This window comes from Durio zibethinus, chromosome 23 (assembly GCF_047325235.1).
Source record: "Durio zibethinus cultivar Kanyao isolate XHJ-2024 chromosome 23, ASM4732523v1, whole genome shotgun sequence".
NCBI classification, from domain to species: domain Eukaryota; kingdom Viridiplantae; phylum Streptophyta; class Magnoliopsida; order Malvales; family Malvaceae; genus Durio; species Durio zibethinus.
Window position 1 is genome coordinate 13,385,045 of NC_143184.1, and position 72,089 is coordinate 13,457,133.

Below are 72,089 nucleotides of genomic sequence, written 5' to 3' on the forward strand. Positions count from 1 at the left end.
TTTATGTTAAGTTTTAATGTATGACCACATAAAGACAAATATAAGTGTATTTTTTAAAAAATAAATAATAAAAATATTTAAGAAATGCAAACGCAAATTAAAGGCAAAGATAAGAACTTATTCTCCTGGGTCCTTAATTTGGAGCACTTTTTGTTAACCACCACGATTATTCCTTTAAATTTTTTCTTTCTTTTTTGAGAAAGTTTTGAGAGGATGAGTAAGTTTAGAAATGGAGATGAGAGGAAATGAAGTTTGAAAAAAAAAAAAAAGCTGCTGTATGGAAAAGTGATAGAGAAAAAATATGTGAAAAAAGATTAAAAAAGTAAAAAAAAAAAATATAAAAGAATAAATGGCATTAGGTAAGATGTTAGAGCTAAAGTATAACCCAAAAAACCTTATTTTTACCCTAATTTGATTTTAAAAAATCTTAATTCAATTATCTCGAAGAAAACATACTAATTAATCATTGTGAATCAAAATCTATCATATATGAATTATTTTGTCATCTCTATCTCAATTGACTTTTTATTACAAAAGTTATCTAATTAAAAAACACTAGTAACAAAAGAAAAAAAAAACCAAAAACTTCAAAAATTTTTTAAAAAAAATTAAAAAAAAACAAAAAAAAAAAAGAAAGCTGCCACTTGGCCACCTAAAATGAGATAGAACATCTTAAACAAATCTTCAACCCAATCAAATTTTTAATATATATATATATATATACATATATATCTACTCGATCTCAAAATTTTTTTTAAAAAAAAAGCATTTATATTGGATTGATACAATTGTAACTAATTATAGATGAATTATTTTATTATCCACACCTCAATTATTATTTTTTTTATAAAATTTATCTAATAAAAATAAATTTAATAAAAAACAAAAAAATAAAAAATTTTGGAGGAAGGGAGGGATGTCACGTGGCCACTCTCTCCTTCCCCATTCTCCACAAAATTAATTATGTAGATGTTGCAAAATGATAATTGAGAAATGTTAGAATATATTATTGAACCGTTAATTTTAATGACAGCGTGACAAAAATTGCATCTTATATGTAATATTCATGATTAAAATATATTTTTTTAAAGGTAAGTAATCCAAATAAAAATTCTGAAAAACCAAGCTATTAAATAAATAATTTACTCAAAAATTAAATTGAAGAAGAACTCTAGTTGAGGGTTGATTCTAAGTATATGATCACCTACTATTCTAAACTGTGCATGCAAAAAGAGTAAAGAAAAATAAAAGAAGTGTAAAACAATAATTAATGTCACTGAAATAGAGTTGAGTTAGCAATTTTGGTAACTTTCAAATCTCAGTTTTCTTTTTCAGTAAAGAATGAAATTAACGGGTAATATCTGTACTGTAATTTTAAGGATGAAATTAAGCATGGGGGTATTTGACTTGGTAACCACCTTATAAATATAATTATTACTCCGGCCTAGAAATTTTGAGGGCATTTTGGAAGCGATTGATACCAGTGTCACATGTGGAATGTGTTGGGGAACACCACAGCTCTGATACCACTTGTTGAGAAAAACAAACACCCACGCGCAGCAACCACATACAAAATAACAAGCTCAAATCAAGAATAAGAAAACACAAATATATTTGGTTCAGCCCAACTCAAAATGGCCTACTCCAAACCTAATCCACTATCAAATAAATCTTTACAATTGTGAGACTTTTAGAATGAGAAAAGTCTCCTAAAACTCCTTACTCAAAACTTAACCCCAAACCCAATTACACCCTTTAATAGCCTACTCACTTAGCTATTCTCTTGGTGTCTAACTCTCTAGGGTTACCAAACTAAAACCAAAACATCTTATTTATAAGGGTGTAACCCTTTATACTTTTACTAAACTCCCGATGTGGGATACAAGACAAACTCAAACTCACTTAACTGGGATTCTGAGATTCAAGGCAAATCCCAACAAATCCTCCCTTGACTTGAATCTCCAAACACTTCAACAGTATTTGCAAAGCTAACGTGCTTACCTTTCTTCTTTTCTTTCATCACAGGCATCTCAGCAACTGAGCCTTCATCAAACATGTACAAGTGATTGACCCTATTCCCTTGTAGAATCACACTACCATTCTTATACACTTTCAACCAATCATTACTACCATAATATGTGTACCCCTGAAAAGCTAACTCACCTAAAGCAATCAAATTGTAGTGACAATTTGGTACATACCTTACATGACGAAGTGTCCTAATAACACCATTGTGAGATCTAAGGCGAACACTCCCAATGCCTTGAATCTGCACATTTTCTTTGTTAGCAACCACAATATCCCCATACTTTTCATTTTCATTCAACTCCACAAAGTAGCTCCTATCATTACAAACATGAACTGTAGCAACTGAATCTAAAACCCAACCTTTATCACTTTTCAAAGTCTGGGTCTCATCCACACAAGTTGTCAAAACAACATCATCATCATCAGACAAGACAGCAGTAGTATCACTCTTTTCTTCATCTGATTTCTTCTCATCATTCGCCCTTTTGAAAACAGTCATATCCCTTCTCAGCTTCCTGCAGTGTACTTGGATATGTCCCTTCTCACCACAATAATAACATTCTACATCACTGTAATCTCTGTCTCTTGACTTAGATCTTCATCTTGATCCATCAATCCTCTTTTGAGTCTTCCCTCGATCAAAATCCTCTACAGCTAGTGTACTCCCCCCAGGTGATGAGTTCTGAGCTCCCATAAACCTTTCATTCTCACGCAACAGGGCAGTCACATCATCCAACTTCAAAGTAGACCTGCCTACCAACACAGTCTGAACTAAAGGCTTATAAGACTTGGGCAAAGATGACAGCAAAATTAAAGCCTTCTCTTCATCTTTTAACTCATCAACAGAAATCGCTAACAATTGAGAAACCAATTTATTAAACTCATTCAGGTGATTATGAAGACTCATACCTTCTTTCATCTTCAGAGAATACAGATCCATCTTCAAACATAATCTATTAGTCAATGACTTCGAAGTATAAGTACCTTCAAGCTTATCCCACAAACTCTTCGGAGTACTCTCAGTCAACACACTGTATTTTACCTCTGGAGCTAGCGCCAATCTAATAGTACTAACAACTTTCTTCTGAATCCTAATCCAATTAGCATCAGACATTCCCTCAGGCTTACTACTCTCTAATGCTTGATCCAACCCTTGTTGTACTAACAGATCTTGAATCGTACTTTGCCATAACATAAAATTACTCTTTCCATCAAATAACGGAATCTCAAACTTAGGCATAGACATACCAGACATACCTTCTTCAGACATAAACACTGTTTCACAATCTCTTGGACCCACGAGCCTCGAACCTCGCTCTGATACCACTTGTTGGGAAAAACAAACACCCACGCGCAGTAACCACATACAAAATAACAAGCTCAAATCAAGAATAAGAAAACACAAATATATTTGGTTCAGCCCAACTCAAAATGGCCTACTCCAAACCTAATCCACTATCAAATAAATTTTTACAATTGTGAGACTTTTAGAATGAGAAAAGTCTCCTAAAACTCCTTATTCAAAACTTAACCCCAAACCCAATTACACCCTTTAATAGCCTACTCACTTAGCTATTCTCTTGGTGTCTAACTCTCTAGGGTTATCAAACTAAAACCAAAACATCTTATTTATAAGGGTGGAACCCTTTATACTTTTACTAAACTCCCGATGTGGGATACAAGACAAACTCAAACTCACTTAACTGAGATTCTGAGATTCAAGGCAAATCCCAACAGAATGAACAGATTCCTAATAGCAGAGTTCAAGGCAGAGGAGATCCGCGAAGTCATTACACAGATGCACCCCACAAAATCTCTGGGTCTCGATGGTATGCCAGCTCTCTTCTTTCGAAAATTTTGGAGCATTATAAGAGGTGATCTGACTAATTACTATTTATCTTTTATGAATGGAAACACTACCTTAGAGAATGTGAATAATACCAATATTGTTCTCATACCTGAAGTAAAAACCCCAAGAAGATTACCAGCTTTTGACCTATAAGCCTATGCAATGTTATCTACAAGATTATAGCAAAAGCACTGGCAAACCGCTTAAAACATGTTCTAACACACTGCATCATTCAGACCCAGAGAGCGTTTGTCATTGGGCAGTTGATCATTGATATGTATAAATAGCGTATGAGTTTTTTCATAAACTCAGGATGAAGAGGAAAGGGAGGGAAGGTTTTTTGGCTCTTAAACTCGATATGAGTAAAGCGTACGACAGGGTCGAATGGGGTTCTCTGGAGGCTATGATGAATAGACTTGGATTTCAGAATCGATAGGGTGTCACTAATTGTGAAATATGTTACCATGTATCTTACTCTTTTATTTTTAATGGTGATGTCTTAGATAGGTTTTGCCCAAGTCGAGGCTTGCAACAAGGATATCCTTTCATGCAATACCTATTCCTACTGTGCTCCAAAGGTTTCTCAGCCCTACTCAGCAAGCAACAACAGGAAAATCACATAAGCGGGGTTAGTGTTAGTAAGAACGGGCCCAAAGTCACTCATTTGTTTTTCGCTGACGATAGTTTGCTATTCCTGAAGGCAAACCAATATGAATGCGGAAGGGTGAGAGACATTCTAAGGAGATATGAAGAAGGTTTACGCCAAAAGATTAATATGGAGAAATCTTTAATTTTTTTCAGCAGGAATGTTGGTGAGGATGGTCGAGAAGGTGTAAGACAATTATTAAAAGTGCAAGAAACTCTTAACCTTGATAAGTATTAGGGCTGTCAACTAGACCTGACAATCTAAAACACAATACACAATACGATAACACAACACGAATATAATACAAAAATAAAATAAGAAAATGATACGACTTAAAATTATAATAATAACTATATATAAGTTTAATAAAATTAAAAAAAAATTATATTTTATATTTTCATGTCGACATAAATTATGACACGTAATTTTTTTGTAAAATACTATACAAATATATAAATATTTATATTTTACATAACATGAATACATGAATCGTCAAATCCACTGTCGACTATGGTAGGGAGAAATAAAAGGAAAACCTTCAGGTACATTAAGGACAGAATAAGTTCAAAAATTGGGTTGTGGAGTAGCCGTCCTTTGTCTACAGGGGCAAAGAGATTTTTATCAAAGCGGTTCTCAAGCCATGCCAGCATATGGTATGAGTTGTTTCCTTTTTCCAAAAGGTTTCTGCTAGGAAATAAATAGCTTAATCAGTGCCTATTGGTGGAGTGCGAAACAAGATTGAAAAGGCATCCATTGGCTACAATGGGACAGAATGTGCATGAGTAAAAGGGAATGAGGCTTGGGCTTTAGGCATTTTGAACTATTCAACCGAGCACTATTGGTTAAGCAAGGTTGGCGGCTGATCAAAAACAGAGAATCTTTAATCTATAAGGTGCTCTGTGATAAATATTTTCCTGATAGAGATTTCTTGGAAACTCAACTGGGCCGAAACCCTTCAATGACATGGAAAAGTTTATCGACGGTAAGGGCAGCTTTAAAAACGGGGCTATGATGGAGAACGCGAAATGGGAAAAATATAAACATATGGGAGGATAAGTGGATGCCTGATAATAGAACTCTCACCTTAGAAAGGAACGCTCAAGGTCTATTGGGAATGGATGCAAAAGTTGCTGCACTGATCAACAGCCAAAATAAGTAATGGAATGTGGAATTGATCAACTCAATGTTCTCACCTAAAATTGCTAAAGCAATTTGCACGATCCCGTTGAGCCAAGGAGATCATGCAGACGTATTAACATGGAGTTTGAAAAAGGATGGTAGGTTTCCTATGCGCAGTGCATACTCCATGTTGGTAACTGAAAATTGAACAGCAAGCGGGGCACTAGATAAAGAAGAGGACATACGGTTGGATCGAGCAAGGAGATCCTGGGAGAAGCTATGGTGATCTAATTTCCCAAACAAGATCAGAATTTTTTGTTGGAAACTAAACAATGGCTTTCTGCCAACATATAGTAACCTCGAAAAGAGAGGTATGGATGTTTAACCAACATGTCCAAGGTGCAGGCAGCAGGAAGAGACAATTGCTCATGCTTTATGAGACTGCGAAAGTGTGAAGCAGGTCTGGAGAAGCGCTGACGTCTCACCTAAATGGAGGGAAATAGGACACATAGAGGATAAAGGGATGTCTTGATGAGATAGCAGACAAGGTGGACTCAAAAAGTTGGGAGTTTGGTTTAGTCCTCAGATGGGCAGTATGGCACGACAGGAACTTAGCCATTAAAGAGGGTGAAAGTCGAACACCAGACATGGTGGTGCAATTTGCCAGAAGCTACCTTCAGGAGTTCACGCAAGCTAATGACGTTCGATTGGTGAGAGACAATGTCACTGAAAAGAAATGGGAACCACCACATCAAGGACACGTTAAGCTCAATTTTGACGAGGCTCTAAATGAATGCGAAGGAGTGGGAGGAATTGCTGTCGTTGCAAGATATGCTAGGGGACTGGTTTTTAGAGCTATTACGGCAAGGGTAAACCATGCAAACAACCCAAAACTAGTGGAGATACTTGCTGCTGGAAAAGCAATTGAAATAGCCAAAGATACGAAGCTGGACATAGTTATTATCGAGGGAGATGCACTGCTGGTAATAAGGGGAATCCAATCTGTAGATGATGACCTCTCTGCTACAGGAAACTTAATGACAGACATTAGGAAATGTATGCTTTTTTCCTCTATGCGAGTGGAACATGTTAAAAGGGAAAGAAATAAAGTGGCCCATGGGTTAGCAAAACATGCTTTGGAAGCTAGTTCATATGGGATATGGATTGAGAAATGTCCATCCATCATCCAAGACGTTATTTCTAACATCCAAGATCTATAGTAATATAATTATTTATTTAAAATATATATAATTATTTAGTTAAATGTAAATAAAGATAGATATGTAATCAATGCAATATAAAAATAAAATTAGTAAAAATTAAAAATTTTGGAATATTAGAGTGTTAAATATGCAAATGTCTAGGGTAGGGATTAAATCTACGCAAAGTATACCTATATCAATACATATATTAAAAGTTGTTCCCAATATATGTAGGGGACAACTAAGCAATGTAAAAAAAAAATAAAAAATCAAAGGGTAATTTTAGGAAGGAAGCTTCTCCAAAAACTTGAAATGAGAAGCTTCCCCAAAAACTAGATAGGTATTGAGACAAAGAAAAGACAAAATAAAAAGAGGGCATTTCCTGGGTATAGGAATCAATATCCGTATCAGTATGTTCACGGCCATAATAATGATCAAAGGTTAGTAAGGTTGGGCTCATTTGCTACTAAAAAGGCAAGAAAGAAAAGGATGGCTATGCAGAGAAGGTTTTCATCATGCCATAAAAGTCAAAATCATCATAATAATCAAAAAAGTTAACACCAAAATCAGAGTGTTGACCAATATGCAAGGCTTGTGAAAAATAACTGTGCGCCGACAACCTAAGCCAACCTGAGAAACTAGGTCTATTGTCCATTGATTGGTGGTAATGTAGCTTCAAAACCTCCGGTTCTGCCTGGTGAGGTTGCTTTGGTACATCCTGTGTATCAACCAGCCATGTAAGGGCAAACTTACTAGCGGTAGGCGGCATTGGATAGAAGACAAATGAGTTCTTTGATCCTCGATTATTTTTTTTTTATTGTGATGATCAAACACATTAATTTTTGGGTGTTGTAACTATTGATGCATGATTAAGATAAAAGCGGTAAATGTATATATGTAAGTAATGATGTTGTTTGCTTTTCTAGGTGTGTTTTAGGGATGGAAACCTAAGAAGAATTTGTGACGATGTGGGCAATCTCGAAAGAATCATGCTTCCAAAGTATCCCCCCTCTTCCTCTTATCACTTTTAGAGAGTAATTTTAATATTTTCTAAAAGAAAGCAATTTAATTTTAGTAAAAATAAAAGAGGAACAGAAATCTCCATTATTCGTGGTTGGATTTCTTAATTGATTTTGTGGTAATTGTAAGTGGTGCGGCATTTTTGGGAAAAAAATGACATTAAAGGTGCAATCGGTGCCCTATAAAAGCTGCCAGATCATCTTATGGGTATTTATGGGAAGATTTCATGTGTGTTGCTTTAGTTTTGATAATATTTTATTTATTGCTTTAAATGTGTTTGAATAAATGTTAATATAAAATGATTGCATAATAACTGACTTTTCTTACCTTAACAATATTTTTTTTATGGTTAAATGGGTTTTTAATGTGGCCTTTTTTGTTTGGTTTTTACCATAAAAGCTTATGGCTATTTTTGTTGCTTGTTCTACTCTCTCTTTTCGTGGGAGTTTTTACTTATTGATTCCTACTGTTGCTTTGTTTATGTGCTTTTGAAATGTAGAAATCCTTTCTTTGTGATATAATTTGAGCTTCTTGTTCTTGTGTGTATGCTTATATCTAACATAGTGCATGACCTATAAAAGCTTTCAAGTCCAATTAATTATTGTAAAAGATTCATAGATTGGTCTACGATATAGGTATCTTGATCATGGTACTTATTGGTTTCATTTTAACTGTATCACAGTGTTTTATTTTGAGTTTTATCTCTCTATTCTTATTTTTTATTGAATAGGTTGGCTGATAGAACTGATATATTTGTTGAATGAACAACATACAATTCCAACAATTAAAATAAAGGTAAGGTTCTTTTTGCATTTTCTTAATCAAAATTGTTCAATTTATAGGGTATAAACTTCCACTATGTGGATATTAAATAATGTATAAATTATTAGTAAATGTTTATAGGAAACAAGGTAATATTATTAGATAAGTTTTTCAAGTTTGGGTCAGAAATATTTTTTTTCTCTGGCATTATTTAATTATTATTATCTGTTGTAAATTGAAGCTTCCCAATATGCCATAATGAGAGTGTATGTTGCATTTCACATTTCACTTATTAGAAAAAATGGGGGAAGGTTACAGTTCAAACTTGCAACAATTAGCTTTTGCCTGTGTATTGTCAGATTTAAAAGTCAGATTGACTTTATACCATGATGTTATCGATACTTTGGCTTGAAAAACAAATTATTTTCTAGTTTATCTTGAAATTTTGAATTCTATTAGTTACCTCGGAGAAGGTATATAAAAGATTATTGTACTCATCAATTTCTTTTAAGTTTATCAAGGAGTTTGTTATAATTTTTTTTGTTGTTTGTGTGCAACTCATTATCTGAAGATGGCAAAAAGTGATTTGAGGCTAATTATAGTGCCTCATAATATCCTTCCATTGAAGTTCTATACGAGTATTATAAAGATGTTGAAAATGAAAGCAAGATTCATAGTGTTGTTTTGGCTAAGTGTCGATTTCATGTATGTTTATAACACTGTATTCCTGCTTTTTTCATTTTTGCTCATAATAGATCCTCATTTCATGAAACAAGTAGGTTTAGTTGATTAATTTGTAATTAGGAATGGTAGGAAAAACTTTGAAAATGTTTCATGGACCAATTAATGTGTGTGCATGCCGTAAAAACATCCAATTGAAAGTTAAGAAGAAATATAACAACTATAATGTAAGCATCACTTCTTTATAACTTTTTTCTTTGAAATTCTTTGATTGTTTTTATTGGCATCGAACATACTCTTCATATATATACATATATATATATATATGTATACACACACTTGCCATGTGGTTTAGTTTAGTCCAATGGAATAATGGAATAAGAATGTGAGGTGTGATATTGCTTTCTTCTTGTCAATAACTTTTTGATAATTGAGAGATTTTGTTTAGTTGTCTTTCCTCAATTAGATGGATATTTCTCAATAAAAAACTTGAGATTTTATTAGTGGAACGTTGCCCAAGCCTAATTGGTTATGTATGTAAGGATGAATATTTATGTTCTTTGTACTTTTTCAACTTTCCTTATCCATACCAACTACTGGCCAATACTCAAGAGGTAAGAGATTTTGGAAATGACAAACAGTTCTATTAACTTCACTTGCTTGTGGATTGAGGTGTGTTTCGTTTTTTCTTTTTCTTTTTTTTGTTATTATTTATAAATGGTTTGTCTAGTATATTTGGTTAAGAATGAAACTGAACATTTCCCAAACAGTTTTATTTTGACAGGTTTGATAGCTACAACAACTGTACCTTATTTAGAACTTAATATTAACAAAGACTGGATGAGAAAGCTGAGATCCTATTGGTGGATATTTTATTTTCACAAGTTTGATAGCTACAGTAATTATACCTTATTTAAGACTTAATATTAACAAAGTTTGGACAAGAAAGTTGAGATTGTGTTGATGGATCAAAAGTATGCATCACCATCCTTATTTTGTTATTGCATCGAAGCTCTAATTATAGATCAATCCAAAACCATATTGAAATTAATAGTTATTGGAATCTGTCATTTAATTTGCCAAATAAACAACTATTGATGATTCAAATTGTGTTCTAAATGTCAGTCTTTAATTAATTTTACATATAAGCTATGTTGAAACTTAGATTTTTTTCATAAACTAAGCTGAAACTTTAACCCAAGTAACATTTGATTGTGGCTGTTCAAACAAGGAGGAAAAGTTTCACTGTCAAATCAAGTGAGTGAATTTTTATTATATAAATACTTTTATTTGTTCTAAATTATTTAATCTAAAATATTCTTCTTCAATTTCTATAAAGTTCTCTTTTAGTTCCTAAAAAATTTTTACTGTTTATAGGTTAAGATAAAAGTTAGATCTATATTTTGCATTTTTTCTATTTTCGAAAAATTAAAACTACCATAGAATTGGTTCCTAGGAGATCTTTGCTATTTAAAGAATAAAATAAAAGCTGAAATTATCTATCACATGTAAACAATAAAAGTTGTTCTTGTTTCTTTAAATCTTCCATATGAGAGTAGATGGGTGATTTCTTTATCTATACTAGTAGATGCATTTTGAAATATCATTATAGCTTGTAAATTAGATCCTAAATGCAGTTAAAATTTTGATGCTTCATTTTTTGCAATATAGTTTCTTTTCATGAAACTTATTGAAAGTAAGTATTTGTTAGTCTTGGTGAGATTTAACATGTAATAGTTTTGATTTCTTTTTATAAAACTTCTAAAATGCTCTAATATTCATGCCTAAATTAAATCTAGATAGTCTGTTACTTATACCAATTTGGATGAATGGCTCATCTTAAACATAATTTATACTTGTTGTGGGTGTATTATAGCTTCAACCTTTTGTGATAACCTACAATCTAAGATAATGAAACCTAAGAAGAAATATGATTACAACTAATTTTATCTATATCTTTTAATATTTAAAATAATATACAATTGTATTTTACTGCCATAAGCGAAGTTGTGGGCTTAAAACCTAGAGTGTATAATTTAAAGTTTAGCATCAATTCAAGTCAATGACAACTCCAAGATAGTGTTTTTGAGTTGACTTAATTTTACTTGTGTGCATATTTAGACCTGATTGCTTCAATATGCTTATTCTATATCTAAATTCAGATGTAATCTTACCAATATATTCATCTTACTAAAATTAATAATAAATAATACACGCGCGTGTCAACATTTTGGAAAAGAAACAAATCTTTGTTAAAAAATTTGTTAAGAAATAAAAGAACAATATTATACAAAATGGGAGGAGATATTTTGAATTGAAAGAAATATTACAATATTTATTTGTTAATACACAACTTTAATTTTTTTTAGATTAATAACAAAATATATCATCTATAATTGTGTCTACTAGCTTAAGGTGTAAATAAGACAATAGGGTTAGCAAGTTATTAAGTTCAATTTTAAAAAAAATAAATTTAACTCTCAAATAAAATTCAAATTTGAATAATTCAATTTATCAAAAAAATTGAATTTAAATCTCTTAATGCTTAATTTAAGCAGTTAGCATGCTTAATCAATTTTTTTAGTTTTAATACTTTTCATAATAGATATTATTATTTATAATTTTATCCTCTTTATACATATATAAGAGAAAAAAAAAAAAAAAAAAAAAAACCCTAATCATTTTTCGAATCACGCTCCTAGTATCTCTCTTTCATCTGCAATTTCACAGTTTAGTTGGTACTCTCATCTCTCAACAAGTCTCATCATATTTGTAAATCTTTTAAAAATCTTTTTGGGTTCTCTCTTGAATCAAAGTTCCCAATCTCCTTTTCCGGATTTCATCTTCTCACCCTCCATTTGTGATAAAATATTGAAACAAAGATTAAGAACTAGAGGTAAGGGCTATCTACGTTTTCATCTTTTAGGCTCCATTGTCTTTCTTTTTTTCTTTGTTTAGCCTTTAGTCCTTCTTTAGGCTTTCGTTACTTTATAATTTTTGTTGAGATATTCTTTTAAGTACCTATTACTTTTAGCAGAGGATAGGCATTGAAATTTTCCCGGAATGAAAACAAGACTCAATTGAGTTTAAGTAAAACTTCGACTCTTGAGTTTCAAATCAAACTTAAACTTTTAATTTCATAATGTATTGGTTCAATTCAATTTGATTATAATTTTAAAATAATCATTTTGATCCTTTTACTTAAAATCACATAATACACGTCCAGCACTTCTCCCGCCAAATGGCTATTCCTACCCATGCCAAATATAAAAAAAAAAAAAAAAAGATTTTTCCTAAAATAGTCCCTAACAACTTTTGAAAATACAATCCATTGCCCCTTAAATTTGACAAACCTTGGCCACCATACCCAAAATCTAACCCAATATCAGCATGTTTTCCGTCAAAATATGACCTCTAGCAACCATATTTGATTGCAAAATCACCAAATCTTGTACTAGAAAACAAGTCCAGTTTTTGCAATGGTTTATCGTGCCATGCCAAGTCATTCTAATACGATGTTGTGCTTCCATTGGATATCGAAGGTCTATTAGGATAAATAATCAGATTGGCTTCGATAAAATTAAAAACAATAATATCAATGAGATTAATTATTCTAACAATAAAATTAAAATTAATGATAAAATAAGTGTTTAGATACAAATATAACAACAATAGTGAAATTAATTATATGACAAATGACTCATCTAACCAAAGATAGTCCATGTCTGGAAATGAGATAGTCAAATATTCGACCAAAACTTGGTCGTCGACTATTACAATTGAAAAAAAGAATCTTCTGCTTTAAATTTTCACTAAAAGTAGTTGAATGCCTTAGCTAGAGAAGTTAATTACTCTAGGACAGGCAATAACATTGGAAGCCTTCAACTGCACCACGAGGGTGCTATTCAAATGCACCCCATTGTGTAGTTAAGGGCTAAAAGATGCTTAGATATCATCGTACCAGGTGATTGGATTCTTAGTTCTAATTATCAAAGTTAATCTTTGGCAGCCTTAAATAAAAAAAAAATTAAAACTTTCAACAGCTAAGCTTTAATTAAATGAAAAACACACCACCAAAACACATAAAAGAAACAATTAAAGCAAAGTCGAAAAAAGCATTAAAAATAAGCATGAAAAATCAATGTTGTGCATCTAACATAAATTTTTATGAAAGCTTTTAGAATTATTTTAAAAATAGTAAAAAGAAATTGATTAAGAATAAGATTTAATCAATATTTTGTAAAACCAAAGATTAATCCAGCTTGGAATAAGTTTTGAAAGCATGAAAGAAATGATTTATATGAAATATAGCAAAGGCATTCGAATGCTACTCTTGGGTAGTTGAATGCCAGTTCACGGTTTCGTAAAATTACTAGGGCATTTGAATGCCTTAACCAAAGCATTCGGAAAGGCATTTGAATGCCTTGTTAAAGGCATCCAAATACCGGGCTTCTATTTGAGAAAATTCACCAAGGCATTCGAATGCTTGATAAGAGCATTCGAATGTCATAGCACGAAAAGTAATGATTCATGCTGAAATGATTTGGTTTCTCTTCCAATGATTCAAGACCAATTTTTCACTAATTAAAGGTTGCAAATGGCAACTATAATTGTTAAAAAAAAAGTGTGTTCTTAGTGAAATAACACATTGGTTGAATGAATCAACACAAATTAAAGGGACAAGACCCTTGAACCAATTCTCTATAAATAGAAAAGGTTATAACACATTGAAAATACTTCAAACATTCTCTTAAATTCTGATTTCTTCTCCCTCTCTTTTCCAAAGTAGTAACAAGTCATTTAGACTTTATTTGCTGCAGAAAGTTCAAGTCTAAACCTAATATTTATGTTCTCTCTAAGGGTGTTTAGTAGTTTGGATTCCATTGGTGCAAAGTGAGTTCAAATATTGGCTACATTATATCTTATAGATTATTTTAGTTTTTCGTTTTGCATCCCAAAGTTTGGTGGGGGCGAAATAAGTTTAAAGGAAAGTGTTTTTCAAACATGCCTTGTGGCCGGTTACTAATAATCATTTGGTGCAACTCTCCATCGGTGCTACATTATTCTACATTGCAAGGGGACTACTTCAACAAGTAGAGGAAGACTTTGGAACCTTGACTTCACATTTATTTCTTTCTTTAGATTTATTTACATCGGTCCTGTAATTCATATGGAGAAGTGGCAAATGCACATTCACTTCACCACATTAAATATAGTATATGTTCTAACAACTCCCAAAACCAGAAGAAAAAGAAGAGGAAACTACCGATAAAGTTCGTGAAAGACAAAAGTGGGAGATTGATGACAACACATATATGAGGTGCATATTGAAAGGTATGTCCGATTCCTTATTTGATACATACATTAGTTGTACATCTACAAAAGAAGTGCAAGATAAACTTAATACAAGATACATGAAAGAGGATGCAACTAGTAAAAAGTTCCTAGTGTCAAGATGGGACATGCTCAAAATGGTTGAAACAAAACCAGTAATGGAACAATTGGCTGAAGTTGAAATCATCCTAAACAAATTCAAGCAATATAAAATGGAAATGGATGAACCTTTCATTGTATCATCTATTATTGGTAAGCTTCCATCAACATGTACTAAAGCAAAAGAGGCTTTTAGTGAGGGTAACAACCCTCACTAAAAGTCTATATAATCCTTACCAATTCTTTTATTGAGGCTCAACATGACCCTCACAAGTTCTCACTGTAATATATAATGAAAAATAAAACTCAACCTCTATATCTATCATTGAGCTAGGGCTAAAAGACCCTCACCAAATGTAAATAATTAATGAAAGTCACTTTTGACCCTCACTAAATTTAAAACCTATAGTGAAAGTTAATTTTGACTCTCATTATATCTTTTTTTTTAGTGAAGACTTTTATTGATCTTCACTTAAAATTTTTACTTTTAGTGAAAGTTTTTATTGATTCCCACTTAAAATTACTTATATTGAAGATTGGGACCCTCACTATGATATTTTATATCATTTAGTGAAAAAATTTATCATCTTCAAAAAAATATTTATTTATTTTTATTTAATTCATTAATAACTACATATATATTTTTAATATTTCTAACTCTTACTCCAAAAAAAAAAAAAAAACATAAATAAAGAACACTTGCTCAAAAAATTATTGTATAAATCCAAACAAACATACACTAATTCTGAACAATTTGTCCCATATCCACAGCATACAAAAGCACTTATATCAACTTGTCTGTACTATAAATGTAGCATTTGGTAAGGATGAAAATATTAAGTTGGAACTCCGGATACTTCTTTTGTTTTACTTGATGTAAATTAAAAATTAAAAGAACAATAGCATTTTGCTCTTATAATTTACATTACAGATTAAACAAGCAATTTCTAACAATGTGTACTTGGAAATATATCCAATTTTTTATTTTATCCGAGGTCTAGCAGGAGACTTACACACGAGGATACAAAAACAAGCACAATTTTCAAAGTCAAACCACTAAAAACCTGCCATAGCACTTAGAAGAGAAAATAGGAATGTGCTTTTTGTCACCATTCAAACGGAGTTAGTCCATACGAAGAACATACAGAAAAAGGGAAAAAAATCAGTATATAAGCACTTACATATGATGGAAATATATTAGATAAACTATTCAAGCAATTACTTACCTCCAACCTAATTTCTTCAAAAGCTAGAAGTTTTGAAGTAACTACAAATAAACATGCGTTGAAGCAAATACATAAGTAATAATTAGAGTAAAGAAAGCAAAAGAAAAAAAAATTACAGTATTTCACAAAGCATTAGAAAACCTAACAAGATTTAGTCTTGAAGATCAAGGTAAAGCACCAAATCATCAAATAATTGCAACACAATGTACACATCCAAAATAATCACAGTGTTCCCTTGCAAATCACAATTAACAGCTGGTAGATTAAAAATTTAGGTATAATCAAGCTTATAATTACATTGGGATGATCAAACAATGTAAAAAGTTTCAATAGTAATAAATCCAATAAGAAAAACCATAAAGGAGGACATAATTCTTTTGACCTACATGATGACATAAAAACATTATCAACCACTTACGAGTATAATATTACTTCAGAAGAATCTTAGAACCGAAAAATAATTTACAAGGGAAGATAAGATTAAGTTGGTATCCACAAGTCAATCTTTTCACTAAATAATATAAAATATCATAGTTTTAAGCGAGAGTCAATAAAAACTTTCACCACAAATAAAAATTTTAAGTGAAAATCAATGAAGTCTTCACTAAAAATAAAAGATACAGTAAAAGTCAAAATTAACTTTCACTATAAGTTTAAAATTTAGTGAGGGTCAAAAGTAACTTTCATAATTGTTTACATTTGGTGAGGGTCTTTTAGCCCTCTGCAAAATAGAACTCAGAGAGAAAGCACCAAAGCACGATTAAACTAATAAAATTCCAAGGAAACAACACATAGTGAAACCCATTAGAGACAAAATTTTGAACGAGGTTGATGGGAAACATTCATAATCTTAAAGTCACTGGTAGAATTCAAAAGAGGAAAAAATTGCACACTTCAAATAGACTTTACTTAAGAATCCAGGAAAGAGAATATGTGCTGCTCAAAAAAGAAAAAAAGAAAGAAAGTTAGAAGAATAAACTAACTTCAGAGCTGTAGTGCTTGCCTCTAGCGACATTAAAGAGATTGGGAGAAACTGAAGACTTTAACCATTTGCATTGGGTTCTTTAGTAATGTTGCCACTCTTTATAGAAGAAAAATAAAAAAGTAAAATTATGGACAATTTATCAAATTAATTTTAAATATGTTAGATTAAAAATATTTACTTCAATGCTTTATTTTCTTTCTTTTTATTCTCAATCTACAATTTATAAACTGAAGGCAGGAAAGGGCTGAAGAACCTGTTGCTCAGTGGGGGCTAACAATCTCGCCATTGAAGGCACTAAATTCTTCGAAGGTAAGCAATTCGCAGTATTTGGAGAGATGAGTCTGCCTTTGCTTATTCACTGTTACTGAACTACAAAGGAACATAAAAAAAGGCACCTGAACTTCAACTGAGATAAAAAAGATAAGTTCATAAAGGGAAGGATGGTTAGAGTTGCACTGTCTGCAATGGTGTAAAAAATTGAGGAGCAGCTCTGTGGTGATTAAAGTCCGAAACAAAAAGGAAGGGAATAGCACGATTTGATAATCAGTTGGATAAGAATGAGGGACGGTGGCAGCAATGGCTAGAGTTTCGATGGTGATGACAGTGGTGGTGTTGTGGCGACAACACTAATTGGGGGCAAGAAAGAAACCCTAATTCATTTAGGTAGAGTGAAAGACTTCTCTTTCTTTGTAGAGAAAAGAAATGGCAAATTTTTGTTTGGCTTCTGTTTAAATAAAAAAACGGCTACGTTCAATTTTTTTTATTATTTACGGAAAAATGGATTTGGCGGGTATTACCTTTGAGTAGTAACTCTCACTAAATTTAAATCATACTGTCAGAATTCAGATTTAAGATTTTTTATTAATGATCCTCCAATCGTTTTAATTTCATTTTTTGGTTGCTATTGAAAGAAATATATTTTTATGGGATTATAATAACTTTCACAAAATTTAAAAAAAAGTTTTTCTAAATTTTATTTATAAAATTAATAAATTTTATTTAGTGAAATTTGAACGTGGCCCTCACTAAATTTATTATATTTATTTTTACATTTTTTTTTCCACGATAAAGATTAAATTTTACATTTGCGAAATAAATTTGTGAAGGTCAATTTGAAATCTCACAAAAATATTAAATTAATGAAAATTAGATATGATCTTCACAATAAAATGATTTTTAATGTGAATTAAAACACATCTCTTACTAAAAATTACTTTCAATGAAGGTTATTTATGGCTCTCACAAACAAAAGAGTTTTTAGCAAGGATCACTACTTGACCCTCATTAAAATCTTTACTAAAACACATTTTGCTTGTAGTGATGGACATATTTCAAGGAATCTTAAAACACAAAAATGGATATATCTTTCTTAAAGCGCTTACCAGTGATCTTAACATAGAATAACAATACCACGAGGAAAATGACAGAAAATGAGGCATATGTCTCAAAGGTTCATTTGGTGGAAGAAAGAAAGCCCACTCAATCCACAAAAAAGGATCATTCTACCAATTCTCAAAAATTCATGAAGAAAGGAGCATACTTTCTTTATGGAAAGAAATGACAGTTTAAGAAGGATTGCTGCACCATCAAGAAGAAAAAAGGTTCATCTGATGCAATCAAACGCAATTTTGGTGCTATAACTTCTGAAGTGATCATGACTGAAGTCAAGGAAGCATGATGGATTGATTTTGAAGACACAAAACATGCACGCACAAATGATGCCTACTACAAGGAAATTGTCATATTCTTAGGCTTAAAAATTCATCATTAAAACTTAAAAATTCATCAGTATAGTACAAAAATTTTATACCAACAATTAAAATATCTATTTTAATGAATTTTTAATCGTTAATATATCCTTCATTGATATAAACCTATATTGATGATTTTTAAACTATCGTAATATATAATAAAAATATACCAACAATTTTAATCCATTGTCACTATATGTATAACCGTCGATATAATTACTATTATGTATTTCATATTATACTTCTTACCATCGATTAACTCCCACAATATATATTTATATATTTTAATTTTTATTATATATTCCAACAAATTATCCCACATTATATTTTTTACCAATGTTCAATATCCATAAATATAAACTCATGTTTTTACTTTTATTGACATTCTATTCGGCACTATTTTTTTTTAATGATTGGTAGCATTCAATATAGTCTAAAATATTCTAAAGGTAAAACATGACGATATAAATATTAAGGCACTGATAAAAACTTTTTTTTTTAATTATATTTTGAATTATTAATATTAATTTATTTATAATCATAATATGATATGATTTCATATAAAATTAAAATACATAATAAAATAAAAAAATATTTAATAAGATATGAAATAAAACTTCAAGCAAATTATTTATAATCTACAAACTTAGAATATGCAAGAACTAAATTCATTGTACCAATTCTTACGCAGCCATTCCATCACCCAGAAGTCAAAAAATCATGTATCTAAATCCAAAATCCACTCTCCCATTAAAAGAAAGAAGAACATAACGTCTTGTTTGAAAACCAAATTCACCAGCTGTACCTTCGTTTTTGCTTCTAGACGGCAAATGTCAGGAACCTCATACTGCTTCTGATGCTTAGGATAAGCTACTCGGCTATAAAGATCATACTTGTCAATCAGTTTAAGGATTAAGAGAAGCACAGATGCATTAGTGCCGCACATTTCATCCATACTATCACGGTTTCCCAGTATTAATGTTTGCAACAAACGTAAAAAGTAAGATCACTGGAATAAAACTAATATACGAGAAAACAAGACTGAGAACAAAATTCAAGTTCAATTCAAAAAGTCATGGACATACATGATTAGCAAGCTCACTTAAAGGTCGGCATCCTCCAAATGCTTTGACTAAAGTTGTAATATTCTTTTTAAGGTCTGGCCGAGCAAAGGCAATAACCATCGGTTTGCGTGGGTTTGAAAAGAAACGCATTATCTACATATTTAAATCGGTAGATCAGTGCTATCATCAGATCACTGCTCCAATAACAATCTGTTAGTAAACTAGTATCACTATAACAATAAAAAGAAAGGTCAGTGAAGTGCACTAATTAGGCTATCATTAAAGAAAATTTTAAACTATAACCTCAGACCAAATTGGTGGGTCAAGAGAAGTAGGATTTTCTTCATTTTTTTCTACATCCCCATCCATGTCTCCATCACGCGGAACAATATTATGAAACTCCATCCCGGAGGAATTACCTAGATATGATCTTAGCAACATAAGATATAGACAAACAGGGCAAATAAAAGAAAGAACAGCTAATCTGAAGGCATTAAGATAACAATATCAGACTTCAAGTATAAAAAAAGTATAATAAGCAAGAATAACAAGTCATAAATGATGTCTTGATACTTACAACCATACGGGGCATAAACCTCCCAGGACGGCTGACACCCCTTTTGATCCTTGCTCTAAGTTGGCACTCCAATACCGGATCAAAGCCATCATTAAGGTGCCACTACTCTTCAATCTCCTGTCTAGTGCTAGTTATAACAATTTCAGAGGCATCAAGAGATAACTCCTTAGCCTCTATCTGTCGCATGATTTTGTAAGTCCTATCTATTTCTTCTCTTGATTGCCAACCCTATTTCAAAAGCTGTTATAGCCTATCCCAACCAAGTAAGTGACCAGTAAAAAGCATTGGCACATTTAGAACTCCAGATAGAAGAGCTGCAGAGTCGCCAGCATCTACGTAATGTCCATGAACGGAAACAGGCCAAACTGGTTGCCCACCACCAATTTGCTGGCCCAGAACTTTGGACATCTATCGAATGTGACTAAGTGCACAATCAACAAACTCAGGAATATGAGGCCAAAGAAGTTCTTTGGGTATATATTTATCTTTTGGGCCAAAGCATATACGAATAATATAAGCACCACTGCTCTCACCAGGCTCATGCATCAAGTTCTTTGTAGTTCTTGGACTAAGAATCTCTGTTGGTTCAGCAGAACTCCAATCCACATCTGGAGCTGAAACTTGTCTTGTCAGTAAGTCAACCCGATATACTTCCGGCAGTGTGCTTGAGGCCTTAGCAAGTTCTACTACATAATTAACTTGTGTACAACACAATATCCAATTTTCCCAATGAGCAACAAGGTACTTGACCATCTTTGAAGTGGGTGAAGAAAATAGCACTCTCAAGATACAGACCACACTCTCAAGATACAAACCCTGGCAAATACATTAGTGTGACTAAAATGTTACAACATCTAAATGATTGATGATTACAACAAAAAGACAATGTGTCTGTTCAAAAATTGAAATGAGCTCCAGAGAGTGTTAACTTTCCACCATATAGACTTTAAGCTCATTTAGATGTTGAAAGTTTTCTGAACTATAATATAGAACCCATAACCAAAGTATTATAAATTTTTTTAAGAATAAAAGGGTGAGGCTGAAATTTGTATTGCGAAAGAGAATTCATCACATCACTAATTCACATGCTAGAGGACAGAATGACAGAACATCTATCATAGGCATAGATACAGGTGATTACCACTACAGGATTTGAATCCCTTGATTGTGGAAAGGCAACCCAAGAAGGTATTGTGACACAGTAACTCCATCCTGTTCGAAGATCATGTGGTTAAACAGTTTCCCTCCCATTCTGCATGTATATGTACAATGAGTAAGTGCTAAAACCAGGACTCAATCAAAACTTTCTGGATAGCCAAAAAATCTACTAAAAGAATCAGAACATCAAAGTGGGAAAATCCATTCTTTTCTATGTAATAAAAAAGAGCCATAAAAGATGGTATTCAAAATGTAAATACATTTCAAGATTAAATTATAACCGAGTCATTATTTTTAGATGATGTCTCAGGTTCTTGATTGAGTTCTTCGATCATCATGCTTAATTGAAAAACTACTAAACTTTTAGCCAAAAAACTACTAAACTACTATAACCAGCTGAACCAATGGGAACTCAGTAAATGCTTAAAAACCAGCTCGGTGTCACACTGACAAAGAAAGTTGTAGACATGGGAAAGGAAAAAAACCTAAAATTTTAAACTACTAGATTAATGTGTTTAAAAGCTGGTTAAAAGTTAAAACATACATAAATGTAAAAGCAATAAATTCCCTGTCTATTTTATTTAAGATTGAGATAACTAACTATCTACGTTACTAAAACAATCTAGCAAGCAAGCCTAGTGTCATCTTTGCCAAATTGATTACCTTTTTTTTTCTCCATCCACCATAAACTCGCTGAAAACATTAATTATTGCTTCAAGCCTAGAATTTCATGAACTAAACTCATTAATCACCAAAATTGAGTGCTAATTCAGATTTAAAAAAAAAAGATGAAATTGGATAAAAAGCTGAACCATTTACGAAGAGGCAGGCTCCAATCCATCCCAAGAGGCAGTGGCGAAGTCCCATCGTGCCTGTGCTTCGGTGGACTCCGTCTCTGCATCATCTATTTCTTTTCTCTCTCTCTATTAAACGACGTCGATCTCTCTCTTGGAGTTGAAATTGAACATTAAACCAAGGCTCCTTTTCAAAAAATCAGTAACTGAGAAGGATTAGCTGTTTTATCTTTCTTTTTGTCACCGGCATTAGTTTTTAAGATTGAAAGACAAAGAAAAAGAAAGATGGCAACAACAGAGAAGGATTTGCAGAGAACGATGACGTTGCTAAGTTGAACGAAAGGGTTTGAAGAGAAGCGGCCAAGGCTAACAAAAGTTCTAAAAAATATCTGATTAGTCATTCCCTATGATTGCTGCTTTTCTATAAAGTCTGCACCTACTAAGACCAAGTAATAAAGTTTATTTCATTATTGTTTTTGCAGGATTATAGAATAGAATAATAAGTTATTTACAAGTATCAAATGTGCAAAACCTAATAGCTTATATTTAAACAGAAAAAAAATTAGAGTTTTGAGATTATACGAATTAAGTAAAGATTATATGTAATGTGTAACAAGGTTTTTAATTTTATTAATTGTCACTCGAAAACTAAAAGACTAATGCTAAAAACTAATCTTAAAACAAGAATCAAAAGATTACAAAGTAAATGAAAATGGAGTAGTTGTCGAACACTTAAAAAGAAAATGGAGAATACATGAAAACAACTTAAAGAATATGAAAAAAAAAAAGTGATAGCTGAATCTTGCAGAGCAAATAAAAGAACTTGGATCTTGAAAAACAAAAATTGCTTTTGTTGAATTTAAAGAAAATTAAAATAAGATTTGAATCTTTAAAACAAGAAAAGAAAGATCATAAAAGAAATACTTCTTGATTGAAAAATAATTTAAAGAACAAAGCTTTGTTATTGACAAATCTGTTACCTAAGCCAATAACTCAACTAAAGAAATAAAAAAAATAAAAGAAATAAGAGAAATAAGGAATGGGATAATGGAATGAGATGAATGGTCTTCTTATTTATAGAGTGGGATTCAATCAAGGGGGTCAGAATTACTAGTTGTTGGTTTGAATTCAAATGCTTCATGATAGGCTTGATCTTTATCTTCTAAAAAGGCATAAATGAGTGGAACTCCTCTCATTTGGATATGTTTGGCCGAATGGGGTTTTGGTGGAGCAATCTTAGCCTTTTATCATATCTTGAAACAATCTTGATCAAACACCCTCATTTAGGTTCGATAGGATAGAATTTAAAAGCTAGAGTTCAAATTTCATCCAACTCTTAAAGAGATAAAATTTTTTTTTCCAAGTAAAATTCTTTAAAGCTAAGTCAAGTATCATGATAAACTTTAATCTCTTCTTAACCGAATGGATTGAGCTTGTAGAGTTCAAGTGCTTGCAACTTCTCCTGCTTTCTTGCATGTCCGAATATAATAGAGCTCAAGTGCAATACATTTTCTTCATGGCTAAGCAAAGAAAGCATGTTTGTTTCAAAATTTCATCATGGCCAAATGTGGTGGCATCCAAGTGAACTTGAAATTGCATGAATAGGGACCAATATGGGTGGCATTAGACTTTCATAGTTGGGTCGAATATGATCCTTGCATGCATAGCTTGCATGAAAATGAAGTCTTAAGCTTGAAAAACCTAAAGCCATGAAATGCATTAAAAATCATCCAAAATTTTAAATTTTAGCACCATTTTGACATATAAAAACTCTATATATTTTGGTACTATTACCTTAACTTTTACCTATACCAACAGATCATAATAAGAGGGTGTTAGAATAAGCTAGCAACGTCTAAATTTTTTGTTATTTACACGGATGATTAGATACAATAGTTAGTATATTTTATAGTTATACTGATAATCAATTACTTCCGTTGGTATAAATACCGTTTACTTGTGGATAGTTTTTACTTAATTGAAACTTATACTGACGATTATAATTTAATCTGTCAGTATATAAATACTTATATTGAAAGATATTTATATATAGTTAGAAAAATATCAATATATACCAACCAAAAAATAAAGTGTTAGCATAGGCATTGTCTATATGACAATAACAAAAATTCGTCAGTATAAATCCTTTTTACTTACATAATTTAACCATCAGTATAGGCAAATGTCAGTATATGAAAAACTTTTTGTTGTGGCCTTAATTAAATCTTTCCAAAATGAGGAGAAAGGCAATGTACTATATATGGGGAATTATTTGACAACTAAAATCAAAGGCAATGGGACAATAGATTTAGAATTCACCTCCAAAAAAAGACATTAACTCTTACAATGTTTGGTTTGTTTAGGAAGTTAGGAAAAATCTATTGTCCAATAGTTTACTTAACAAATTTGGTTTCAAATTAGTGCTTGAAAAGGATAAATTTATATTGTCAAATGGGTGGCATTTTGTGGGAAAGGGTTATGCTAACAATGGGATGTCTAAGCTTAATATATTCTCAATTATTATCAATGATAAGATGAAATATTCTATTTATATGGTTGATTCTTTTGATATATGGCATTGTAGATTAGGACATGTATGTTATAATAGAATGTCAGAAATTTATAAGTTTAATCTAAGTCCATATATAAAGAAACATATGAAAGGTGCAAAACATGTATGCTTATTAAGATTATAAGAAAATAATTTCCTAAGTTAGAAAGATGCACACAATTGCTTGAGTTAGAACATAATAATGTATGTGACTTGGGTGGAACTCCATTTATAAGAGGAAAGAAATACTGTATCACTTTTATTGATGATTTCTTAAGGTATTGTTATGTGAACTTAATACACTTTAACAATGAAGCATTAGAAAAATTTAAGATCAATAAAAATGAAGTAGAATTGCATTATAATGCTAAAATTAAAATCTTGCGAATGGATAAAGGAGGTGATTATTATAATCTAAATTTCTTTGAATCTATTGGTATAGTACATCAAGTGTCTGCACCATATAGTACTCAATCTAATGGTGTGGTTGAATGGAAAAATATGATACTAACCAAAATGCTTAATGCCATGTTGTCCTACTTTTATTTAGAACAAGATTTTTGGAGTAAGGCATTATTAACAACATGACATATTCAAAATAGAATTCCAAATAAAATGAATAAGGTAACCCCATAAGAATTATGGAAGAAAACCCAACTTAAGCTATCTTAAAATATAGGTTTATGGAGCAATTTAAAGGTTTTCGAAACTACAAGAAAGAAATTAGAAGAAAAGAAAATTGAATGTATATTCATGGGCTATGGTCAACATAGCAAGGCATCTAGGTTCATAGTTATTGAACAAGGTGATTCATATCCATTAATATGATTATAGAATCAATAGATGTCTTATTTGATTACTATAGATTCAAGGTAATTCCTTATCCTAAAGATATTGCTCAAGATAATTCAAATTAACTAAAAGATACTTTCATAAATGAAGAAGAAAACATTGTACCTCAAGTTAGTAAAAAGGATAGAAAAGTTAAAAACATTGGCTCGAAATTTTACATATTTTTAGTAAAAGGAAATAGAGAAATAATAAACAGTCATATTGAATATTGTTTTAATGTTGAATTGGATCCTAAGACATTTGTTGGTCTTAAATTGATTAAAAGTTTTGATTTGCCTAACTTGAATCAATCTTTCCTAATATTAAATTGAACAGTTTTTCAACCTTCTATCTTGCCAAAATTCATTCAGGAACTAAAACAAGACAAAATTCTCAAAACAAAATGGATTAAGGCACATTTGGATAAAAGGGATCGATCCCCTAAGGGAAGGAATCAATCCCTTGCCTTACCAAATCAATCTCCTAGCAAAAGGAATCGATCCATTTTTCTTCTAAAAGTAAATTTCTTGAATTTTTGACAAGAATCAATCGATCCCCTCCATGTAGGGATCGATTGGCTGGGGTTTTAAGTATACCTGATTGATCTCTCTCTTAAAAGGATCAATCACTTTTTTTTACACAGAATGCTTTTTTCGCCTAAAATTCTAGAAAATGGATCGATCCCCCCACATAGGGGATCGATCACCTAGGCATGAATCGATCCCTCCCTTAAAGGGATCGATCAATTATTCAAACAGAATGTCTCATAGTTTGAAAATCCAAAAAAGGGATTAATCCCCCCGTATAAGGGATCGATCGCCCAAGAATGGATCAATCAAGTGCATTACCTAATTGATTGGGTAAGGCATTTCATGCATGAATTTGGGCTGTTTCAAAACTAACCCAATTGATCCCTTAAAGGAAGGGATTGATCCCCTAATGCCCACAAAGCCCCAATGGCTAAATTTTTGTCTGAAATTTTACAGGTTTGAAGCATCAAATGTAAAGCAACGGCTTTCAACTTCTTTCTACCTATAAATGAATCCTTCCATTATAGATCAAAAGTAAAAAGAGCTAAGAGAACTTATTGACATTCACCAACCATCTTCTTCTAGCATTCAAAGCAGTCCAAAGTAAGAAAAATATAAAAAATCCTACTTATATCAATTTTTCTCTAAATTTTCTTGTCAATATTGTTGTGTACTTCAATTTAGCAAATACCCAATCTTAGAGAAGTTTTTTAAGTTTGTAAAATATTTTAGAAACTTTGTATTGTGAGATTGTAAGCTTAAAGGGGAGGATAATCCTTAAGAGTTTGTAGTGTTGATTGTGTAAAGCTTTGAGAAGTTAGGTTGTATCTTTCAACACATGGTGCATTGAACTCCTTAGCACAAAAGGCTAAAGGAGAGGACGTAGATGCCTAAAGAAAGAACCGAACCTCTATAAATCTTGGTGTCCAATTCTTTATCTCTATCTCTTGTTTACTCTCATTTATTGTGTTTATTTGCTTAGATAAATTGTTTTGTGAATTTGTACTTATTAAATATTAATTATGAAACTTTTATTATAACCAATTCATCCCCTCTTGGTTTATTTCAAGTATTTGAGCTAACAATTGATATCAAAGCTAGTATTCTTTTTTGTAAGTTTAACAACCTAAGAGTGATCCTAAAAATGGCTCAAAAAATATGATGATCAATGTGAAACAACCATTCTCAAGTTGTAACAAATATAGTGGGCAATAAGAAGTGTATCTTATTGTAAATGAAACAGTTGCTGCATTTCTTGAAAATGAAAGCCATTTAATTGTAAGATCTCTTCTCCTTGTTGGTAGTAACTATTCATATTGGAATACTAGGATGAGGTTGTTCATTCAAGCTAATGATTATGAAGTTTGGAGGGTCATTGTAAATGGTCCTCAAATTTTAATGAAGATGGTGGGTGGTAGGGAGGTGATCAAGCAAAAAAGTGAATGAGATATTAATGATATGAAGATGGCTCAACTCAATGCCAAAGCAATGCATACACTCTTTTGTGCATTAGGGCCTAATGAGTGTAATAGAGGTTTCTTGTGTGAAAATATAAAAGAAATTTGAGATAAGTTAGCTATCACTCATAAAGGTACAAATCAAGTGAAGGAGACAAAAATTAGCATGCTCACTTATGATTATGAGTTATTCAAGATAAAACCATGAAACCATTAATGAGATGTCAAATCATTTTATCGACATCATTAATGGTTTAAAAGCTCTTGAAAAGACTTACTCAAATGTGAAAATTATTAAAAAAATTCTTAATAGTCTACCAAAGGGTTAGAAAGCTAAGGTGACAATCATTAAAAAGTCCAAAGATCCTCACAGACTCTCTTTGGATGAACTAATAGGTTCTCTCCTTACTTATGAGATGAAGCTCAAAAAGGGATAAGAACTAATCAAAAAAGGTGGCATTGCTCTCAAATCTACCTTTCAAGAAGATGAAAAAAATCTTGGAAAAGAAGAGGATGATAAAGATGAAGAGATGGCCATGTTTGCAAAAAAATTTAACAAGTTCATGAGGATGAACAAGTTTTTAGGTAAAAAAAGACCACAAAGGGAAATGACTAAAGAAGAAACAAGTAAAAGAGATAGATCAAATTATTTGCTATAAATGCAAAAAATTGGGTCATATTAAATTTGATTATCCTTTATGGAAGAAGCAAAACACGACAAAGCTAAATAAAAAAGCAATTGTAGCAATATAGAGTGATAGTGACTTCTCTGAAGATGAATTAAATAAGGAGGAGTAGCCAATCTATGTATCATGGCTCTTGATGAGCCCAAGATAACTTCTAATCCATATGATTTAAATTCATACACATTTGATGAACTACAAAATGCCTATGATGAATTAACCATAGAATTTGAGAACATGAACATGAAATACAAGAAAATGATCTTTAAGTTGAAACTAGAAAATAAACTTTTGACTAAAGCAAAGGATGATTTAGAAAAAAAAATTGAGCTCTTAAAGTTGAATGTCAATGATTTGACTAAAAAAAAAAATTTGCATAACTCATTTTCTAGATTTTATATGAGCATCAAAAACTCAATGACATGCTTGAAACACAAAGAGCATTATTTGATAAAGATGGATTAGGCTATAATGGTGGCAACAAAGAGACTCATTTAAAGAATTTCTTTGTTAAGCTAAATGATTCATCTAGCATACATACATATTGTCATAAATTGAGTCATTTTATATAATATTATTTCTTGAAGAAAGTCACTTATAAAGGTAAGCTCATTAGGAGAGTGTGGATTTCAAAAGAAGTTAGCACATCTCATGATGAGATTACTAAAATGAAGCAAACTCCATAAGGCATAAAAATTGTTAGCACTAACACTCAAGGACCCAAGAAAGTTTGGGTACCCAAAATAAAAATTTAATTATGTTTTTGTAGATGGATGAGTATTGCTACAAAGCCAATTCAAGCAAGAACAATCCATGGTACCTTGATAGTGGATGCTTAAAACACATGATCAGAGACAAAACTTTTTTTAAGGACTTTAAGCTAAAGGTGGAAGAGATGTTACATTTGGTGACAACTCTAAAGGCCAAATTGAAGGGATTGGCTCCATTGGTAGCAATTTTTCTACTATTATTGAAAATGTTTTACTTGTAAAAAGACTCAAGCATAACATACTTAGTATTAATCAATTATGTGATAAAAAACTTAGAGTTGAGTTTGAATTCATATGTTGTCAAGTGATTAATATCAAAACTAACAAATTTGTTTTTGTTGGACATCATCAAGAAAATATTTATGTAGTGCATCTAAATGATCTTTCCTTTAAAAATGTTTGTTTATTGACTCAAAAAGAAAATGAAAGTTGAATTTGGCATAAAAGACTTTGACATGCAAGTATGCATGTAATTTCAAAACTTTCTCAAAATGATTTGGTTGTTGGTTTGCTAAAATTAAAATATAAAAATGACAAGATTTGTGATACACGTGCTCAAAGAAAACATAGAAAAATCTTTTTTAAACCTAAGAATTGCATTTCAACTACTAGACTTCTTCAATTACTTAATATTGATCCTTTTGGTCCTACTAGGACAATAAGTCTAAGTGAAAAATAATATGGGTTTGTTATTGTTAATGAGTTTACTAGATTCACATGGGTTCTCTTTTTACATTCAAAGAATGAAGCTTTGGAAAAATTAATCACTTTTAGCAAGCAAATACAAAATGAAAAAGGCTATTCAATTTCTAGTTTTAGAAGTGATCATGGAAAAAAATTTGAAAAACTTTGCTTTAATGTGTTTTGTAGTGAAAATGGTATTAGCCACAATTTTTTTGCTCTTAGAATTCCTTAACAAAATGGGGTAGTAGAAAGGAGAAATAGAACTTTAGAAGAGATGGCTAAAACCATGCTTTGTGAAAATAATTTTTCCAAATATTTTTGGGCAGAAACCATAAATACTTCTTGTTATATTATAAATAGAGCTATGATTAGGCCAATTTTACAAAAAACTCCTTATGAACTTTTTAAAGGAAAAAAGGCCTAACATAAGTTATTTTCATCCTTTTGGTTACAAATGTTTTGTTTTGAACAATAGAAAAGATGATTTTGGAAAATTTAAAGCAAAAAGTGATGAAAGGATTTTCTTAGGATATTTCTTGAATTCAAAAGCCTATAAAGTATTTAATAAAAGAACATTAGTTGTTGAAAAGTCTATACATGTTATCTTTGATGAGTTTAGTTCACCTCTGAAAAAGGTGCCTTTTGATGATAATGATGTAAGTATACTTCAAGAAAATGTCAATGATGCATCACTTGACATTAAGGAGAACAATCAAAATAAAGATGATGAGTTTCTAGAGGAGCCACAACATATAGAGAAAGAGCCAAATCACTATAAAAAAAAGAGATATGTCAAAGAAAGTGAGATTATTGGTGATTCAACTCAAAAGGTAAGAACTAGATCTTCTTATAATATGTATAATTATGTTGCTTTCTTATCACATATTAAACCCAAGAATATAGATGAAGCCTTAGGAGATGATCATTGGATATTGGCCATGCAAGAGAAATTGAACCAATAGGAAAGAAGCCAAGTGTGAAATCTTGTACCTAGGCTTAGTGATCATTCTCTTAAAGGCACCAAGTAGGTTTTTAGGAATAAAATGGATGAGCATGAGAATGTTGTTAAAAACAAAGCTAGATTGGTAGCTCAAGAGTATAGTCAAAAAGAAAGAATTGATTATGATAAAACCTATACCCCGGTTGCAAGGTTAGAAGCCATTAGAATGTTGCTTGCATTTGCATGTTTCAAAATTTTCAAGCTTTTTCAAATGAAAGTTAAAGGTCCATTTCTAAATGATTTTATAAATGAATAAATGTATGCAGAGCAACCTCCCAGTTTTGAAAATCCAAAATTCCCAAATCATGTTTATAAATTAACAAAAGCTTTATATGGTTTAAAACTCCTAGAGCTTGGTATGAAAGATTGTCAAAATTTTTAATTGAAAATGGTTTTAATAGAGGGAAGGTTGATACTACACTTTTTCATTAAAATCAAAAGGAAAGGATATTCTCATAGTGCAAGTTTATGTTGATGATATCATTTTTGGTGCTACTAATAAAGTTCTTTGTCAAGAATTTGCTAAGACCATGCAAGATAAATTTGAAATGAGCATGATGGGAGAACTCACATTTTTCTTGAGATTACAAGTAAAGAAAACAAAAGATGGCACATTCATCAATCAAGCCAAATACATCAAGGATTTGCTCATTAAGATTTGGATTGGAAAAATCAAAGTCTTGCACAACACCTATAAGTACTTCAACAAAACTTGACAAAGATGAAAGAGGTAAATATGTTGACTCTAAATTATATAGGTTTATGATGGGTTCATTGCTATATCTTACTACAAGTAGACTGGATATAATGTTTAGTGTATATTTATGTGCTAGATTTCAATCATCACCTAGAGAATCATATTTATCTATTGTCAAAAGAATTTTTAGATACCTTAAAGACACCCTTAATTTAGGATTATGGTATCCAAAAGGTTAATCTTTTGCTTTACTTGCCTATTTTGATGTAGATTTTAGTGGTTGCAAATTTGATAGAAAAAGCACTTTCAAAACTTATCAAGTGTTTGAAAATATACTTATATCATGATTCTTCAAGAAACAAAATAGTATTGCTCAATCCATAACCGAAGTCGAATATATAACGACTAATAGTTGTTATGCTCAAGTTTTGTGGATTAAGCAACAATTGAAGGATTTTAAAATTATCATGGATCATATTCCTATTAAATGTGATAATACTAGTGCTATCATTCTCACCAAAAATCTAATTCAACATTCTAGAACCAAACATATTGAAAGTAGGCATCATTTTATTAAAGATCATGTTCAAAAAGGTGATATTGTGCTTGAATATGTTGATACCTTGCATCACTTAGCTAATATTTTCACAAAACCTCTTGATAAGGATAGATTTTATGCAATTAGAGGTGAACTTGGTATGATGAATGCTCCTTGAAATGAATTTCTTGATGTTATAATAAATGTTGCAATCTTGATTGATCAAATGTATGTTTATCTAAATATATTTTTTAAGCTTGTGTATGATTGTATGATGCAAGTTTAAATGTTCATGTTGCATGGTTTTTAAATCTTTTATAAAAAATGCTACAGTAAAAAACCAATCGATCCCCTTTGGACCAATCAATCCCCTTTAGACAAGATCGATCGGGTCTCCATCCAATAGCTAAACTAAGTTGAAAATGTGAAAAACCAATCGATCATCCTTCATAATCGATCGATGGGTCCAATGCAAAAACACAATCGATTGATCCTTCTTCACAATCGATCGATTAGGTCATGCATAATTGGCATTATATGTACCATTTTGGCATGTTATAATTGGGTCTCTTCTTCTTTGGTCGATCATTTTAGCCCCTTCACCTATTTTTCTTCTTCCCCAAACTCATTTTTTTCAAACCCTAAGCATTCTCACTCTATTTCCACTCAAAAATTAATTCTTCTTAATAAAATCTCTTGTAAATTCCTTCATTTCAACTTGATTTCTTACAAAAATCTTCCTTAAAAATCATCAAATCACTCAAAAATCTCCATTTTTTCTTCTCACTCTAAAAAGTTGATCTCATTTTAAAACTACTACATTCACTCATCATTCTTGCTCATCTCAAACATATTTTACTCTTTATCACCTACAATTGTCAATTCTCTTATCAATTTCACATAAAACCTATCTATCTCCATTATTCCATCATTTTCATGGCTCTTAAAACTAAAATAAGTGCTAGAAAAAGGAAGAATCCCCCAATGGAGCCTTTTAGCTCATCAATGGGGCTTTCTTTTAATCAAAATTTTGTCAATCCAGATGCAAAGAAAATATATAAGAATCATTTTACACATAAAAAAGTCAAGCATGGAAGGATAATTTCACTTAAATTCTTACAACCTATAAAATTCTCTTACTTACATGCTTTTAAGAGATTTGGATGGCTAAATTACTTGTATATGGATGTACTTTTATTTGAGAATCTAGTGAAAGTATTTTAAAGCAATGCTGGTTGTATTCAAATTGAAGGGTCGCATAAATACTATCTTGATAAATTTAGAACATATGCGATGGGGAAAGAAATTATAGTTACCAAGCAATTGGTAGCTGAAGCATTCATGCTAGATGATGAGGGAGAAACCAATACTAGGTGTGACATAGTGAAACTAGCTCAAGATATTTTTAGAAATAACAATTTACAAGTTGTTCCCACTAAAGCCTCTAGATTGTCAATGTATAATAGGTTGTTATATCTTATTGTCACTCATGTGTTAGCACCTTTTGGTACTTAATACTCAACCATTAGGAAGCAAAATTACTAGTGGATGTATAAGATCAAGCATCAACAAAAACCTAATTTTATGCATTTCATTTTCAATGATATAATGAAGGTAATGCTAAATAAAGATTATACCTTAGTCTATGGTTTTACAATCAGTAATCTTTTGAAGAAATTGGATATTAATACTAAAGAAGATAAAGAGATGATGTTCAATGATCCATTTAGTATTCTTGGAGCTCCTATTCTACATAGTATGGAATACATTCAAAATGCAACAGGTTTATGAGTTAGAAAAATTGATATTGGGGTTGCACAAGAAAAAGAGGAAGAGCATAAAATTTTAGATATTCTTGAACTTCAATGAGAACCTTCTACCCCACCATTTGATACTCAAGGAGCCTTAAAAATGCTTATGTTTGAAATGAACAATCTACATTCCATGATTAGGACATGAACACTCGATTAGAAAACATGAAAGAGACTTAAAATGAGCTAGTTTCCCAAGTTTGTCAAATTAGACCTGACATTGGACAAATGCGATCTGCACAACAGCACATGGGGTAACATTTCCTTCATTCTCCTCATTCTTCACCTCTTCCTCAATGATCCTTCCTAGTGCCATTACTTATACGTTTTTCCATTTTTTTTATGTTGTAAATTTGTCTTTAAAAACACTTTGCATTGTGGCTTGTTATTAAACTTTGGTACTTGATGTTTATATTAATGAAATATATCTTTCATCCTCATTATGATATGGCTTGTGACATTATGGTTTGTGAAATTGATATCTTGTTTGATGATTGGTATATTGCTTGCAATTGAGTTTGGTGTGACTTAAGTTATCATATTGAGTTGGTGTGGCCTTGAATTGATTGTTGTTAACTCACTTTGCTTCACTTCATCCTTTTTGCTATGACTAAAAGGAAGAGAGATAAAGGTATGAAAATTTTCTTTGATGATTTTGATGACATTAATGATCTTGATTATATTGATGATTTTGATGGTATGAACCAATTTCTACTTGATGATATTGACATTGGTTTTTTGGCTTTGAAGTAATTAAAAGTTTTGATTTGACAAACTAAAAATTTACCTAACTGGAATCAATCTCTTTTAATATTAAATTAAACATTTTTCCAGACTTCTATCTTGCTAAAATTCATTTAGGAACTAAAACAGGACAAAATTTTTGAAACAAAATGAATTAAAGCACATTTTGATAGAAGGGATCGATCCACTAAGGGAAGGGATCGATCCTCCACCTTACTAGATCGATCCATTAGCAAAAGGGATCGATCCATTTTTCTTTCAAAAGTAAATTTCATGAAGTTTTGGCAAGAATCAATCGATCCCCTCCCTGTATGGATCGATTGGCTGGAGTTTCAAGTATACTTGATCGATCCCTTTTTTAAAAGGATCGATCACTTTTTTTACATAGAATGCTCTCCTCAACTAAAATTCTAGAAAAAAGATTGATCCCCTCATATAGGTTATCAATCACCTAGGCATGGGATTGATCCCTCGCTTAAAAAGATCGATCAGTTGTTCAAACAGAATGTCTCCTAGTTTGAAAATTCAAAAAAGAGATCGATCCCCCCACATAGGGGATTGATTACCCAAGAATGGATCGATCAGGTGCATTACCTAATCGATCGGGTAAGGCATTTCATGCATAAATTTGGGCTATTTCAAAACTAACCCAATCTATCCCTTAAAGGAAGGGATCGATCCCCTGATGCCCAAAAAGCCACAAAAGCTATATTTTTGTTTGAAATTTTATAGGTTTGAAGCATTAAATGCAAGGTAACAGCTCTTAACTTCTTCCTACCTATAAATGAAGCCTTCTACTGTAGATTAAGAGTAAGAAAACCTAAGAGAACTTATTGCCATTCACCAACCATCTTGTTCTAGCATTCAAAGCAATTCAAAGTAATGAAAGTGCAAAAAATCCTACTTATATCAATTTTTCTCTAAATTTCCTTCTCACTATTGTTGTGTACTTCAATTTAACAAACACCCAACCTTAGAGAGGTTCTTTAAGTTTGCAAAAAATTTCAGAAACTTTGTATTATGAGATTGTGAGCTTAAGGGGGAAGATAACCCTTAAGAGTTTGTGGTGTTGATTATGTAAAGCTTTGAGAAGCTAGGTTGTATCTTTTAACACATAGTGGATTGAACTCCTTGACAAGAAAGGCTAAGGGAAAGGACATAGGTACCTAAAAAAAGGGCCGAACTTTTATAAATCGTGGTGTCTAATTCTCTATCTCTATCTCATGTTTACTCTCATTTATTTTGTTTATTTTTTTTAATAAATTATTTTGTGAACTTGTGCCTATTAAGTATTGATTATGAAACTTTTATTGTAACCAATTCACCCCCTTCTTGGTTTATTTCAAATCTTTGAGCTAACAAATTTGATGAAATAATGAAGTCTCAAGATATAATTTTTTGGAAATATGCTATAAATGATGAATTAATTCAATTATGAGAAACAATGCATTGATATTAGTAGATGTACCTCTAGGATGCAAATGGATATTCAAAAAGAAAGTGAAAGTGGATGGTACTATAAATAAGTTCAAAGCTAGATTAGTTGCTAAGGGATATACACAAATGCCTAGAATTGATTATTTCAATATATATGCATCTGCAGCAAGAATAACTACAATAAGAATGCTTATAGCATTAGCCTCAATCCACAAGCTAGTAATTCACCAAATGGATGTTAAAACAACATTTTTAAATGGTGAATTGGATGAGAAGGTGTATATGGAACAACCCGATGGGTTTATGATTTTAAGATAAGAAAAGAAAGTGTGTAAATTGATTAAGTCTTTGTATCAACTTAAACAAGCTTCTAAGCAAAAAGTTTGATGAAGTTGTACTAGCTAATGACTACAGGATCATTGAATCAGATAAGTGTGTCAATATTAACTTTGAACATAACAAAGATGAAAGATGTCATCATTTGTTTTTATGTGGATGACATTAATTTTTAGTACAGATTTAAAACAAGTTGAAAGTACTAAAAGTTTTTTGCTAAAGAATTTTTCCATGAAAGATTTGGGTGTGGCGAATGTGATTTTGGGCATAAGGATTTTAAAAGAAAATAATGAGTTAATCTTATCCTAACCACATTATATTGAAAAGATTTTTAAAAGATTTGATCATTTTGATTATGCAAAAGTTATAACATATATGATCATAATTTAAAACTTATATCAAATAAAGGTATGCTAGTTGCACAATTAGATTATGTAAAAGAAATATGATATTTGATGTATGCAATGATATGCACAAGACCCGACATAACTTTTGTGTTTGGCAAGCTTAGTAGGTATACAAGTAACCCAAGTCACTTACATAGTAATGCCATATCCAAGATATTGAAATATCTAAACAAAATAGTGGATTATGGCATTGATTTTAAAGATGAACCTTTAATTTTAAAAGGATATACAAATGCAAGTTGAATTACTAACATAGAAGATCATTCATGCACAAATGTATGAATATTCATGTTTGGTAGAGGTGCAGTTTTTTAGGGTTCTAAGAAATAAACTTGTATTATGGATTATACTATAGCTTTGGAATTTGTAGCTTTAGCATCGGCTTGTAAGGAAGTGAAATGGTTAAAAAAACTTGCTATATGAATTTCCTTTATGGCCTAAACCAATGTCACCTATATCTATCCAATGTGATAGTGAAGTTAATTTGTCTAAAACATATACCCAAATTTATAATGGGAAATCAAGACAAATTGGTGTGAGACATAGTTATGTTAAAGAATTAATTTAAAACGAGCTAATCACCATAGATTTTGTCAAGTGAGAACTTGGTAGATTCATTTTAAAAGATTTGGTATCTAAAACTTCCCAAGGGATAGGACTCAATCCCATTGACTAAAAGCACACATGATGAAACCTTAACTTAATGCTTAATTAAACATTAAGTCTTGAGTTTTAATGAGTCTAAATACATCATTTGAATGTGGCTACAAGTGCTTAAACTTTATATCCCATCCCAAGGTTGATAAGTACTTGGAATCGTATAGACAAAAAGGGGGAGGTTGAGCTTTAACTCTTAATGGACCCATAACAAGTAAATAAAATGTTAGAATACCTTATACGATGGCATTTCTGATGGAGTTTACCTATATGAATGAAACTGGTGCAGTTTTTAAGAGCTAAAGGCTTGGTTCAAAAACACTCACAAAAGATACAAGACCAGTGAAATCATGTCGAGTATTGTTGAATGACTCTTATTGAAAAGTGAAAGCTTATGTGTGGGTGATACATGACTAGTCACATTGAATTGGTGGTTCAAAGATTTAAGTTCTACTATTTAATTCATGTTATTTTAAGAACACCATTTCACTAAAATGGGGGTTTTAAATCAAGATTGATTCCTTCTTTTATTGAAAAGATTTTTTTGAAGTACTATGACTAATTCTATTTTGAAAATAGTAAAGGAATGTTAGAATTATTTTCAAAATAGTGAAAGGAAATTGATTAAGAATAAGATTTAATCAATATTTTGAGAAACCAAAGATTAATCAAGCTTGGAATAAGTTTTGAATGCATGAAAAAGTTATTTGTATGAAGCATAGCTAAGGTTTTCAAATGCCTACTCTTAGGTAGTTGAATGCCAGTTCATTGTTTCATAAAATCACTAGGGCATGTGATCAGAATGCCTTAATCGTGGCATTCGAACACTTGCTTATTGTTTTAAATTTTCACTAAGGCATTTGAATACCTTGTGAATGGCATTCAAATGTTGTGCTTCTAATTGAGAAAATTCATAATGGCATGATAAGAGATTCGAATGCCATAGCATGAAAAGTCATGATTCATGCTAAAACAATTTGATTTATCTTGCTAAGAATTATTATTCAAGAACAATCTTCCACTAGTTAAAGGTTCCAAATGGCAACTATAATTGTTCAAAAAAGTGTATTCTTTGTGAACTAACACATTGGTTGAATGAATTAACACAAATTAAGGAAACTGACCATTGAATAATAGAGAAAGCTAGAATACATTGGTAAATACATCAAACATTCTCTTAAATTATCTAATTTCTTCTCCCTTTCATTTCCAACAAGTCATTTAGACTTTATTTGTTGCATAAAATACAAGCCTAAACCTAGTATTTCTATTCTATAAAGGTGTTTAGTGGTTTGGACTTCATTAATGTAAAGTGAGTTACAATGTTGGCTACATTGTATCTCATAAAATATTTCAATTTTTCTTTTTGCATCCCAAGTTTGGTAAGGATGAAATAAATAAAAAAGAAAGTGTTTTTCAAACATGTGAACCAATTACTTATAATTATTTGGTGCAACTCTTCATTGGTGCTATATTCTTCTACGTTGCGAAAGGACTACTTCAACAAATAGAGAAAGAACTTTTTTTTTTTGTCATTCAAGGGGACAAAGCCCTACATAAGGGGGAGGAGGGAAGATTGGGGTTTGAACTCCAGCCTTGATGTTTTCTTTTAAGGTTGTCTTGGCCACTAGGCCAAGCAACTTAAGACAGTAGAAAAAGAACTTGAAACCTTGATTTTACACTCATTTCTTTCAACAAAAGCATCCATAATCTATTATATATAAATATACAAGAGTCAAAACGTTTATTAAGTAAGAAATATCCATGATATATGTTTCTAATATGTGAATTGTCTAACTTGATTCCATATGTTCACTAATAAATACAAAATTTTATTATTAATCATTTTTGTACATTAATTGATGACCGAAATTAAATTTAAATTTTATCATATCTAACAACATGATAAATTTATGTCAAATTGTGCTATCAGTATCTATACTTAAATTAAAATGTGGATTTAATTTCTTTATAATAAGTTTAATATTAACACCACCTCTAGTTTTTTGAATTTGAAATTTCGATTTAATCGTTAACGGTGTCTAATTTCTTTCATTAAGTCTTTTGACTTAGATGTTAATCTAGTAATATGATATTGACTTAATTGATAGGAATTGATCAAACCAATGTAGCATTGACCTGTGCTGATTGAAATTATTCTAAATTTAAAATGCCATGTGACCTTTTTTGTGGCCATGTGGAAAGTTTTGGATTGGGCCACCGCTGTTTTCACATTTTTTTCAATATTTTTATGGTATTATATTAAATACCAATTTAGTGTAAAATAAAAACATTATATTCAAATAAAACATGTTTTTCAATCCTTGAACTCTGAAAAACAAACTCAGCAATTTTATATATTTTTCAATGCGTAAACTAACCCAAAAGCTAAACTCGAATGTCATTAGTCAAAAATAGCAAACTGAAGCCGGCACAATTTAAACTAGCCTTCCAAATTCAATCCACACCAAAATCTTACCAAGAAACCCAGGTCAGTACCCATGTTCCTGTCTTCATATCTCTCATTCTCTCCCTTTTCTTTTCCTTGTCTATCTCTCTCTGAGAGGATTATAAATTATTTTCCAATTTAACGTGATGCATATGCCACTTCCTCCTAGCCTTTACCAAAGTCTCACTTCAAGTTCTACACTAACGAATCTAGCACAGGTCTTAGCCTATCACAAAATGCTTTTTAAATGCTTCTATTTATCAGCTACTAGGTTTTTTTTTTTTTTTTATAATAAACAATAAGCAAAAGGGTAAAAAAAATACTTCCAATAAAATTTCAACAATCATTTAAATTTTTAATATTTTATTAGAATTAGACAAAAAAAAAAAAAAATCCTCGACTGCACCACACTGGAGCTTCGTTTAAAACCAAATGAAGCGTTATAGTTGAGAGAGAGTGAGGCGTGGCGAGAGGAAGAAGAAGAAAAATAAAATTTAAAAAATGGAAGAAAGCAAAAATGAAAGGAAAAAAAATCCACCATTTAGTATACATAGATTAAAAATCTAGGTAAGAAAAGTCAATACAAAATCATTGGGTCAAAGATCAAGTCAATAGAGTTAAAGGGTGAAATTGGAATGCATTAAAAGCTCGGACCAAACGAGCAGGTGCAGCCCAACTATGAGGTGCAATCAGCAGAATGAGTTTTGGCTGGTATTGCCACTTTATTGTCCCAATTCTAAATCATCTTCTAGAATCCTATAGCTGCCAAAAGTAAGTGATTGTTCATCGGAATTGTTTTTGTCTGAATTCATTGGAATTGTTATTGTCTGAATACTCGTAAGTTCGATACTATTAATGTTCAATAGCTTTGACAGTAATAATTGGATCTATTACTACCTCGTTCATTGAGTATAGAAAAGCATAGAAAGGTATAGCAATGAACATTTGAATGATGCTAGGAAATATGATCAGAAGAATCTGGATGGTAGTTTCATTAACAATCCTTCGCGGGATTGTATTTTTTTATAGTGGAAATGCCATATAACACAAATCAAGATTTATGATACGAAAATCAATTAAATTAAAATTCTAAATTTTAAAAAATTAATGTAATGTTAATATTAAAATTATTGTAAAAAAAATATAAATTTCCATTTTGATCTAATTAAAATTTTACCATAAATTTAAAGCAATTTACTTTAAGAATCAACTTCTTAGCTTATGTGTCTACTAATTAATTTACTTTAAGCAATTTTACATATGTGTCAATTAATGAATGTAAAGCAATTCCTTTTTAATTTTCTTTTTCAACGTTTACAAATTATGTAATTTATTTTATAAATAAGATTTTAATTTGAAAATATAAAATAGTTATAAATATTAAAATTTAAAATTGTTAAATACAATTTCTTCAAAATTATTATGTAAACCAATTAAATTAAAATTCGTATTAATAAATCATGCAAATTTAATTACTCCTAAAATATTTCTTATAATTTGTTGTTTGTTGTATTTATATCTCAAAATATAAAAATTTAATTAAGTAGCAAATGAACAATTTTATTTGAAGGGTGCTTCCTACAAAACTACGGTAAAGGTGGATAAAAACGTGCACCGACCAGGCTAGATAGCCGCATCCCTCTCCACATCAGATGATAATCCAATCCGCCAATTACTTACATGTTCCCACCTCAGCTTTGACCTGTCCAAGATGTTGCCCACTCTAGATAAGCCTTAACCACGTTTCAACCTCCCCCACTTTCTTATTAACATTCATTTCTCATTTTTTTTAAATTAATTTTTGGGTTTTATATATTCACATCCCCACGTTTTGTTTTATTTTTATTTTCTAAATTAAACCAAACCAAATTGTGCTTTGAAACCTATTATTCTTACTACAAATATGGTTATATGCTATTTGTTTAGTCAATTGAGGTCTACAAAGACAGCTATATACATTTCTTATTCATAGGATAATATCAAACATTCCAAATTTGTTTCGGTGCTATTATCAAGTGAATTTAATATTCGATTTAAGTGATAGATTTGTCTCTTCTTTTAGAGAATTTTGTATTAAATTGGTGATAATTAGATAATTCTATAAGCGAATTAACTTAAGGATATCTTGAATTGTCAAATATAACAATAAGGGTTTCTCAATTTCTGAGCAATGGATTATAATACATTCGTTTAATTAAATTTAATATGTACAAGAGGAAAGTTTACATCCCCAATTTACAATCCCTCCACAATTTCATTTTATGCTTATCATTTGAGTCATTAAATTTAACACTTCAAATAGATTTTCTCTCTAATTTTTTAAGTAATAAAAAGTGAAATAGTACCTCATTGTATTTAAAAAAAAAAATTCGTAGCCTAAAAATAAAAAAAAAAAAATTTTTAATGAGACTTGAAAAATATATTGAAATGATTTTATTAATCATATGAGATAAATTTCAAATGCTAATTGTATGTTTTTTTCACACTTCAGTTTTCAATTGTTTATAGTTGAATTCATGAAATCTTCAACTTAATCAGTGATGTTCTAAAGATGGGTTAAAAAAAAAACGAATATGCGCATATGTAATCTAATATTCTGTTCAATGTGTTTATCAAACTTTTTTAAATTAAAGTAATTCACTTTTTTTATATATAATGTGGTTAAGTGGTTTTTAAGTTTTTAATACATTCAAAATTTTATTTTTTTTAAATATTTTTATAATTATAAATCTCGACTGATAAAAAATAAATTTATTTTTTATCAATTAAACTAACGTCGTGAATGGTAAAACAATTTACCGTCAATGCCATAAGATTCTGGTATTTAAAAAAAAAACAAACTATTTATCCTAATGAAAAATAATGTGATTTTAGTTTCAATAATTGCACAATCAATTAATAGGAGGACATTTTAAATAAAATTTTATCCTCTAACCATCAATATCAAATTAAAAAAAAAAAAAAAAAGCAATTTTAGAATTTTCAAGTAAACAAAAAGGTCGTGTCAAATAAACTAAAATTTGGGTAGCACGCGGCGCCTGGACTCTGCTTAGCTGTCTAATTTTCTCTCTCTATTTTTCCAGAATGACCTACCTTTAGATTCATCCAAAGCCCCTAATCCTCTCCTCTTTTGCATCTTTCTTCTCTTCTATAAATACCTTTCAAAACCCAAACGACAACTAACACAATCACCCTTTGATTAAACTTCTCCAATTCTCTCTTGTTTTCAATCTTTTTTATGGCTTTCAACAATGATCTTTCCGTGATCCTACCCCGTGTTCTCATCGTATCTAGACGTAGCGTTCGCAAGAATAAGTTTGTAGATTTTGTTGGTAGGTATTTTGTGTATCTTGGAATACTAATCTAATTGTTTTCGAATATTTAATTTTTTTTTTTTTTTTTGTAATGGAATTTTGGTTGTTGAATTTTTCAGGTGAATATCATCTTGATCTTATAGTCGGCTATGGTGCAGTTCCGGTGATTGTGCCAAGAGTTAATGGGGTTCATATGTTATTAGATAGTTTCGAGCCAATTCATGGTGTTCTTCTTTGTGAAGGGGAAGATATTGATCCATCTTTATATGAAGCTGAAACATGTGGCCTTTCATTAGAAGAATTAGAAGAAATCAGGAGATTGCATGCAAGTGATACAGCCATTGATAAAGAGAAAGATTCAATCGAGTTAAGGCTAGCAAAGCTTTGCCTGGAAAGGAACATTCCTTATCTGGGAATATGCAGGGGTTCACAGGTTTTGAATGTTGCTTGTGGAGGTACCCTTTATCAAGATATTGGAAAAGAACTGTCAAGAAAGTTGCCAGAGAATCAGAGAGTAGTGCACATGGATTATGATAATTATGATGGGCACAGGCATTTGGTGAAAGTGGTGGAGAATACCCCTTTGCAATGCTGGTTTAAGGATTCTTTGGAGGAACGCAAAATGGAGATTTTGGTTAATAGTTATCACCATCAAGGTGTTAAGAGATTGGCACAACGATTTGTACCAATGGCTTTTGCACCTGATGGTTTGATTGAAGGGTTCTATGATCCAGATGCTTATAATCCTGAAGAGGGTAAGTTCATCATGGGACTTCAATTTCATCCAGAGAGAATGAGGCGGCCTGATTCTGAAGAATTTGATTATCCAGGATGCCCATCTGCTTATCAGGTTTATTACATTCCTTTTCTTTTTACAACATATCGTCGATTTGGTAATTTTTTGAACAGGTTTTTGATTCTGGCATTTTGGTGGAATTTCTGCAGGAATTTGTGAAGGCAGTAATTGCTTATCAGAAGAAACTTAATAGCTCAACATCTGTGCCAAAGCCTTTGAAGCTTAATCAAGAAATGGAGAACAAAAGAAAAATTATAGTTCGAAGCTTCTCACTTGCAAAGAATTTGTACACTGCTGGAGGTGGGATGCATACTTCTAAAGAATCTGAACTTCAAGCTGGAGCAGAATTTCTTGAGGTGACACAATAAAACTGAGAACTGATTAGCAAAACATTTCAGAATACCAATTCTTCATGTCACGGATGACTCTAAACTAAATTGAAATATTTAATGTATATTAAAATATTCAATACTAAATTTTAAAAATCTCTATTTAAATTATGAATATATTATCTAATTAAGGATGTTATTAAAGGTGAGTAATACATTAATTAATAATAGTTTAAAGATTTTTAAAAATTTAAATATCACATTAATTATTTTATTACAATTTATATTATAATTTAGGAGCCAATTTTTATATTAACCTTTTTCAAGATAGTTTCGAGATCATTTGTGGTAACTTTTCATGATAGTTCAGGCAGAATATAGATATAATATGATAAAGTCAATTCATTGATCAACTGTGTTATCTGCTTGCAGTCAAACACAGCTCTTAGTGTGCAACAAGAGAATAGGCTGAAGCAGATGGGAGCAACAGTGAGAAATGGGAGTCATTACATTGAAAAATTGAAGTTAAATGAAGAAAGGGAAAGATTAGCAAGAAATATGATGGGGAAAATGTCAGTGGATCAATTGTCTGATCTGATGTCATTCTACCACATGATGGGGCAGATATGTTCAGAAGTTTTGGAAAGAAAACTACATGGCATTGTGAATGACAATAGCTATTGACACTTTCCTCTGCATAATTCCGGGGTAACATGCTTTGTTGTTAATAAAATGACAGATATGTTTGTTAAAAACTCACGGGAACCTGGGTTTAGCGGTCCCTGTCTTTGCTCTCTTTTGTCTTTCTTTGTTTCATTTCATGTGAATTGGGATATACATGAAATAGCTGGTGCTAAGTACCTATTTGTCTACATTCATTTTTTTGTTTAAAACAAGTTCAGTATGTAGATGTCTGGCTATAAATGTTATTTATTTTGAAACAATGCAGAGATCAAAGCTGCATTGCATGTGTCCAATTTGGTAAATTTATTGGAGGCAATTTAAAACAAAACATTGAAAAAAAATTTATGAAAAAATATTAACGTGATGTAATTTAACATTATAATTTTAATAACATGACACGGGAAAAAATGATATTAAAAAAATTTTTAATAACATGACACGGGAAAAAATGACGTGAAAAACTTTAAATAATCTGACATGGGAACAAATGAAGTGAAAAATTTTTAATAACACGACACCGGAAAAAATGATAACAAGGAGCACCAGTTTGACCTTAAGAGGCGGTGATTTAGTGGCAGTAGGTGACAATGATTTAGGGGCAAAGTTGTTTTGTTTAATATTTCATTAGGAATCTCAGATTTTTTAGTATTTATGTGACTATTGATACTCTTGAAAGGTGTTTTATGGTGACTTTTGATACTCTTTGATAGGTGTTTTGTTTGCTCACCGGCTTGGAAGTGGGGGGACATGTCAAATTTCCGTTTTGGTAATAATATTTATTTTGGATGTACAATTCAATTTTGATAACAATATTTTATATATTTCAGTTGATAAATCGGGATTGGCTTTTTAGTAAGGGACAAAATGTATCGTCCAATGTTCAATATGATTTTACAAAATTTAATTTTGTTCAAGTAATGGATTCTAGCCATTGAAAAAATTTTCTGTATTATTAATAATCAATTAAATAGAGATTCAATAATTAAAAGAAATATTGATCCGAACGATGAATTTGGCTAAATAAAAATCATATATAAATTTTTAAAAAATAATATGCTTCGTTTTTTCTTTTTTTTTTCTTTTTTTTTTTTTCGTTATATGATAGTAATTTTCAATCAATTACTTTTAAAAATTTTGTTCAAAGTTCTGACTATCTATTTAATTTAAATTTATTACTAAAATATTAAAATATTTTTATGTTATACTTTTCACTTTCCTACTATTTTTTGCACTTCATAATTTAACTTTTTTTATTAGAATTAAATTTAATATCAGTATTTATGTTGTGTAGACCAAATTTGAGCTTAACATATTTTGTTCAGAACTTGACCTGAATCGGGTTAGGCCCGTGTCTAGAACTTGGAAATTGGGTTTAGCCCACAGGCCTAGTTAGCCACTGAGCCACTTGACCCAGCTGCATCTTACTCTTTAATTTAATAAGTTTTGGAATTATGAGTATTTTAATTAAAAAATAAATTACATTTAATCTAACTACGCTACATATATAATATGCTTATACATTTAAATAAATATAAATATGAGAAAGGTAATATAAATTATGGTTTTTTTTTATTAATAGTTGAATCAAAATTATATAGTAAGATAACTATTTTTAAAATTGTTTTTAATTTATTTCATGATTACACTTCTATTATTGAAAGAATTTGAAACATGAAATATACTTTTGATTTACCACGAATGTTAATATACATTAAGCTTAGGAGCATCGTTATGGTAAATCGAATTTAACCGTTGATCGGATCAGTTGAACTTTCAACTTGACACCCAGACCAGTCCGATTCTCTTATTAAACTAAACTTGTAATTAATTCATTTTTAAACTGTATTGAACCAATGGATCAATATAATAAATAAATGCATTAGATGGGTTTCAAATTTGCCGATAAAATGATCTTAAAAAATTATGATTAATTTAGATTTTATAATTAAACTTATGAGTTGTTATGTTATTTAATTAAAATAACATTTTAAAAGTAAAATGGACATTAAAACGTTAAAATCTAAATAAAATGCTTTCGCCATCCTCTGTACTTTTTGTACATTAAAGAATAAATTTATAAGGTATAGTCCTTTTTCTTTTTTTTTTTTTTTTAATTTTTATGTATCACACTCATATCAAACTAAAGATAAAGGCTTTGATTGGTTAAAATTAAAAGTTTATCCACCAATTTGAAGCTTGATTGGTTTACATTAAATATCATCATTTTGAATGTATAATTTTTTAATTTATATTTTCATGTGCTTAGAATTTTCTTTTTTTTCTTTTTGTATTTTTTAGTTCTTTAAGGTATTTACTTTAATTTATTTCATTAAATCAATATAATTTAATTATTTGACTAGTATTTTGAGAGTTTGGCTTAAGAGTTTGAATTTGAATTTTATTTTTGTAAATTAAACTTGTTATAATATTTTTAAAATATATATTTTTTCACAGTTATTAAATTATGTTATATATTTTAATTTATAAGTATGAAATTATATACTATAAAATTTTATTATTTATCACATAACTAATTAATTTTAAATATATTTATATTTTTAAAATATTTTTATTGATTCAATTGATTTGATTAATCCAACAATTTTATCATTGATCAAGTAATTCCATACCTCAAATGATTCATTATATTATTCAAATTCTAATAATTATACTTACGAATATAAATATTTTTTAAAAACTAATAATTTTTTTAATTAAAAAAAAGATAAATATCCGTGCAAAAAATTTAAAATTAAAACTCACGTTCGTATATTTTTTTAAAGCCTCTTAATCACTGATAGAAGAAGACAAAAATAATAATTATATCAATTACATTGATGAGTATGTCAGATACCTATGGAGGGGTCAGGCCCAGCTCACTCACTCAAAGCTATTTACTATTAAAATATTAAAAAATTATTTTTATCACTTAAATATCCTAAATCATTCTTTCATATAAATGAAGTAAATAATTACTTATATATAAATATTTTAGTATAAGTATTTTAAAAATATATATTTAAATAAAAAAATCCTTAATCGCGTGTTGACAAAATACTTGTGTACTTTAAAAAGATGAGACTAAGGTTAAATTTGTCACTATATTATAACTTGATATATAGAATTTTATCACTGTATTTTAATTTTATTAAATTTATTATTGTACGTTCAATTTTATTAATTTTTTAACAAAATAGCGAAATTAAAATATTTTACACAATATACTATTGATGCAAATGATAAATTTTATCATTGTATCTTCAATTTTATGAGTTTTTGAGGATAAAATATAATGAAATTAAACGTATTTTATGAAATATTCTATAATGCAGATTACAAATTTTCATCAATTATGTTAAAAATATTCAACAAAATTATAATTAGAATAACAAATTTTATTGAAATAGAAGATACACGGAAAAATTCATTATAATTGACCCATACAAAAGTAAATTCAACATTTATCTCTTAAAATTTATTTATATTGAAACTCAATTTGTTGTGTGAAAAGTAAGTGTGTTAAATGGGTTGATCAGGTTAGATTTGGATGAAGTGACTTCAAATTGAACAATTTGAGTTGAGAAAAATTGGAATGTTTCAAATTTAAGATATTCGAGTTTGATATTTTGAATTATTTAAATTTGTTACTGTGCATTAAAAAATCATCAACAAAATTAAAAGATAATTTAAAATTAATAAGTTAAAAAATCCTCAACAAAAATAAAAAGATAATTTAAAGTTAATAAATATAAATAAACAATTAGATTCTGTTATTTATTATATTTATTAAATTATTTAAAAAAAAATTAAATTATATTTAATTTAAGTTTGATTTATTTTTTGTGGTTGGAGTTTCGGTGAATTTAAGTAATTTGGGATTCATATTCAGGCTACTGATTTTTTTTGTCAAATAAAATTGAATAGTGTTGGAGTTTGAAAGAGTAAAATATGCTTGGATGATTCAACAACTGCTCCCAGGCTTCACTTGGCATGATTAACGACTGGTTTACCTCCTTTTCCAATTTGCCCAGTCCAGTAGGACCATACCGTTGTATGCACGGTGTAATTGAACAAATATCTTTCCAACTTTCATATACAAAGTCAAAAGGAAACTTCACTGCAAGCACTTGGAAAGCAAAGCGCGTTAAATGGTCTTCCTTTTTTTCTCCGTAGACTGTAAGACTGTCCAATTTGCGAACTGCAATTTCATGCAGCTTTGTTTTGTTTTGACATCACTCACACGTTTCCCTCGGAATTAAATCAATGCCCCTGGAAAAAATGCCGCTATCTAAAGTCTTTCAAGTCAACTAAATGCTTTTCAAGTTATCAAGTCTTTGTTTCCTTCCTCTACACTTCCATTGAAAACTTGGTATCAAATTCCCACACTTCATCTGACGCAAAGTATGATCTCCTCAAACTAACACACACTGTTCACAAATAATCTTTCAATTCTTCTATCCCTTCTCTTCACAGCAAAAGAAAATGAACCACCGCCGTTCCCCGTCATCACTTTTTCCCCTTCTTATTATTTTCGTATTCCAAGTCGTGCGTGGGATTCCTCAGTCATTAGGCTACCCTCACGGTTACACGGAGTGTAGTGATCCAAAGTTCAAATGTTGGAACATCTCTACTGGGTATCCTTTTCTTGGAGATAGCATACCATGGGGTTGTGGACATCCTGGTCTGCAATTGTATTGTGAAAATGATACTCCTACAATAGAAATCGTTAATGTGAAATATCAGGTGCTGGATATCGATCGGGATCGTCAAACACTAAGGATTGCGAGGCAGGACTTCATCAAGAATGATTTATGTAACCCAGAATTTCCAAATTCGACCCTTGATTATGAGCTCTTCGACTTCGTCCATGATCCTCCTTATTCCAACGTTACTCTGCTTTATGGTTGCCGCGATTTCACACCAACGACTTTTCTCGGACACTTAAATTGCCCGGAAAATATAAAAGGTTACAAGGACTTTTGGGTCGGACCGGCCGAAGTTATTAGTTCTGTGCCATGTTCTGCTAATGTTACTGTTCCGGTTCTTCGATCTCCGTTTGCAAAATTCTTCGATTACCCATTTCTTCTAGGAGAATTAAACAAAGGATTTGAGGTAAAATGGAAGCTGGATAGCCAAGCATGTCCGAAGTGCATCGGAACCGGAGGAGCATGTGGTTTTGGCCCTGAAAATCAAACGATTTGCTACTGCCTAAACGAAAAAAATTTATCTTATTGGGAGGAAACCGGATGCCCTCCTCGCCGAGGTATGTACTTCAATTTTTTATATTTGATACATTTTTTGTATATAAATTTTATATATTATTAATGAATAAGATAATATAATTTTACTAATAAAATAAATCAAAATAATTTTAATTTATTAATAAATAAATGTTTTAAAAATATTAATTTTTATATATTTATTTATTAATAAAATCGTATTATTTAATTTATTAATAATTTATAAAATTTATTTATTAATAATATATCAAATATAAATTTTTTTTATTATAATATTTTACATTTATTTTTTATCACAAAAAAAAAATTAATTATCACATAAAATAAAATAAATTTCTACTTACCGTTATAAGAACTCTTAAAGTTTTATCAACACGGCACGAGTAATTTTTCTATTATGTAATACTTTTAAAAAACAAAATTTATACAGTAACTTTTATATTTATATCATTTTTTTTTAATTTGAGAAAAAAAGGAAAATTTGAACATAACTTGAATAAGAGAGAAGAAATACATGTAAAATTGAACAGATGATTCGGATTTAATATCATTTTAAGCATAATTATTAAATATTGAAAGAAATATTAAAACATTGCGGAAAAAGGTGAAATTAAACATTTTGTCTCCACTTATACATAAATTTTAAAGTTTGACTGTAGTAAGTAAAAAGTAATTTGTTAAACCTAAACCTTTCTCTATATATTTTGAACTCAAGGATTAAGGATCAATTCTGACCTGGTCAAACTTTTAGTAACTAGTCTGTTCTGACGTGAAAGCTGCAACTTTTCTCATAAGTTCCATGTGTCCCTTGATCTTTGATCTCCCGCTACCCTAAGCTTAGATTTGTAGGGATTCTGCTTATGTACCCTTGTATCTCTGAGATTAATCACATTCTTCAATAGGAGAGTTTTAGGCTCTGATAATGGTTGTTCCTCAAATAACTTCAACCTTTAGACAATAATTTCTCAGGATTGCTCTCTCTGTGTCAAAATGATTCAAAGCAATCCTGAATTCTATAACTAAGCGACTTTGTGGCATTAGTTCCATCCTAATTAAAATCAATGCCCTGGATGTTAGTGATACTGTACAAGGACCAAAGCTGTAGAAGATTGGTCTCATCTTGTTGACCTTGTAATTTTAATCCCAAAAAAACCCAGTTTGTCTATTTCGATATTTAATTTATTCAATTATAAAATCAGTTGATATTTTTCAATTGCTGATTTCTTCGACTTTTTAAGACACTCGAATTGAGTTTACACCTTCTGAGTATTGAGAGGGCTAGAATAGCAACTCAAGAATATATTATTACTAGGCTACAGTTTTTAATGGTGCCAATAAAGCTTCCTTTTTAAAAATTTCACCTTCCATTTCGTCAAGGCCATCAAATTGACAATGATGATTAAAACCAACTATCCATCTTCAGCGTCTCATTTTATATCCGAGCACTTCTAATTCTCTACCTAGTCCTCTCCAGCCCTTTCCTTCTCTCCAAAAGTGCATCCCCTTTGTTGCTTTCTAAATTTTGGATCTTCATTATCATAAGCTTGGTGCTGATTCCTGCTCCAAATTCTGTGTTTGCCAACGATGGAAATATTTCTAGCTGCAGTGCACTATTCCCCTGCGGAACCATTCTGAATATTGGTTACGCTTTCTGGTGATTGGATCATCCAGAAAGTTGTGGCTACCCTGGCTTTAGGCTCAACTGCGACGGAGATATTCCAGAGATTACAGTCATGTCAGCGACTTACCGAGTCCTTAATGTAAGTAGTCGTACACAAGTCCTTGAAATAGCTAGAATTGATTACACCGACAATAATTGTCCTTGATACAACAAGGGTACCCAGGATATAAGGCTGTATTATGGTTGTCAGCCTCTTACAGGTCTAGAAAATCTAACATCAATTCAGACTAGGGGGATTTCCAGTCAATTTGAGGGCATAATATACCAAACAAATATCATAGGTTATTATGTGACAAGGAACATCATAGAAACATCCTTTGGAGGCCTAGCCACTTTGATAAGCAATTCATTGGGGCAATAACATTGTCATTATTCCAGTCCTGAATTCAGAGGTTCAATCATTGAAGGAAAATCGAAATTCAAGTACTCTGCAAGAAGCGCTTACAGTTGGTTTTGAGTTGCAGTAGTCTGCAAACAATTCCCTCTGTTACTGATGTCTAAACTCTCGTGGACAGTGTGGGCACAACCTCACCTCAGGTGAATTTATATGTTACTGCACAAATGGATCTTATTCCGACATTTGTCCCACAAGCTCCCCCAGGTGCATCTTCGTTATTGTTATGCCTTTTAAAATCTTTTGTAGTTGGATGTTTAGCTATATTTAAGTCCTAGGATTTCAGTTTCCGGATTATTCCCGTTACAAGTTCCTTTTCATCTGTGAACTTTGTAACTCCAATCGTAAACCTGCTCATCCTAATCCAAATCATTTCTTAAGAAACCTAAATTCATGTGGTAGTTGCACATATGCAAGGGCATTCCTCATCACCAAAACGTTCCAATGTAAAATCGTTTTTCATATCCAAATCTCTTCGAAATCGTCTTAGGTTTATCGTAGAGGGTGACTGAAACTGCTCCGGATGGCATTAGTTATCACTAGTTTTAGAAGAGAAGCAGTTTCCCTTAGGCTGCAAATCAAAGATTTTCTACAATTCAACATAAAAACCTTCAAAGACTGGTGTTAAATTTCTTTTGTCCCCGCTACTAACTCCAATTTATCGTTCTGTAGCTCTAATTGTATGTTTCCCATAGTCATCCAACTACTTTTCCTTGTTTGACATTGTGATCAATTCAATCAGCCTGTTTCGTATGCAAATTTTAATTTTTTTCACCTTTATTGGAACTGTGAATTGTGATCATGAATCATTCCAAACAAACCTGGAATGAAGGAAAATGAGTTTGTCAGGGGAAACTGTCAAACGAAAATATCTTCACTTACTATGTTGGCAGTTAATACTGTTAAAATCCTTAACCTTCTTCAAGGATTCACTATTCTTTATATAGTAAAGCAAAAAATTTTTGAAATTACCTGTAGAGGCGGCTTAGCACAATATATATATATATATATATAAATATATATTTATCTGCATTCATTTCATTCTTACTTGTGATCTCAGCTTGAAACTTCCATGTCGTGTATTTTATGCAATTCAAGTTGACCGCAAGGAGCACTAGCTCTAGTCACCCCAATAACGTCAGTTGATTGTGGCACTAGCTAAGCTAAAAAATTCTACGTTTCCCACTTGCTTTGTCATGTGTTTTATTTGTTTTTCATTTCTAAAATGTGTTCAATTTACAATTTGATCTCAGCACTTTTATTATATGGATTCGAAATAGAGATAGTTATGTTTTTTACAATATTTTTATGTTAATGTTGCAAGTCAAGTGAAGCGTACTTGGAGCATAACTTCAAATATTATTATTATTATTATTATTATTATTTTGGTACATAGGCATAGTGTAATAATTTTTTTTCCTTACTATTGAGTCAAAAATCTCAATTCACTTTGAAAATCAAATATAAATTAAAAAATTTTTTATTTAAATATATACTACTAATAAACTTTTCTTTGAAAATCAATTTTCTTACCCAAGCACATCAAAATTTCCAACAATTTTCCTTGTAAACTTTAGCTCAACCACCTTTCCATCTATCTCAAACTTTATTTCATCCTCCAAAATGGACTCAATCACTCAAATCCTTTTCATAAACTATTCAAACATGTCACATTACCCACATTAAATAACTAACCAAAACCCAAAATAGAGGCTAATAAATAAAACCCACCTGGATTTTTCCTTGTTTCTAAACCCAAGCCTTCTTTTTCATCACATTTCAAATATAAGTCAACAATTTCAGCCCAAGATAGTCAAAATATGTGAGGTCATCTCTGTCTGAATAAATACATCCAAAATATATAAACTGAAACAATTCAACTATCCAGAAGCTAGAGCATCAGTCACCAATCAGGCAACATTCCTGAAACATGTTTGCAATCTGCAACTTTAACTTTCAGTTCTCTGGGATGGCTAACCGGGAACACAATATGAATTGATCCACTTATCAATGCCATTGTTCTGGTCCACATTGCTTGCAGGCTACAGCTTATTGCTAATTTAAAGTTTCATTGCAGTCAAATTAAGAATCTTACTTACCCATTCTTTTCGCATTTTGTTCATTAAATAGCTAAATAATGTAAAAGCACATGTTTTGAAAATTCAGAACCCTATATGATATGAAAGATATGTGCATTAGCGAATTTATGAGGTCTGAATTTATTTCACATAAATCTTTTGATTGACAGGTTCATATAGTCTTTTTTCTTGTCTTTCATACTTTGACTAAAATGTCCAGATTTTTTTGCTGTTGCAGGCGAAAAGAAAACCAATGTTGGCCGTACAATAGGTATTATTTGGTAACATTATTAATATATTGCATCGTTTCCAGAAATGTTAGTATTGCCGAAAGAAAGCTCAGGAATCTCTTGCTTTATCCTTAGGCCTTGCAATAGCTGGTGCAGTTATAGCTGGTATACTTCTGGGCATGGGATTTTTCAGCTGCAGACAACAAAGGAGAAAGAAAATTGCAGACCAGATTAAGAGCAGAGACCTTCCAACACCTCCCTCAAACAATGGACCACCTACTTCTACAAGTAATCTGTCTCAAACCATTCATTCACATCCCATCTCAATATATGGCCTTGAAAAGGGGAGCACCTACTTTGGAGCCCATGTCTTTAGCTACGAAGAACTTGAGGAAGCCACTGAAAATTTCAATCCTTCTAAAGAACTTGGAGAAGGAGGCTTTGGAACTGTTTACTATGGTAAGAAATTGACTTCTCAAACTTTATTTTCCTATATAACTCGGCCTTTGAAGTCAAAGGCGGATTCAAATGAGGCAGTAGCCCTCAAAGATTAGAAAAAAAAATTGAAGAAAAAAAATTCTCCTAGACATTCCAAAATTTTCTTCTCAATAAAATCGGTAAATCTATTGACTGTTATTTTATATATATTATAAGTAGATATCTCCGGAAAAAAATCCTAGATCTTTCATTTCATTAAGTATTTTATTTCTTCTCTTTTAACTGCCCTTCAATTTGCTTGATCAGGTGTACTCAATGATGGGCGTGTAGTTGCAGTTAAGCGCCTATACGAGAGCAATTTCAAGCGTGTTGATCAGTACATGAATGAAATCGCAATCCTCACTCGCATACGCCATCCAAACCTTGTCACACTCTATGGATGCACCTCGAGACGTAGCAGAGAACTTCTCCTTGTTTATGAGTACATTCCTAATGGAACTGTGGCTGATCATTTACATGGAAAGCTGTCAAACTCTGGTTTGCTTACTTGGCCTGTTAGGTTGAATATTGCTGTAGAGACAGCAAATGCACTGGCTTACCTCCATGCAACAGATATTATACATCGCGATGTTAAGACCAACAACATTCTTCTAGATGAGAATTTCCGCGTAAAAGTGGCTGATTTTGGTCTCTCACGATTGTTTCCTAATGATGTTACTCATGTCTCAACTGCTCCACAAGGCACACCGGGCTATGTTGATCCTGAGTATTACCAATGCTACCAGCTCACCGAGAAAAGTGATGTTTATAGTTTTGGAGTGGTCTTGATTGAGCTTATTTCAGCAAAACAGGCTGTGGACACCAATAGGCACCGACATGATATTAATTTGGCTAACATGGCTGTCAGCAGAATCCAGAATCATGCATTGCATGAATTGGTTGATCCATCTCTTGGATTTGAGAACGATTTTGCTGTGAAAAGAATGGTGACGGCAGTGGCAGAACTGGCTTTTCAGTGTCTGCAACAAGAGAGGGATATGAGACCTTCAATGGAAGAAGTGCTGGAGACATTGAGAGAAATTCATAATGAAGAGTTGGGAGTCCAAACAGCAGAGGTGGTGGATATTAGATCAGATGATGTTGGACTATTGAAGCACATTCCTCCTCCGCTTTCTCCTGATTCAGTGACTGATAAATGGGTTAGCAGCTCTATTATTACTACACCAATTCCTTTTAGTTTCAAACCAGAAGGCATTTCCTCTTTTTTTTTTTTATACAAAAATTCTACTGTAGATAATAAAAAAGTATTGTATAATTACAACATGATTATATAGTTGATCGATTGAGCTCTAGCAAGATCATGCTATATATGTTTATGTTAGGGATCCATGTCACATACTTTAGTAGTAATTAGTGATATCTATACTGTTTCAATTTGAGTTCTGCATTAGGAAAATGGCTGAACACCATAACAGCTAGAATATGACAAAAAGAAAATCGAAACCTAATTCATCTGCTTTATTTTCCAGATGCAGATAAGATCGATGTAATCAGTCTTCTGCTCATGATGGGATTGCAGAGGAGAGTGCATGCCAGCAGCATTCACAGTTCAGGATTTTCTTTTCCATCAGCGAAATTGTAATGGTGATATACCTTGCGGACATGCAATAAACATTTGATCAAGTAATAGGAAATGCTTGAAAACATATGGTTCTGGAATGCAGCTACCTAGCACTTTGATATATAGGGAACTAATGCATTATAAACTCTGATAGAACATTACATGTAAATTGTTGTTAAACTAATATATCGTCTATAATTTTGAGCTTACGATTCACAGATGCACTGGAAGCCATCTTTAATGTTGATTGACCTGGAAATTTCACATATTTAACAGTTAAAGATTAGATTGGCAAATCAGGTTTTTTTTTTTTTTAATTTATATTTGATGCATTAACAATACATAAATGCTACACATTATTATTAAATCAAGACATTTTATAAAAATTGAATTTTAAATATATTTTTTAAAATTAAATGTATTTACTTTTTGATATTTTAAAATTTTAAAATTAACTTTTTCATGAAGTGTCTTTGTGGTTGATTAATAGTATATAAGATTTATAACTCAAAGTCATCAAATATAAACTCTAAATCAAAATATAAAATTGTAAAAAGCTTTGTAGGAAAGCAAAAAGGTTGTGTTTTTTTATTAAATTTATATTTTAGATTTAATAAGTTATATATTTATATCGTATTTATATCATATTAAATTTATATAAAATAAAAAAATTATTTTATTATAATTTATATTAATATAAAAATATATAACATATTTTATAATTTTTATCAAATCTATATAAAATTTAAAAAATTTTAAATTATATCATTTTTATTTTTTTATCAAAGTCTGATTTATTCGTACTGAATTATTTTAGAATAAATTTATTTAGCATATTCTAATAATGTCGTACCAATTTCAACAAAAAATATTCCAAACTTTAGAATCTAGAAACATTTGAATATATTATTTGGGGGTAGTTCACAGCCTAGGAAAATAACATTTTCTTTGTATTTTTCTACATTTGCTGGTGAAATAAATACAACTTCTTCATCCAAACCATGGCCTTTTCGAGACTTTTGTCCTATTAGTCCGGTCCCCATCCAGAACTCTAAATTAAAATTCCAAATCCTCCGGTTCTCTTCCACTTGTCACATTATTGTGAATTTACCAGAAAGGCCTAAACAGATAGAGATAATCTCCGCCCCCCAATCCAAAAGGCCCCTCTGTTTTAACTTTTTTTTGCTGTTCCTATTCTATTCTGTTCTTCCCCTTTTTTTAATAAATAAATAAAAATAAATTTCTTGTTTTTTTAATTATTTTAATTAAGAACACAAAGAATCAAATGCTAACTGTTTTCTTACTCTTTAGATCTCACTCTCTTTTTTATTTTCTAAATTGATCTTGCCCTCTTTTCTCTCTCTAAATACCCAAGCTTTCTAGAGAGAGAACACAATTCAAACCGATGGCCACTCTTCACAAATTCAAGCTTTTGGCTACGCAGTGCGCTGTTGTGGGAAGTCCAGGTCGTAGTCCCACCACCAGCCCCGTCGCGCACCTCCGCCGTCGTAAAACCCTTCGCATGCTCTTCAACCGCTCTTCCGCCTCAGAACGTCGTCGTTTTTGCCGGCGCCACGACGACAACAACAACTTCGATCCTCCTCCACCTACACCTATACCTACACCTCCGCCACCGCCAACCTCCTCCAACGCCGACAGCAAGAAATACTCCAACGGGAAGAAAAGCAGGCGAAAATTAAAGGAACTCTTCGTAGCGTCGCCGCCGCTTGGAGAAAGAGAGAATAACAATAAAAGCTGTGAAGAAGAAATGGAAAATTTATTACCGGTTACCGTGAAATCCAGAGATGGGTTTTCAAGTTGGGGCTCCGGTTCTTTGAGGCCTGTGACCGCGTCGTTACGATATAGATTATTAAGGAGAGCCTGGCGACCGATGCTGGTTACTATTCCAGAGTAAATTAAACTCTACTTTTTAATTTTGATAATTTTTTATTAAAATTAAAAATTAAAATTATGTTCAACAAAACTTGTAGCTTTTTTTGTTTATTGAATTTTTGTTGTCCTTTTTTTTTTCTGTGTAATTTTCAATTCTGATTTAATTTTTTTCCTTTTTTATATCGGAAACTGTAATTTTTCGAATAAAAATTTTGTTAGCTTTCGAGTTGGTGATTTTAGTACGCTAACGTGTGCTTCGTTCGTTGATGATGCGAAAGTGAGCCTGCTAGTGGCTTTTGGCACAATCGTAATTCACATCAAAAAGCAATAAAATGCCTTTCTTTTAGACTTAATAAAAAGAAAAAATAAAGAAAAAAAAGGTATTTTTTTTCTTTTCAATTATCTTAAAATTTTATTACAAAAAACAGGGAGCCTTTGGGTAAAGAAAATGCATGATGGGGTCATACCCTTTTGTGAAAAAAATTTTTATTATTGGAATTAGAGTATTCTGTATGAATTTATAGAAAATTACATCTCAAATTAGTTAGTGATTTGCATAAAAAATTTAAAATTATTACACCTTGGAATATAAATAGACTCTTTTATCAAAAAAAAAAAATCTTATTTTCATCACGATCAGGGTTATGTTTTATTTTAATTATTGAATTTGATCTTGTATAATGTTGAAAAAGCTCTTAAAAAAATGGTAATTGAAAATTTTAACTGCAATAAATTTATTTTTTTTAAATAATAATTTTATGATTTAATGCAGTTAATTAATATAATTATCTTTAAAAATAATATTTAAAAAATTTTAAGATTTGAATTTTAATACTTATAATTTTTTTATTCTAATCTTTCTTATATCAAAATATAAGGAATTTTTAAGATTTCTTGTGATACGGTGAATCAACTTTTAATAACAATTTTTGGATCGCAATGTCAAACTAGGCTCAAGCCACTACTTAGACTGTGTTATGACACCAAAAAACTTGTGCTGGAAGTGGTAACTATTTTACCACTACTACACTAAACTAATATTAATTTTGTTTTAGCGTGCTCTAATTTATTTACCAAAATACTTAGTTTTTATAAGATGTGGGGCAAATAATCAGTAAAATGTGTTACAGATGATGAAGACAAAATTACGAGGAAATTAATAATTTTTAATTAAAAGAAATGACTGAGAATCGCAGCTTCCATGTTTTGATGTTTCAGATGAAAGGTGTCGAAAAATAATCATACCAATTTTATTTTTATTTTTTTGCATTTATAAATACATTTCCATTGTGCTTGGACTTTTGCTACAATGTTATTACTTTATATAATTTTTTTAAAAAAATTCAAGGTAAATAAATTATTCAATTTATATGTCAGAGTAAGATGTATTATATCTAATAATTTAAAGTAAGTGATTGTAAGTCGTACATTTGAGATGATTTTAGTAAATAATTATCAACAAGATCCGAACTTAAAATTTTTTTATCGAAAAAAATGATTTTAACCGATTGAACTAACCACTTGTTAATTTTATAGATAGGACCCAAATGTACATTTTTGGACATGCCAACGCTGAAAAATTTTTTAATTGAGTATTTGTTTTGGACATTTTGGGAGTTTTAAAATCATGATGTTTAGCACTTGTTCTACTTGGTAATCATGAATTTTTAATTTCAAGTGATCATGCTTCTTTAAATTCACATCTGGAGACCATAAATAATTGATATCTTCGTGTTGAGCAATTGTTTATTGAAAAATGTTAGTAGTGTTTGGTTGTTTAATTACACATAAAAAATAAATATTTTATAAATATTTTTATTATTTTCATGTAATTTATTAATTTCCGAAACTCAAAAACATTCTTGATATTTTTTCTCTAGGACCGGATTCAACTCAAGAATTTGGAATTTGAATTTTTGATATGAAAAATAAAATTAAGAATTTTATTAAAGAAAATTGAAAAGACAAGAAGCTTATTTTAACCTTATCCACTTACTGTGACATCCTATATTCTAAAGAGAAATTGAAATTTTAATATATAATACTCTATATTAAACTAATACTCTTTTTGTTTCGAAATAATTGTTTTTTATTGACTTTTTTTATTAAAAAAAATCTATTTTGATCTTATTTTTAAAAATATAATATTAAATTAAAATTTTACAAAAATATGTTCTAAAAAATTTAAAACCCAGTTTACAAATCTTATTTTTAAAAATTTTATTATTTTATTAAAAATAATGGTCAACATTGAGTTAATTTGACCAAAAAAGTCAATAAAAGATAATAATTTTGGAACAAAAGAAGTAATAAAAGTTTATTAAAATAATTGCTCACAAACTAATAATTGATTTTTTGGTTAACAGCCGCAATAACGCTTGTATGAAGCTAATAATCAAGAGTTGATGGGGGATCTAAGATTTTTTTCACGAAATGTATACTTATATACATAAAAAAAATTGTATATAAAAATTTGAAATAATATATTGATATATTTTTATAATTATCCATGATGAGTTCTTATATTTAAAATAAAAACCCATAATTGCATCATTGCTAATATTATCAAATACATCATTCTTAATATATATAATTAAACAATCATTTAACAAAAAATCATAAATTTTAAGAGTGTCATGGAAAAATTTTGAAGGTGTTGAGAAGAAAATGAACCTTAAAATTTTTTTTACTTTCTAATTTTGAAGGGTATCTATAAAATCTCACTTTATAACTTGCATCCATTCCCATGTGAAATACTAAATTTAATAATTTAAATTTGAATTCTGACAATTTAAAATGTTAAAAAAAATTAAATCCTTGATTGGAGACAATAATATGTGATAAGTCATAACTTAAATGTGAATTAGAAATTAAACGCTTTGAGTGTGAAAAAAGATTCTTAGACTACTAATTTATTATTTAATAACTTCAAAACAAAATAAAACAAAACAAAACAAAAATTGTAATTCATTCACTAATTGCTAAAAAAAATGGCATTTAAAAAATTAATTTTACTTAAATAAATTCATTCTATTAAGTTCCTTCCATAGACAAGACGATTCCCCCTATTTTTGGATTATTTTCAGGACGGCCCAGTATGGAACAACTAAGCGAATTTTCTCTGTCTTCTTTTTTATTTTATTTGATTTTTTATGAAGACCTAAAAATCAACGAAGTTTTGCTGAGCTCAAGTTTTGGACTCATTTAGGACTCTGGAATCAGCCGTAACTCAAACTAGCCATAGCCAATGACTCCTTGAATTTTTCTTTCCTTTGTTTTTCCTATTGGGAAGGAATTAAGGATCCAAAATCTAAGAATTAGGCTAATTGATTAAGAAAGAAATTTTTTTTTTCTTATCAATCAAGATTTAATCTTTGCGAAAACACCTCAAAAAAATTTTTCTAAATGCGCCAAATCAATTTAAAGTAATGTTCTCATAAAGTGATTCAGAAAAAAAAAAAAAAAAAAAAAAAAAACTCAATAAAACCTGAAGATACATTGACCTATTATAAATGAAATTCAAATCTCTTTTCTATTACTACTACATCTAAATGCATAAGATTCACTAATCAATTTGACAAATGTTACTATCAGTAGTTATGAATATAAAAAATTATTATATAAATGGACAGTGAAAGTTTAAATTTCACAAATATATTAAGAGTCTGACACGTGTTTTATTAAGTATATGTATGAAATTAATAAACTTTTATAATAATAATTAAATAAATATGCTACATGTGTAATTTAAAAACTCAACCCTCAAAATTTTGTTGAGAATACTTTTCAAGGGATTGGGCAACCCGAACTCAATTTCCTGAGCTATAGAAGTACATGAACTTACAATAGGAAGAGCCAAAGAGCCAAAGCCACATGAGTCCAATATTTCCAGCTCTGCATAGTCCTTTCTTATCCTTTTCTTTGCAAAAGAAACAAAAACACAGAAAGTGAAGGGAAAAATAAAGTGGTTTTACTTTGTTTTCTTATCGGTATGTATAATGGAATATAAATGGGTCCAAGTCCAAGCAAAAGAAATTAAAAAAAAAAAAAAAAACAAGGAGATGGCATTTTCATTGGTTTTGGCTGAAATAGAAGCTGACGTTGAATTCTACCAAAGAATATGTTTTTCAATCAACAGTAAACACACGTCTTGCCAGGTGCAATTAAATCAATATATTTACTAAACAATTTGTAAACAATCTCGATTAAGATTTAAGAGTTCATTAATAAATGACTTGAGTTGGAATATCTGTATTTGATTTATTTGTTTCACGAATATATTTACGAATTAAGCTTTTTTTTTTTTTTTTACATAAGATCTAAAGCCTAAGGAAAATTGAAAAAAAGAAATTTATAAGTATTAGGGGTCGAATCAAACCTTGCTGGAATCCACCTACTAAGAAATATGAGCGTGCCACCTTGGACTAAATAACCTTAAGTTCACAAATTAAGCTCGTTTATTATTCTTTTATAAAATCGGTTGTATATTTTTTTAAAAAAATTGTTTACATAAACTGCTTAAGATCTGATCTAAAGCAAACCTGGTTTATAATTCGATTAGAATAATATAATTATAATTATATTTTTTTAATAACTCTTTTTCATTGTTATTTATATATTTTTCAAGTTTGTTTATTTAAGATTGTTTGATTATTGGGTTGTTTATTATTAACAAGTAGATTCTTTATTAGAGGTGATTTTGAATATATTCATTAATTATTCACAAATAAATTTATTTAATATTTACAAACAAAATCATTTAAATTAAATACATCGAGCTTGATCCGATCTTGAATTTGAACCAAAACTAAAAATCTTATATGTACATCAGCCAGACCCAAACATAGTTAAGTTGGGAATTTCACTGTCCTACACCCTACATGCTCTTCATAAATTAATAGTGCTAAAAAAAATAATATTAATGCACTTAATCAATTGATTCAATGATTAGTATGTTTATTTTTCCTGTTCAATGATAAGTTCGTTCCAATCCATCATCCACTTTCAATTATTCACCAAAACATGAGGAAAAAAAAATCCTAAATGCAATGTATATAAATACTGTAAGAAACACAATTAAGTGAAAATGGGGATGGAACTTGGGTTGGTTAAGTCCGAAAATCGACCCGTCCGACTACTTCCATATTTATTAATTTGTTTGAGTAAATTATTTTTATGGTTATTAAATTTTGAGATAAATATAATTTTGGTTATCAAAATTTAAGAAGCAATACATTATAAAAAAATGATATATTAGCGACAGTTTTGTAACGACTTTTATATTTTTATAATCATAACAAAATTGTCCTCCCATCAAAAAAATTATTAATACAACGGTTAAAGTAATTTCAAAGATAAAATTATAAAAAAACAATAATAATATTTTTTTTTACTTGTTACAGTTATAATAATAAAAAAGAAAATACCAATAATTTTGATAATTATATAAAAATAAAATTACTTTTTTACTCTTAATTTTGTTAGTAAATTTTTTTAGGTTAGTTTTAAGATAGAAAAAAGAAGTCTATATCTTGAAAATGAAAATTACCTATATTTTTATTCAAATTTATTTGTTATTTGTTTAAAACATACAATTAGACTATATTTTGTCATATATTTGTCATTATATTATATTTCTTCAAAAGCCAAGTTTTCTTAACTATAAAATATTAGTATAAAATTTTCAATAATATATTATAAATTTCACATTATTATTTAGTAATAGAAAATGAAATTTTTAATTATTTGGATTATAATTAGAAATTTTTATTAATCGAGACAAACTTGGTTAACACTTTTAATGTCTCGCTTAAGCTTCAATTTGATTTGTCCATTATAAACCTAAATAGGGCCATTTTATTATTAAAAATAAAGACATTAAAAAAATATTTTATATTAATAATATGACATTTTAAAATATATTTTAAAATATAAATTAAATAAAAATGTTTTATTAATAAAATAATAATTCGATTGGTTTAAGTTTAGGTCTTAAAAATTATATTAAAACTTGATTCAAGTCGAACTTTACTTATGGTTTAGTTAACAGTTTAATTTATGTAATATTTATCTCAAAACCCTAATTCCTTTTCACTTTATTAAAGACCAATATAAATCTTTTCAATATTCCATATTCTATTTTGAAGAGAGACAGGAAAATCACATCAAGTTTGCCTTTGACATTTTCCATGTCCCCCGTTGCATTGTCTGTGATCTGCCTTGTACCAAAGCCTAATTTGATTCCCATCACTTGTTTGGAAAATTTTCTTTTAAAGTGTAATTAAAAATAAAAAAACACAATGAAGTATAATTACAAGTGTTCATAGCTCATATTATTCGTCTAGCCTTGTGCTTGTCGACATAGATTTTTCTGCTTGAGCGAGCCTAGCATGACTTGATCTTATTAAGATGTTTTAATAATAAGTATTAAATGTTTATTTGTTTTAAATTTTTAATTCTCAAAGTATGCTTAAAAATATTACAATAAACTAATATAATAAAATATTATATAAATAGATTATTAAATTTAGCTCACCAAGGACGAAGTAAAACCCAAAAAAACTAATCTAGATGCGAGTAAGAGCTTGAACCCATGTTACTAAAGTTGTCGGAATTAAGGCCATCATCTTGTACTCTCCAATAAAGCCCTAGAAGTTTCGGTGCAGAACTTAACAATCTCAATTAACAATGGAATTATAATAGACTTAATTCCAGTTTGATTTCTTTGACGCCTTACACTAAACAATATTTATATTTTTTTCATAACACTTGTAATTAACTTGTTGATATTTTCCCCAACTTAACTATTTTGGGTAAGGATTAAGGAATCGATGTTGGCAATCCCAATAGTATTCCTGCTGGTTAATGAATGATCTTCATCAAAAATTTTGTGCATTTCCATTTTCATCTCTTTTAACAACTTCTATTATTTCTTTGCATACTAACTTGGTTTCCTCAACCATCATCTTGTTCGTTTGCTAAAATGTTGTCAGCTTATCAATCCTTGACCTTTCTACCATAGCTAAAATCCTGAAGATTTGGTGGAAGGAGTACAACATAAAGAAATGGAAAAGATATGAAAATTTATATCCTAAATTTATATAGCGAAAAATATATCAATCTATTCCTCGTTATTTTTCAGTAATTTTTACCCAAATTAAAAGGCCAAACATGCATGCTCGACGTAAATTAAAGTAAATTTTCGTGAGTAGTCACTAAACTTTGTACTCTTCCAATAACATATTAAAAAATAAAATACATATAAAATCCTTTTTTTTTTTACATAATATTCAATAAAAAAATTTAACCGATCTTTAATTTTCAATAAGATACTAAACAATTTTTATATCATAAATTCAGTACTTAAATTTTTTATAATTAAAAATTCAATGTTAATTTTTATTTTTAGTTTATTGACTTAAACTTTAGTTAGAATTAATTAGGCCACGAAACTAGGGAAATGGTATAAATTTATGACCACCATGAATTTACTCCTATAAATTACTTTTAACATGATCAAGGTTTATAAAAAAATTACCCAGAAAAATAATTGCACTCATTTCATCAATTTTTTTTTTTAAAGTTTATTTCGTTCAAGTGTTAAACAACCGTTTTATTGATACAGATGATTTTGGATTATTGATCGGATTGATATTTGTACTACATGACACTATTGATTAATTTGTAAATATAAAATTCAGTTGTGAGTATAATTCTTGATACGTAATTTAAATCATAAAAAGAATCTTAATTTAATCCTAGTTCATGACCTTAACCTCTGATTACAAGACAAAGACTTAAATTCATGGCGTGATTAAAGATCCCAATGCCATGAAAAGGACAACATATCTTTATTAAAAATTAGAAATGAAAACGAAAAATTTAAGGAAAAAAAAAAAAAAGGAAAAAGAGGTCGGCAATGGTCTATGGGTTCACTTTCAACATGTGGATTTGTTTAATAGGGCCATGGTCAGGGTCCCTCAGGTTAGTGCATTAGGTTTATCTGATAGGTTGACTTAAACCTTATTTTCCACCCATAACATTTTCATTTATCCAAGTATAAAATTTTATGGGATGACATTCGGCATTCGACTCAATGATAAATGCATTTATTCTTTATTTAGAATAAAATTAAGATTAAAATTGCGGTTTTTGGTTAAAAATATAAAATTGTCTTACCCGTTGAGTTTGCAAGTAATGTTTTGACTCCACAAATTACTCAGTGCTTCTCAAATTCAAGCTTTCACAAAGCCTATCATTCTTCTGCAAGTAATATTTTTATGTTGGTTTTCTGCCATATAAAAATCAGAATTAAATGTGTGTGTGTGTGTGTGTGTGTGTGTTGGGGGGGGGGGGGGGGGGGGGGTGGGGTTGGTCACAATTCTGTTGTTCAGTTTCATCTGCCGTCTGATCCTTGACTCTTGGGCTTGCTTTCTCTCTTCTTCTTTGCTATAAAGGATTGCTGACATATGGTGTGTACTTATTCCAAAATTCCGCATCAAATATACTAGATTTAATCATGACAATGACCTTGACCATATAATAATAATTACCATATATAATAGAAAAATTATAAATCTTCACCAAAAGGCAAAAAAAGGTTTGCAAAGGATTAATTCGCTCAAACTATGTCCCTATAATCATAATAATGGATTAAAAAAATTAGATATATAAATACTAAATATGGGAGAAGAAATAATTACGAAATAGTCTTTGTTGGTACGGATGACTTGAAGAGTGAAAAACTAATATTACTTTTAGGGTTGTAATACACACACATATATATATATATATAAATGTATAAGTGGATTTGAAGTTCATGGAATATATCCAAAAATAAAGTTCAACCTTATAAGTTAATTAAATATAATATACTTTTTAACAGTCCTCTCAAACTGAAGATGGCTCAAAATGAAATATCTGGAGTTTGAAAACTAAATAACAAAAACATGAACTTGAAAGAGACTTTGTAAAAAGATCCGTCACTTGTGATTCAAAAGAAATATACAATAGCATGATGGTGCCTTTGCGTATCTCCTGTCTGATAAAATGACAACTATTTCAATATGTTTTATCCTTTCATGAAAAATATCATTGTAAGCAATTTGAATTGCACCCTTATTATCACAAAAAAGTAAAATAGGAATAGGCGTGTCAACACCTAAATCCATAAGTAACCGACACAACCATATAATTTTTGCTGTAGTATCTAACAAAGCTCTATGCTCTGTTTCAATTCTTGAATGCGCCACAATTGTCTACTTTTTGCTTTTCTAAGATATCTAAGAATCACCTAGAAAAATAAAATAACTAGTTGTAGAATGTCGATCATTAACATCACCAGCCAAATCAAAATTAGAAAAAGTATGAAGTTCAAGTCTAGAAGTTGATAATTTCAACAAACCTTGATGTAGCGTTCCTCATAAATATCTCAATATCCTAAGAACTGCACTAAAGTGAATTGTTCGAGGTGCTGTCATAAATTGGTTTACAACTTGAACTACATAACTAATATTAGGTCATGTAATTGTCAACTATATAAGACTACCAACCAACTGTCTAAACAAAGTAGCATCATTGAAAAGTTTTTCTTCAGTAGCTTTCATTTTGACATTAGTTTCAAGAAGAGTGTTAACAATTTTATTATCAAATAAGCCAGCTCTCAAAATAAGATCAGAAGCATATTTCACTTAAGACAAGACATATCCATGTGAGGAACAATCAACTTCAATTCCTAAAAAATATTGTAATGGACCAAGATCCTTCATCTTAAAGGTTTTGCTAAGATGATTTTTTATATTATGAATATTAAGGTTATCATCTCCAGTTATAACCATATTATCAACATAGAAAAGGAAAAATACAATACCTCTTTTAGATTGATGAATAAAATAATGTTGAATCATAAAGACTCTACACAAATCCGAAGTCAAGCATAATAGTGCTAAATTTCTCAGACCAAGCATGCGATGCTTGTTAAGACCATATAAAGCTCATCGAAGCTTGCACATTTGATTAGTTTGGCAAAACAATATAGGATGAGGTTTCATATAAACTTCTTCACGATTATCTTCACTCAAGAAAGCATTTTTTACATCCATTTGTGATAAAGCCTATCCTCGAATAGAAGCAATAGCTATAAAAGTTTGAAAAAAAGTCATTCGAGTTACAAGAGCAAAGGTTTCTTCATAGTCAATACCATACTTTTGTGTAAATCTTTTTGCAACCAACCTAGCTTTATATCTCTCAATAAACCCATCTAATTTAGTTTTTACCTTGTACACCTACTTACAATCCACTAAGATTTTTCAAGAAGTAAATCAATAAGATCTTAACTATCAGTTTTCTTTAAGGCATCTAATTTTTCTTTCATAGTAGTTGCTTGCCAAAGAGGATTAGAACTTGTTTCACGATAAGATTTAGGTTCATAAATAGAAAAAAATGGTAGATAAGAAACAATGAAAATCATGATAACATTTTGAAAGAATTCGCTAACATGTTGAACATCTAAGTTCTAGGATAGACGACTTTGATGAATTGGACAATAGTGGTGCACAATTGCTTATGGTCGAGTCAGTGATGGAATAAGCTTCATTTGGATGAATTTGTTGAGGAATTAGAGAAATTTGAAACACATGAGAAGATTGATTATAGTCATTTAAATCAACAAAAAGATCAAAAAAGGCAAAAGACTCATGAGGATTATTGGTAGATTTTTGAAAATGAAGCAATGAATTCATCAGAATATTTTTTCAAAAAGTAACATGCCAAGAAACACACAATTTTTGTGCAATAGGATTATAGCAACAATATCCTTTTTATCCAATATCATACCTTAAAAACACATAAATGGTAGCTTTTTGAGATAATTTATCACATTGAACTTTAGGAAGTGAGACAAAACATGTAGAACCAAACATACGAAGCTTAGAATAATTAGGAATATTGTTATACAAGCATTCGAAAAGAGAAATTCCACCAATGATAGAATAAGGAATATGATTAATAACACAAATTGAAGTAAGTGTAGCTTCCCTTCAAAATTTCTTAGGAACCAATAAAGATAACAACAAAGCTCTAGTGGTTTCCATGATATTACAATATTTTTTTTTAACAACATTACCCTGCTCTAGTGTATTAGTACAAAATGATTCAAGAAGAGTACCTTGAGAAGCAAGAAACTCTTCAATAAAATTCGTAGAAGATTATTAAGGAAGGAATTGAACCAATAAAAGCAAAACAAGTAGTTTACTTATTTATACAAAATTCACTCTTTAAAATTCTCTCATGTGTGATAAGTGTAAAATAATATTCTCTCCTCACATGTGAGTTTTTTAAAAGAAAATATTCAATTTCTTTTAAAATACATTATCAACAGATGACAATGATCTATTTTTTTAAAAAACAATTATTGTTGGATTTGATAGTATTAGTTAAGATAATTAAAATAATATTTTAATTAAGAGTTAAATAACAAAAATAAATATTTCTAAAAAAAAAATTCAACAACTTTCAATTATACTTAAACTAAATTGAGATATCACAACTTGTCAAAAAAAAATTTTTTGTGTGAAAGCTAATCAGCTTGGCTATTATAAGATACTATACAATAAATGTGTATCATCATATGTGATAAATTAATGTGACTAACAATTTATATATTTACTATGTTATACAAAACATTTAAAAACTTATCTTTTATGGCAAACATAAATTTATGATGACAAATATCAAAACATATTGAAATTTAGTACAAAGACCAATTAATGATCCAAGTAGATAAGACTTTAATCATGTTAATACTTTTACTAGGCTTATCAAAACAATCAAGGTGTCATATCAAAAATTTACTTTTGGACATCCTTTAGAAAGAAATTTTATAAATTTGTGTGATTATACCTCAAAACAAAAAATACAAATACTTTTGAAAATATGTTTGTTTTAGACAAATAAATTCCCTAAGTCTATGTATATTTTTATTTCACAAAAAATGATTCACAATTATCTCTAAATTAAAAATATATACATGTAGTAACTTATAAAAAATTCCATAACAACATAGGAAAATCTCAAATAATCAAATAGTTCTAATAATTTTTTATGTCCATTTATATACGTAATTCCTCCTAGCAAGATACCGATATAAATATACCTCTTATGGATCAATAAAAGTTTTAAAATGCCCATTATCATTTTAAGTTCTTTTCAAAAATTTCAAGCCAAGTTCCATAATCATTCTATCAATCAAAAGAATACTTAGCATGACATATTACTAAGTAAATAGTCTCATCAATCAATATTATTATTATTATTATTATTATTATTATTATTATTATTATTATTATTATTATTATGGCATCTCAATCTTTCAAACATGTCTACAAGAATTTCAAAATTAAAATTTGACTGGCCATAAAAACCATCTACCAATTTTGATGCTTTATATTTACATGAGATTCAACAAATTCCATAATCTTCATACCATAAATCTCAACCTAATATCATATGATGAATGTCAATAATATATATTTTTCTAGACAATCACATACATGCACTAATTATAGTACAAACAAATATCATGTTCATGACAATATTCATGTGGGAAATATAAAATTTTCAATACCACCAAACATAAGTTATAACATAAACATTAAGACAAATTAGTCAGGTAACTTTAATATCAATATATTTTAGTCAAAACCTTTAAATTTGCAAAACTAATTATTTTGCTTTCTTTTATAGACTTAAAACTTTTGCTCATATCCGTTTAACTTTTACAACTCATTTTTTTAATTTATTACCCAAAATCTTTATGGTAATATTTATTGAGTTTCATGAAACTAAAGGCATACTACAAGTACTTACTAAGAAATAAAATTTTATTTGTTGCTTTCTCAAAATGTTATAATACCATAATTATAAAACAATTAACTTTTTATGAGAGCACATTTGATTTAGTTAATATTTTGTAAAAGCAAAAGATTTTAAAAGCTAATCTAACAATTTATGTTAACCAAGTTTACTATGTAATTATTTAACATATGTGATTTTTTATAACATAATTGCATAACTTTAACAACAAAACTCTTTCATTGTTTTAACAGACTTGTATAAAATATAAATATCTTTCATGCATTACTATAGCCAATATATATTATTTTGTACATCCATGAAAAATAAATTTCTAAAATATATATCACATGATGCATTTTGTCAGACTTTAAACTTAACACAAAATTTCATATCATAATTATGTGATATATAAAATTAAAATATTGTAAGTATACTAAACATATTTATGACACACATCACATGCTCTCAAAATAACTAAATTTAATTTCATATGTCACATTTTGCTTAAGTATGATCATTCATAAAATCAATTTATTAAACAATTATATATTGGAACAAAACAACATAACACATTTATTAATCATGCATGTGACGATTATTTTTATAGATTCATAAACTAGACAATATTTAAAATATCCACAAAAGTGTTTTAACTAAGGGAT

At 30.1% G+C, this 72,089-nt stretch overlaps 4 protein-coding genes and 2 pseudogenes across 8 annotated transcripts; 5 read left to right on the plus strand and 1 right to left on the minus strand.

Annotated features, from left to right (window-relative positions):
• Positions 1 to 6,032: 6,032 nt before the first annotated feature.
• Positions 6,033 to 6,862, plus strand: LOC149512232 (uncharacterized). Its single transcript, XM_089752224.1, has 2 exons — positions 6,033 to 6,102; positions 6,186 to 6,862. Exons 1-2 carry the CDS (start codon positions 6,033 to 6,035, stop codon positions 6,860 to 6,862), a joined length of 747 nt encoding a protein of 248 aa, XP_089608350.1.
• A 12,419-nt stretch (positions 6,863 to 19,281) lies between these two features.
• LOC111314666 (putative sucrose-phosphate synthase 1) lies at positions 19,282 to 23,536 on the minus strand (annotated as a pseudogene). Its single transcript, XR_016332650.1, has 7 exons — positions 22,314 to 23,536; positions 22,165 to 22,221; positions 21,485 to 21,595; positions 20,344 to 21,159; positions 20,070 to 20,185; positions 19,788 to 19,919; positions 19,282 to 19,580 (listed from the first exon to the last, which is right to left on the minus strand). The product of XR_016332650.1 is annotated as a putative sucrose-phosphate synthase 1 (transcript).
• A 19,432-nt stretch (positions 23,537 to 42,968) lies between these two features.
• Positions 42,969 to 45,918, plus strand: LOC111313609 (putative glutamine amidotransferase GAT1_2.1). Of its 3 annotated transcripts, XM_089752186.1 has the most exons (5): positions 43,049 to 43,209; positions 43,311 to 44,041; positions 44,137 to 44,343; positions 44,749 to 45,024; positions 45,711 to 45,918. In XM_089752186.1, exons 1-4 carry the CDS (start codon positions 43,116 to 43,118, stop codon positions 44,998 to 45,000), a joined length of 1,284 nt encoding a protein of 427 aa, XP_089608312.1. In that variant the 5' UTR covers positions 43,049 to 43,115; the 3' UTR covers positions 45,001 to 45,024; positions 45,711 to 45,918. The 3 variants fall into 3 exon arrangements, with proteins under 3 accessions (XP_022770018.1, XP_022770019.1, XP_089608312.1); XM_022914283.2 differs by lacking the exon at positions 45,711 to 45,918 and having other exon boundaries at positions 42,969 to 43,209; positions 44,749 to 45,188; XM_022914284.2 differs by lacking the exon at positions 44,749 to 45,024 and having other exon boundaries at positions 43,044 to 43,209.
• Positions 45,919 to 49,134: 3,216 nt separating this feature from the next.
• Positions 49,135 to 56,891, plus strand: LOC111314667 (LEAF RUST 10 DISEASE-RESISTANCE LOCUS RECEPTOR-LIKE PROTEIN KINASE-like 1.4). Of its 2 annotated transcripts, none has more exons than XM_022916257.2 (5): positions 49,135 to 50,263; positions 54,632 to 54,664; positions 54,759 to 55,082; positions 55,368 to 56,260; positions 56,591 to 56,891. In XM_022916257.2, the coding sequence occupies exons 1-5, from the start codon at positions 49,483 to 49,485 to the stop codon at positions 56,609 to 56,611; spliced, it is 2,052 nt and encodes a 683-aa protein (XP_022771992.2). In that variant the 5' UTR covers positions 49,135 to 49,482; the 3' UTR covers positions 56,612 to 56,891. The 2 variants fall into 2 exon arrangements, with proteins under 2 accessions (XP_022771992.2, XP_089608311.1); XM_089752185.1 differs by having other exon boundaries at positions 49,298 to 50,263; positions 54,614 to 54,664.
• On the plus strand, positions 51,644 to 53,369 carry LOC149512233 (LEAF RUST 10 DISEASE-RESISTANCE LOCUS RECEPTOR-LIKE PROTEIN KINASE-like 2.7; annotated as a pseudogene).
• A 694-nt stretch (positions 56,892 to 57,585) lies between the features above and the next one.
• On the plus strand, positions 57,586 to 58,814 carry LOC111313610 (uncharacterized). The gene has a single exon (XM_022914285.2). The coding sequence runs from the start codon at positions 58,088 to 58,090 to the stop codon at positions 58,595 to 58,597; it is 510 nt and encodes a 169-aa protein (XP_022770020.2). The 5' UTR covers positions 57,586 to 58,087; the 3' UTR covers positions 58,598 to 58,814.
• Positions 58,815 to 72,089: the final 13,275 nt, after the last annotated feature.

Bases quoted from the DNA above. Each gene is read 5' to 3' on its own strand.
- LOC149512232 (XM_089752224.1), top strand. From the start codon at position 6,033: ATGTCCAAGGTGCAGGCAGCAGGAAGAGACAATTGCTCATGCTTTATG. The intron at 6,103-6,185 runs GTCTGGAGAAGC...ATGAGATAGCAG, and splicing joins ACTGCGAAAGTGTGAAGCAG to ACAAGGTGGACTCAAAAAGT.
- LOC111313609 (XM_022914283.2), top strand. From the start codon at position 43,116: ATGGCTTTCAACAATGATCTTTCCGTGATCCTACCCCGTGTTCTCATC. The intron at 43,210-43,310 runs GTAGGTATTTTG...TGAATTTTTCAG, and splicing joins TAAGTTTGTAGATTTTGTTG to GTGAATATCATCTTGATCTT. The intron at 44,344-44,748 runs GTGACACAATAA...ATCTGCTTGCAG, and splicing joins CTGGAGCAGAATTTCTTGAG to TCAAACACAGCTCTTAGTGT.
- LOC111314667 (XM_089752185.1), top strand. From the start codon at position 49,483: ATGAACCACCGCCGTTCCCCGTCATCACTTTTTCCCCTTCTTATTATT. The intron at 50,264-54,613 runs GTATGTACTTCA...TAAAATGTCCAG, and splicing joins CGGATGCCCTCCTCGCCGAG to ATTTTTTTGCTGTTGCAGGC. The intron at 54,665-54,758 runs GTATTATTTGGT...CTTTATCCTTAG, and splicing joins CAATGTTGGCCGTACAATAG to GCCTTGCAATAGCTGGTGCA.
- LOC111313610 (XM_022914285.2), top strand. From the start codon at position 58,088: ATGGCCACTCTTCACAAATTCAAGCTTTTGGCTACGCAGTGCGCTGTT.